The following is a 71,782-nucleotide window of genomic DNA, read 5'->3' as shown; positions in this document are numbered from 1 at the left end:
TATAGTATATTTACAATACAATTGAATTTTTGTTGAAATTTTTCTCAGGAAATTTGTATCCAAAAAAAATCCTTCAGCAACTGGTATCCAAGTGAACGTATCGGTGTCAGTACTAGTATCGTAATGTTCGATCAACAGCTAAACAAGTTCTTGAATTGTACGTAATAATTAAGTAGACACGAGAGGGTGAAATAATCTGTGTCCTGTCGTAACAATTGTTGTGTGTTTGTCAAGAGTGTGTTGATCACGATACAAGGATAAGATATATAGTGATAGTGTAGTAACAAGTATATAATTGTAGTATTGTCCAGTACTTGACTCTGGTGTTGTGATAGTGTAGTAACAAGTATATATGTGTAGTATTGTCCAGTACTTGACTCTGGTGTTGTGATAGTGTAGTAACAAGTATATATGTGTAGTATTGTCCAGTACTTGAATCTGGTGTTGTGATAGTGTAGTAACAAGTATATATGTGTAGTATTGTCCAGTACTTGACTCTGGTGTTGTGATAGTGTAGTAACAAGGATATATGTGTAGTATTGTGCAGTACTTGACTCTGGTGTTGTGATAGTGTAGTAACAAGTATATATGTGTAGTATTGTCCAGTACTTGAATCTGGTGTTGTGATAGTGTAGTAACAAGTATATATGTGTAGTATTGTCCAGTACTTGACTCTGGTGTTGTGATAGTGTAGTAACAAGGATATATGTGTAGTAGTGTGCAGTACTTGACTCTGGTGTTGTGATAGTGTAGTAACAAGTATATATGTGTGGTATTGTGCAGTACTTGACTCTGGTGTTGTGATAGTGTAGTAACAAGTATATATGTGTAGTATTGTCCAGTACTTGACTCTGGTGTTGTGATACTGTAGTAACACGTATATATGTGTAGTATTGTCCAGTACTTGACTCTTGACTCATGACTCTTGACAAAGTCGTAACTGATTTGATTTGTTTTCAAACCAAAATATGTCCAAACATCAGCTTTAAAAGCTGCTGGACTCACTGTATCCTCTCGTCCTCAGTCATCATTCTTCCTTTAGCTACGGAGAACGTAATAAAGGGTGCCATCTAGAGGTCGGAAGTTTAATTGCAATAAGATGTAAATAAATGTTATATGATAAGATGTAAAATATTATTTACAAAGAATATCAATGCAGTATACGTTGAAAAAGAATATTGCAATATATGTATTTCTTCTAACACCTCTAGTCATAATGTTAAAACAGTGTCATTACAAATATTTAATAGTCAATGTAAAGATTTGTATCGTTTTTATTCACTGTTATCTTTGAATAATCTTTAATTGTAACAAATCACACGTTTTCAACAATAACGTCTGAAGATAAAAGAGTAAATTGACGTAAAACGAGGCAGAAAACGGTGAAAAAAAGCCGCAGTGTTGCCTTCAAGTGTAAATAGAGTTGTGGTCTATGAATCATCTGATGAGAGCAGAACCTCAGTGAAGGTTCTCAGTGGAGGTTCTCAGTGAAGGTTCTCAGTGAAGGTTCTCAGTGAAGGTTCACAGTGAAGGTTCTCAGTGAAGGTTCTCAGTGAAGGTTCTCAGAGAAGGTTCTCAGTGAAGGTTCTCAGTGAAGGTTCTCAGTGAAGGTTCTCAGTGAAGGTTCTCAGTGAAGGTTCTCAGTGAAGGTTCTCAGGCCCGGATCACAAACCCTCGTCCCGTCATCGTTTATGTAACGAGGCTCGTCCAGCCTCACCTGACGGACGAACATGTTGGACGAGCAGGAGGAGGAGGGAGACTGGGGGGCGCGGATCCGCAGCATCTCCATCACAAACCTCCTCGAACCTCGTCGGGTCCGAACGCGAGGATCTGTGCGAGTCGCTGGTTCGATTCCGCGACGCCAGGGATGGTTTTGTTCGTCGCGTCCATTCACGAGAGAATCGTTGAGCAAAACCTCGTCAAAAACCTCACGGTGTGTCAATCAAAGTGTGTCCGCGGCGACAACACAAACTACACAACTACACGCTCGACCGAGATACTCACAATTTCACCATGTATGCGCAGAAGAAGAAGGAATTCTTTGCCTAGATTACATCCGAGGGTACGAACGGCTTTTTTTCCTCCTCCGACCGGCTGCTGCGAGTCACTGCGCATGCGTGTTCTCAAGAGCGTAAATCCAGACTGAAGCTGATCCTGATTCCTTTTCCCGAACCCCATCCTCTCTCCCGAACCTCATCCTCTCTCTCCCGAACCTCATCCTCTCTCCTGAACCTCATCCTCTCTCCTGAACCTCATCCTCTCTCCTGAACCTCATCCTCTCTCCTGAACCCCATCCTCTCTCCCGAACCTCATCCTCTCTCCAGAACCTCATCCTCTCTCCTGAACCTCATCCTCTCTCCTGAACCTCATCCTCTCTCCCGAACCTCATCCTCTCTCTCCCGAACCTCATCCTCTCTCCCGAACCTCATCTTCTCTCCCGAACCTCATCTTCTCTCCCGAACCTCATCCTCTCTCCCGAACCTCATCCTCTCTCTCCCGAACCTCATCCTCTCTCCCGAACCTCATCTTCTCTCCCGAACCTCATCCTCTCTCCCGAACCCCATCCTCTCTCCCGAACCTCATCTTCTCTCCCGAACCTCATCCTCTCTCCCGAACCTCATCTTCTCTCTCGAACCCCATCCTCTCTCCCGAACCCCATCCTCTCTCCCGAACCTCATCTTCTCTCTCGAACCCCATCCTCTCTCCCGAACCTCATCTTCTCTCTCGAACCCCATCCTCTCTCCCGAACCCCATCCTCTCTCCCGAACCTCATCTTCTCTCTCGAACCCCATCCTCTCTCCCGAACCCCATCCTCTCTCCCGAACCTCATCCTGTCTCCAGAACCTCATCCTGTCTCCAGAACCTCATCCTCTCTCCAGAACCTCATCCTCTCTCCCGAACCTCATCCTCTCTCCAGAACGTCATCCTCTCTCCAGAACCTCATCCTCTCCCCCGAACCTCATCCTCTCTCCAGAACCTCATCCTCTCTCCCGAACCTCATCCTCTCTCCTGAACCTGATCCTCTCTCCCGAACCTCATCCTCTCTCCCGAACCTCATCCTCTCTCCCGAACCTCATCCTCTCTCCCGAACCTCATCCTCTCTCCCGAACCTCATCCTCTCTCCCGAACCTCATCCTCTCTCCCGAACCTGGTCCTCTCTCCCGAACCTCATCCTCTGTCCCGAACCTGATCCTCTCTCCAGGACATCATCCTCTCTCCCGAACCTGGTCCTCTCTCCCGAACCTCATCCTCTCTCCCGAACCTCATCCTCTCTCCCGAACCTGGTCCTCTCTCCCGAACCTCATCCTCTCTCCCGAACCTCATCCTCTCTCCCGAACCTCATCCTCTGTCCCGAACCTGGTCCTCTCTCCAGGACATCATCCTCTGTCCCGAACCTGGTCCTCTCTCCCGAACCTCATCCTCCCCCCCTGAACCCCATCCTCACTCTCGAACCTCATCCTCTCTCCCGAACCCCATCCTCTCTCCCGAACCCCATCCTCACTCTCGAACCTCATCCTCTCTCCCGAACCTCATCCTCTCTCCCGAACCTCATCCTCTCTCTCGAACCTCATCCTCTCTCCCGAACCTCATCCTCTCTCTCGAACCTCATCCTCTCTCTCGAACCTCATCCTCTCTCCTGAACCTCATCCTCTCTCTCGAACCTCATCCTCTCTCTCGAACCTCATCCTCTCTCCTGAACCTCATTCTCTCTCTCGAACCTCATCCTCTCTCTCGAACCTCATCCTCTCTCCTGAACCTCATTCTCTCTCTCGAACCTCATCCTCTCTCCTGAACCTCATCCTCTCTCTCGAACCTCATCCTCTCTCTCGAACCTCATCCTCTCTCCCGAACCTCATCCTCTCTCTCGAACCTCATCCTCTCTCTCGAACCTCATCCTCTCTCCTGAACCTCATTCTCTCTCTCGAACCTCATCCTCTCTCTCGAACCTCATCCTCTCTCCCGAACCTCATCCTCTCTCCCGAACCTCATCCTTTCTCTCGAACCTCATCCTCTCTCCTGAACCTCATCCTCTCTCCTGAACCTCATCCTCTCTCCCGAACCTCATCCTCTCTCCCGAACCTCATCCTTTCTCTCGAACCTCATCCTCTCTCCTGAACCTCATCCTCTCTCCTGAACCTCATCCTCTCTCCCGAACCTCATCCTCTCTCCCGAACCTCATCCTCTCTCCCGAACCTCATCCTTTCTCTCGAACCTCATCCTCTCTCCTGAACCTCATCCTCTCTCCTGAACCTCATCCTCTCTCCCGAACCTCATCCTCTCTCCTGAACCTCATCCTCTCTCCAGAACCTCATCCTCTCTCCTGAACCTCATCCTCTCTCCCGAACCTCATCCTCTCTCCTGAACCTCATCCTCTCTCCAGAACCTCATCCTCTCTCCTGAACCTCATCCTCTCTCCAGAACCTCATCCTCTCTCCTGAACCTCATCCTCTCTCCTGAACCTCATCCTCTCTCCTGAACCTCATCCTCTCTCCTGAACCTCATCCTCTCTCCTGAACCTCATCCTCTCTCCCGAACCTCATCCTCTCTCCAGAACCTCATCCTCTCTCCTGAACCTCATCCTCTCTCCCGAACCTCATCCTCTCTCTCGAACCTCATCCTCTCTCCCGAACCTCATCCTCTCTCCTGAACCTCATCCTCTCTCCTGAACCTCATCCTCTCTCCTGAACCTCATCCTCTCTCCTGAACCTCATCCTCTCTCCCGAACCTCATCCTCTCTCCAGAACCTCATCCTCTGTCCCGAACCTGATCCTCTCTCCAGGACATCATCCTCTCTCCCGAACCTGGTCCTCTCTCCCGAACCTCATCCTCTCTCCCGAACCTCATCCTCTGTCCCGAACCTGATCCTCTCTCCAGGACATCATCCTCTCTCCCGAACCTGGTCCTCTCTCCCGAACCTCATCCTCTCTCCCGAACCTCATCCTCTCTCCCGAACCTCATCCTCTCTCCTGAACCTCATCCTCTCTCCTGAACCTCATCCTCTCTCCCGAACCTCATCCTCTCTCCCGAACCTCATCCTCTGTCCCGAACCTGATCCTCTCTCCAGGACATCATCCTCTCTCCCGAACCTGGTCCTCTCTCCCGAACCTCATCCTCTCTCCCGAACCTCATCCTCTCTCCCGAACCTGGTCCTCTCTCCCGAACCTCATCCTCTCTCCCGAACCTCATCCTCTCTCCCGAACCTCATCCTCTGTCCCGAACCTGGTCCTCTCTCCAGGACATCATCCTCTGTCCCGAACCTGGTCCTCTCTCCCGAACCTCATCCTCCCCCCCTGAACCCCATCCTCACTCTCGAACCTCATCCTCTCTCCCGAACCCCATCCTCTCTCCCGAACCCCATCCTCACTCTCGAACCTCATCCTCTCTCCCGAACCTCATCCTCTCTCCCGAACCTCATCCTCTCTCTCGAACCTCATCCTCTCTCCCGAACCTCATCCTCTCTCTCGAACCTCATCCTCTCTCTCGAACCTCATCCTCTCTCCTGAACCTCATCCTCTCTCTCGAACCTCATCCTCTCTCTCGAACCTCATCCTCTCTCCTGAACCTCATTCTCTCTCTCGAACCTCATCCTCTCTCTCGAACCTCATCCTCTCTCCTGAACCTCATTCTCTCTCTCGAACCTCATCCTCTCTCCTGAACCTCATCCTCTCTCTCGAACCTCATCCTCTCTCTCGAACCTCATCCTCTCTCCCGAACCTCATCCTCTCTCTCGAACCTCATCCTCTCTCTCGAACCTCATCCTCTCTCCTGAACCTCATTCTCTCTCTCGAACCTCATCCTCTCTCTCGAACCTCATCCTCTCTCCCGAACCTCATCCTCTCTCCCGAACCTCATCCTTTCTCTCGAACCTCATCCTCTCTCCTGAACCTCATCCTCTCTCCTGAACCTCATCCTCTCTCCCGAACCTCATCCTCTCTCCCGAACCTCATCCTTTCTCTCGAACCTCATCCTCTCTCCTGAACCTCATCCTCTCTCCTGAACCTCATCCTCTCTCCCGAACCTCATCCTCTCTCCCGAACCTCATCCTCTCTCCCGAACCTCATCCTTTCTCTCGAACCTCATCCTCTCTCCTGAACCTCATCCTCTCTCCTGAACCTCATCCTCTCTCCCGAACCTCATCCTCTCTCCTGAACCTCATCCTCTCTCCAGAACCTCATCCTCTCTCCTGAACCTCATCCTCTCTCCCGAACCTCATCCTCTCTCCTGAACCTCATCCTCTCTCCAGAACCTCATCCTCTCTCCTGAACCTCATCCTCTCTCCAGAACCTCATCCTCTCTCCTGAACCTCATCCTCTCTCCTGAACCTCATCCTCTCTCCTGAACCTCATCCTCTCTCCTGAACCTCATCCTCTCTCCTGAACCTCATCCTCTCTCCCGAACCTCATCCTCTCTCCAGAACCTCATCCTCTCTCCTGAACCTCATCCTCTCTCCCGAACCTCATCCTCTCTCTCGAACCTCATCCTCTCTCCCGAACCTCATCCTCTCTCCTGAACCTCATCCTCTCTCCTGAACCTCATCCTCTCTCCTGAACCTCATCCTCTCTCCTGAACCTCATCCTCTCTCCCGAACCTCATCCTCTCTCCAGAACCTCATCCTCTCTCCTGAACCTCATCCTCTCTCCCGAACCTCATCCTCTCTCTCAAACCTCATCCTCTCTCCCGAACCTCATCCTCTCTCCTGAACCTCATCCTCTCTCCTGAACCTCATCCTCTCTCCTGAACCTCATCCTCTCTCCTGAACCTCATCCTCTCTCCCGAACCTCATCCTCTCTCCCGAACCTCATCCTCTCTCCAGAACCTCATCCTCTCTCCTGAACCTCATCCTCTCTCCCGAACCTCATCCTCTCTCTCAAACCTCATCCTCTCTCCCGAACCTCATCCTCTCTCCTGAACCTCATCCTCTCTCCTGAACCTCATCCTCTCTCCTGAACCTCATCCTCTCTCCTGAACCTCATCCTCTCTCCCGAACCTCATCCTCTCTCCCAGACCTTTTTTGCTTTCACCGCAAACATCCTTTAAACTAATTATTTTTCTTTAATATATCTTTTTTTTCGTTTGTTTTTCTTTTACACTTTTATATTTTAGCAACATTCATTTTTTTGTGTGCTACGTTATGGTCTCAGACTAGTGTCATATTAAAGTAATTGTTTACTCAAAACCCAAATCCCGTTTTCCACTCACCCTCATGTTCGACTAATGTTGTATTATTTTTAATCTGTTCTTTTTAGAGTCATAGACAAACATGTCTGTTCATTTTAATTTAGTAACTGGAGTTCAGTTGTCTTCGTCTTTGTCTTCGTCCAAAAAGACACTTTAAAACATCCAAACACCTTCAAACTGCTCGTCTGTAACGTCCATCTTGGATCGAAGCCACGACTTGAGAAGAATTGATCAAAATAAACTGAAATAAATATTTATTTTAAGTTTGTTTGTGCCTGACATCTTTCTTATTGAAACACATTGCGAGCTCCAGTCGCTACATTAAAATGAACAAAGATTTTGGTCTATAAGTTTAAAAAGAAAATATAACTCTGAAAATAATCATGGATGGATGGATAGATAGATAGATAGATAGATAGATAGATAGATAGATAGATAGATAGATAGATAGATAGACAGACAGACAGACAGACAGACAGACAGACAGACAGACAGACAGACAGACAGACAGACAGACAGACAGACAGACAGACAGACAGACAGACAGACAGACAGACAGACAGACAGATAGATAGATAGATAGATAGATAGATAGATAGATAGATAGATAGATAGATAGATAGATAGATAGATAGATAGATAGATAGATAGATAGATAGATAGATAGATAGATAGATAGATAGATAGATAGATAGATAGATAGATAGATAGATAGAGTTCAACGATGTAGGTTCAAATATTATGAAGACAACAGTGACATCCTACGGCAGTATGAGGTATTACACCCACATCACCAACTTAAACTGACAAATACTTTTCTTTTACTTATTTCCGTTTATGTGGCAGGTATAATATAAATATATATATATTTAGTCAATGTTATTATATAAAATGTTATAAAAATGTAATGAAATGGACTTTTAACATTCAAACGAATGACTTTAAATGGTTTTATTATTCTTAAAAACACACATTTCTAACACAATCTGTGATTTGGATGTTTTAATGTTGAATGTTTATTTAGACACTGATCTACTGACAATAAACCTTCATGTGTGCAGTTGTTGTTCAGCCTCTCGATGAAGCAGAAGACCTGGATGGTGTCTCAGGTGTGCATTGATTCACTTTGAAAACATTGAAAACGTGGACGCAGTTGACGGATGACGTCCCATCAAGCGAGGAAACTATATTTCTAGACTTAACTACCGAAGAAGTTTACAAGGAAACGTTTTTCAACATATTAACCCATCATTTCACTGATATAAAGTTCGGTAAATACATTTTTTAATGTAATATAAAGTTTATACTTCACATTCAGGCAGCTTTCTATGGTAAGGATGCAGTGATTCTACGAGTCAGGCTGAAATAAAACAATTAAAGTTGAATAAAAGCGACATTTTTGATGAACCGTTGAAAGTTTGGTGCTGTTTAATTCTGGTCACCACCTGGTTTGGACGGCGCCGGTGAGTTACTATCTTTGGACTCACTATCTTAAGTCTTCTTAAAGTCCATCCAAACAGGAAACACTAAATTAAGACGCGCTCAGAAGTGAGAGTCATATATTTATATATATTTACCTCCAGACACACCATCTCCTCCTCATCCCGGACCGGGTCGTTGTACTCCACCCGGTAGCCGGCGCCGTTTCTGCGGCAGGTCCGGACCAGGTTCCTGACGCGCCTCAGCATGGGGGCCCGGCCCGGGATCGCCCGGCACAGCCTCGCCGCCCCGACGCATGGCATGCTCCGACCCGGAGACCCTCAGCCCGCGGTCCGACCCGGACCCTCGCGGACCTTCATGCTCTATCTGTGGCTGGGACCGGCGTGGAGACGAGAGTGTTGACGGGCAGAAGGAGATTATGTCAATGTTCCCGCTGGAGCCTGATTCCTCGTCGCTTCGCTGCGTCTCACCAGCTTAGGCCAGATTAAGGCTGGAGGTCTTAGAGGCGGTGTGAGGGACGGGCAGAGAAGACTGGAGCCTCCAAGATGTGGATTCATCTGTGGATTAAAAACACCACGAATGAGGAAACATATGGTCTCCAGAGTTTCTTCTCTGTCACAGTTAAAGTTATTGACCTTTAACCTCTGGAGTGAAATAATGTTCAGTGCACTGAGCAAAAGTTGTCAAGAATCTGTTGATATAATACGTATCACAATACGACGATATAATATATCGTGATACTGTAGGAACACGGATATATGTGTAGTATTGTCCAGTACTTGACTCTGGTGTTGTGATAGTGTAGTAACAAGTATATATGTGTAGTATTGTCCAGTACTTGACTCTGGTGTTGTGATAGTGTAGTAACAAGTATATATATGTAGTATTGTCGAGTACTTGACTCTGGTATTGTGATAGTGTAGTAACAAGTATATATGTGTAGTATTGTCCAGTACTTGACTCTGGTGTTGTGATAGTGTAGTAACAAGGATATATGTGTAGTATTGTCCAGTACTTGACTCTGGTGTTGTGATAGAGTAGTAACAAGGATATATGTGTAGTATTGTCCAGTACTTGACTCTGGTATTGTGATAGTGTAGTAACAAGGATATGTGTAGTATTGTCCAGTACTTGACTCTGGTATTGTGATAGTGTAGTAACAAGGATATGTGTAGTATTGTCCAGTACTTGACTCTGGTATTGTGATAGTGTAGTAACAAGGATATGTGTAGTATTGTCCAGTACTTGACTCTGGTATTGTGATAGTGTAGTAACAAGGATATGTGTAGTATTGTCCAGTACTTGACTCTGGTGTTGTAGTATTTACAGACCACATGACTCTTGACAAAGTCAAGTAACTGCTTTCATTTGTTTTCAAACCAAAATATGTCCAAACATCAGCTTTAAAAGCTGCTGGACTCACTGTATCCTCTCGTCCTCAGTCGTAACTGCTTTCATTTGTTTTCAAATCAAAATATGTCCAAACGTCAGCTTTAAAGCTGCTGGACTCACTGTATCCTCTCGTCCTCAGTCGTAACTGCTTTCATTTGTTTTCAAACCAAAATATGTCCAAACATCAGCTTTAAAAGCTGCTGGACTCACTGTATCCTCTCGTCCTCAGTCGTAACTGCTTTCATTTGTTTTCAAATCAAAATATGTCCAAACGTCAGCTTTAAAGCTGCTGGACTCACTGTATCCTCTCGTCCTCAGTCGTAACTGCTTTCATTTGTTTTCAAACCAAAATATGTCCAAACGTCAGCTTTAGAAGCTGCTGGACTCACTGTATCCTCTCGTCCTCAGTCGTAACTGCTTTCATTTGTTTTCAAATCAAAATATGTCCAAACGTCAGCTTTAAAGCTGCTGGACTCACTGTATCCTCTCGTCCTCAGTCGTAACTGCTTTCATTTGTTTTCAAACCAAAATATGTCCAAACGTCAGCTTTAGAAGCTGCTGGACTCACTGTATCCTCTCGTCCTCAGTCATGTCCAGGATCTCGCAGGATTTTATATGTTCTTTTACCTGTGGAGAACTTATTTGCTGCTGCCATCTAGTGGGCGGAAATTTAATTGTAACACAAAAATGAAGACGACGATTTATTTGTAAATTGTTCATTTGTATTATATTTATTGTAGATTTGAAAATGAAAAATATAAATATATGATTTCACTTACACTTTATTTAAAGAAAAAATGTATTTACTGTATTCGCTGTATCCTCTTGTCCCCAGTCGCTGTCGGAATTTTACAGTATCTTATTGCGGAGGTGGTTATGATTTAAATGCAACACAAAAATGAATAAACACCTTGAATATTTGCATTCAATTGTACATTTATTTTTTAAATCGTCAAATCATTTTATTTTATATACATTTAAGTGAAATATAACCCACAGCAGAAATAAAATCAAAAGGAATTATGATTTGAAAGCTAAAATATAAAGATGTTTTGATTTTATTTCAAAAAATTAAAAACCAAAATCAATACAGAGCTGTTGAATATCGATATTATTATTGTGGCAAAAAAAAGTTGCGTTATTTAAGAGTATTTTATATATTTTCCTGCAACATCAACAAGAAACAACAACACTTGTCATCAGGGTGTAAAGAGTAGAAGCAAAAAAACAGAACCATAAGACTGAGCCCTGAGGAACACCATAGACTCCAACAGGAGGGGTCACAGAACACACCCAGTTATTTTTGTGTTTCTGTTCAATAACAAGTTATTTTTGTGTTTCTGTTGTGTCAATTACTTTAAACAAATGAATACATTTAAAAACTTGATGTATTTATTCATTTGTCGAGTGATAAAGCGAGTGTGTACACGATGTGTACAGTGTTGTGTACTTGCTACTAAAGGTCACGTTAATAACAAAAACTATTTACATTTTAGTGAATTTAATTGCTGTTATTTTACACAAAAGAGTTTAATCCAGTACACTTAATTAAAAGGCAGAAATAATGTAATTATATTTTCTTCTTATCAACTGACAGTTGTATGACTTAACCTTTGACCCCTGTAAACAAAGCGTGATCACGTGATCGAGTGTTGATTGCTTTAGTCTGAACCTCGTCTCGCTTCTTCCGATCGATAGATAAACGCGAGCACGTAACACCATCAACATATAGTCGGTTCAAGGATAATATTCGTGCTTTTGTTTCGTTTTTAACTTTAACGTAAAAAAAAAAGTTCCGCTGTCAGAGGGAGCTCATGTGACTGCGGGTCACGTGACTCAGAGTGACGTCATCAGTCAGCTGGACACACAGACCTGCTGCTCGGTGAGTGAAACCTGCGGATATTCTCTTCCGTTTTTAAACATTTAAACATGAACCACACGATGTCATTAAATAGATATTTGACATGATTTATCACACGAAGCTATTTTTTGAGCGGGTTCTCCGACCAGGATATACAGCTAATGCTCTGGTTAGCATCCATCCTTTTAGCTTCAGCTAGCGCGTTTAAAATCCAACAAAGCTGCTTTATTTATGTGAGAAATAACAAGAACTATTACCACGTCGCACAGACGGTCGTGTTTTATGTTTAACCGTTTAAATAAATCGTTTATCGTTCACGTCGTGACATTGACTGGAGCTGGTTTTGCTAGTTCTCCATTATAAGCGGATTCTTGTGTTTGTTAGCATCAGGGGTCAACTCCAGGTAAATATTGATCCGACAGTTTCTACTACTTACGAATGGCTTCTTTGTAGTATTACTGCGACATGTATGTGATGGTTGGGTTTTATACGAAGCCTCTCTTGTTCATTTGGATTTAAGATCTTAAAACTCTTACTTTTAGATAGGAATCTACTGACTCTTTCAAGAAACATCTTAAGACGTTTTTATTTGTTCAGGCTTTTCCTTGTTTATCTGGAACTATTGTGTTGTTCTCAGTGTTATCTTGACCTTTTAAAGTATATACTTTATTGAATATTGTTTTGATTGTTTAAGCGCTTTGTGACCCTGGTCTGGAGAAGCACTATATAAATAAAACTTACTTACTTATAGATAAAACTTATTGATCCCTCTGTTGTATCCCAGCAAACATCTGATTGAATCCTTCTTAGAATTTTAAATCCTTAACTTTTTTGTTTTATTACATGTTTTCATGTGTTCTTAGCTTTCTTGCTGTATTTTATTGTTCATTTTACAGGCTTTTGTTCAGCACTTTTGTTGTTTTTCAAGTGCTTCATACCTAAAAACGCTGTTGTTGTTGTTCTCTTCCAGGTATTTTCTCGTGTCGTTCCCTCAATAACTCACCAGGATGGACATCCGCGGGCCTGTGGACGCTGCCGTCCCCACCAACATCATCGCTGCCAAGGCCGCCGAGGTCCGGGCCAACCAGGTCAACTGGCAGTCGTACCTGCAGTACGTCAAACTTTTCTCTCTGTAATCCGTCATTCTTGCTTTGAAGTCGGTTAGTCATCGTCTCGGGGGATACTTCCTTATTCTAGTCTGGGTTTTTGGATCAGATGTTATTGCCACGTTGCGACGGTCCAACAATGTTGTGCTGCTTCGACAGGAATATGTGATATTTGTGTTTAATTGTCAGTGTATTTTAACACTGTTGCGTTAATGACTGAGTTTCTTTGACGTAAATGAACTGAATGCATTGACAGACAGTTATGGATTTTTAATCAAACTAATATCTTTATTATCTTTTGAGTTAAATGCAATATTATTATTGAGTTATTTTTAAATGCTAACACCATCAGACAAGGTTTCTCTCTGACTTGCTTTTTGAAACAAATCGTTGTATTAAAGTTTATCTAATAAATTGTGCATTTTTCTAGGAGCCAAATGATTTCAGCAGAGGACTGTGAGTTTATCAAGAAGTTTGAAAAGGCCAACTCTGAGGAGAAGCAGATGATTCTCTCCAAGGAAGGACACCAGGTTAGTTTTGGCTTTTTCACTGACCTGGTTATGCACATTAGTGTTGCATTAAAATAAATTTGTTCAAATTGAAATAACATTTCTACATGTGCTTAATTTCCCTTTTTTTTGTAATAAAATGATGGAAACCACTTTAAAATCATGCATAATTTGGTCTAGGAAGTCGTTTTTGATGATTAAATGACATTAAATAATAACAATCTATATATTTTATACGCTGACTGACATTTGTCATGTGATATTTATCTGACGTGTTGAAAAGGGGTTTTCATCATCTGAAAGATTAACTGTTAATTTTCAATAAACCATAAATGGAAGCTTGAATTTCTTGGTCCAGTTATTCCTCTCATTTTATATTTCATGTTGTCTAATGGTTTGTTTTACCTCAGTGTGCAAAGACGTTTCTGAACCTGATGGCCCACATTTCCAAGGAGCAGACGGTCCAGTACATCCTGACGCTCATCGATGATACGCTGCAGGTGAGCAGAGATTCAAATGGTGTTTTCATGGTAAAACGATATTGTAACACAGTTGAATCGTCCGAGTAAGGCAAGGGTGGGCGATCGCTAATTCAGACAATTGAAGAGTATTATCTCACTGAGTGAATGCTAGCTGATGCCCTGTTACTATGGCGATGATGCCATTTACATCTACGGATGTAATTCACCTCAATAAATGAATAATTTATTATCAAGATGATTATATGCCTTTAATCAATGAGCAATGACAGTGATTGATGTATAGATAGATACCTGACAGTTTTCCTCTATTCTAAGGAGTATCTTATCTTCTGTAGCAAGTCTGAAAATTACTTTTGTCTACAGGGTTTTTAAAGTGTTATCATTACAAGAATGGCACTATTTATCTTTACCGAGAATCAACAGAACTTCACTGCTTCAAGGGGAACATTTTAATCGTGACACGTGATCTACTCATGTTTCTGATCTAATTTACCCTTTTTTACAATCAGAGAACGAAAGAGTTAAACAATGACAGAATCATCGTCATTGTTTGATCGACCGGATAACAATCGTGTCTCTGTCTGACCTTCTTGAACCAGATTCTCCAGAATTCCAATTAGAAATTGTAGCAAAGATCAATATATTTAATTGTATTCAGACATTTCAATCAAAAACAAATCTATTTCAGAGACGTTACCAGCAGCCAAAGTACTCGTATTTATTTGTATTGTTACTGTGATGGCTTCAGTCTGAGGTCAAACATGATGATGTCTATTCAAATCTCTGCTTGTGGTGATTTCCCAGGAGAACCATCAGAGGGTGGTCATCTTTTTCGACTACGCCAAAAAGACCAGGAACACGGCCTGGTCCTACTTCCTGCCCATGCTGAACCGCCAGGACCTCTTCACCGTCCACATGGTGAGTTAAAACATCTCTCCGTCTTTTCTGCTGTTTAATCGGTTTCCATTGCTTCTCTTTCTGTTGCTGAATAATGTTTTAAAGTGTATTGTGTTTGCTTTTTTTTAAATATACTCTGTATGATGACGTCATGTTATTAGAAAGGCGTCTATAATAATGCAAATGTATTGTAATAATTAACTTATCCATGAACTAACTCCACAGATTCACTGAGAAATTATCATTTTTAAGTTTAGCTCAACCCTGAAGCCACATAATAATTTTTATTTCTGATTCAAAAGCATCTAGGAAACGCATATTTAACATACGTTTTTTATTTATTCATTAATACTAAACTAAAATAAACTAAATATACTTATTACTAAGTAAGTCAGTAATTTGTATTTTTAAAGCGCCTTTCACTCTCCACGGTCACAAGGTGGTTAAACGACAAAACAATACTCAGTTAAAATACATACTTTAAAAGATAATATAGAGACAAACACAGCAGCAACAAGTAAGTGAAGAAAAAGCTTAAATAAAAGTGTCTTGAGATGTTTCTTGAAGGAGTCAGTAGATCATCAAACACAGATGTTTCTTGAAGGAGTCAGTAGATCATCAAACACAGATGTTTCTTGAAGGAGTCAGTAGATCATCAAACACAGATGTTTCTTGAAGGAGTCAGTAGATCATCAAACACAGATATTTCTTGAAGGAGTCAGTAGATCATCAAACACAGATGTTTCTTGAAGGAGTCAGTAGATCATCAAACACAGATGTTTCTTGAAGGAGTCAGTAGATCATCAAACACAGATGTTTCTTGAAGGAGTCAGTAGATCATCAAACACAGAGATGTTTCTTGAAGGAGTCAGTAGATCATCAAACACAGAGATGTTTCTTGAAGGAGTCAGTAGATCATCAAACACAGATGTTTCTTGAAGGAGTCAGTAGATCATCAAACAGAGATGTTTCTTGAAGGAGTCAGTAGATCATCAAACACAGATGTTTCTTGAAGGAGTCAGTAGATCATCAAACACAGATGTTTCTTGAAGGAGTCAGTAGATCATCAAACACAGATGTTTCTTGAAGGAGTCAGTAGATCATCAAACACAGAGATGTTTCTTGAAGGAGTCAGTAGATCATCAAACACAGATGTTTCTTGAAGGAGTCAGTAGATCATCAAACACAGAGATGGTTCCAAAGCTTAGGAGCAACAGTCTGGAAGGATTTCTCTCCTCTGGTCCGGAAGTTCAGGAACCATCAGTAGATTCTGATCCACAGACCTCAGAGCCCGAGCTGGGGTGTAAGTCTGGATCAGATCACTGATGGAAGGTCTGACCATGAATAGATCTGAAAGTAAGAACCAGAATTTTAAAATGATCCTGAAAGAAACTGGCAGCCAGTGAAGAGTTTGAAGGAGAAATGTGAGTTCTTCTACTAGAGCGGCTCAGAATTCTGCAAAGTTTGGTATAAACTGCAAAATAAACTATTACAATAGTCTAAACGAGAAGACACAAACACATGTATTTTAAGCTCCAGATCATGTTGTGACTGAGTTTTTTCTCAGTTGAAGAAAATGGTTTGTGTTCAGCTGAACTACAGACATGTCTTTGTCAAATACAACACCCAGGTTTCTCAGGCTCAGTTTGACAGACTGACCGAAGTCACTCAAGTACTGACTCAACCCTGTGCACGTGTATTGCTGTACTTTAAATGGATGTTTTTATTTAAGTTTCAAATGTTGTCGTAAATGTTAATTTATTGATCTGCAGTAAATGGGGTCCTAAAAATAAAAATATATGAAAAAATAAAAGTTTTTTTTCTTGTAGTGAAATGTTAAAAGAGGATGAACATTTAAGTAGAAGATAATTACATTAATGAAGGTGTGGAGAGGTTTTTAAAATCATTTATTTGTCCCACGGTGGGTTAGTTTGTGTTCACAGTGGAAACGGATTCAGCTCATGTATAAAATAATGGATGATGATTATAATTATCGACTGACGAGGCAGAATAATGAAGCGTGCCAGGAAATCTACAGCTCTAACCTTGTTTTTGACACAATCATTCTAGTATGATTTTGTTGATGAATTATGAAACGGTGCTCGAAGTAGAGAAGACCTTTTAACACAGCGAGCGTTACGCAGGTGTGCAATGGTTTCTAATCATAGCAGGCCATTAATAATTCCTCACAAAGCAGCGCTCAAAGATGGGCAATTACCGAACGACATCCACCCTCTTCTAACGAAGAACGAGAGGCCGGCGCCGCATTGCTGCCGCGATAAGACTCCTGCAGCTTCATTACCAGTCCGATGGTATTTAGCAGGAGGGCGTACGTGACCCCAACGCTCGCCAGTATTCCCTCGTCTGCTCTCCAACTCCAGCCAAGAGTCGAAGACCACGATTAGCGTCTTGTCGTCGCCGCACTTCCATTAACGGCCTCCGAGAGTCGTTTCCGCTCCGTGGTTTGACTTCTATTTCCGTCTGCGACAGGCGGCGAGGATCATCGCCAAGTTGGCCGCCTGGGGCCGCGAGCTGATGGAAGGAAGCGATCTCAACTACTACTTCAACTGGATCAAGAGCCAGCTCAGCTCACAGGTATCCCACGCGTGGAATGATCGTAAATGACGTTGGAAAATAAAAGTTTCAAGGCCTGTAAAGATGAAGCACTCGGCGAGTTCTCTGCCGTACTTCGGGTTTACTTTAAGAAAAGCTCAGTTTTCTGCACTTAAGCGGTCAATCGGACGAGGTGACTCACTGAACCTTGTTTTTTCTCACTTACTTAAGGAGTATTTTGAACAATGAAGGTCAATTAAATACGTAATAAGTGATAATATAAATGTAATGTGCTATGAAACATCCTGACCTTAATCATTCTACTTTTATCATAGTCACACTTTCTTCAAGAAACGCTTGTACAGAGTCAGTTTTTATGATCCTTTATTTGAGTCTTGATCCAATTATGAAATTGCAGGAGTTCCATAATTGGTTAATAAAAAAGGTTATTAGAAATAAAGACATCAAAGGAAAAAATTATATGTAAAATCGGATTCAATTCGCATAAATACACTTGTTTATTTGGCTATAGGAAAATCAATACACACAGAAATGTTCATAAAAATAGGAAATGGTTATATTCAATTTATTTATTTTGCTTTTCTAAAAACTTATTCCTAACAACTCTTTTACCGTCTGGTCTTTTTCCCTGCAAATGTATTTATTGGCCTGTAAGTAAAGTTTATTAAGTCACTTTTAATGTGGCAAAATGTATTTAAAGACTTGAAGCTGGATTATTTTGAAGTTGCTGATCAGTTTTCTCCCACTTTTCACGTTAATATCCACACAATGTCCCAGCGTAAAAACAAAAAGGAGAGAACTGACAAGGAGGAAGAACATAAACGGCTAAAAGAATTGTTTGGAATACGCTTTTTTGAAATGCCAGAAATACATTAGTTGGACGCATTTATATCCACAATTCTGCATCTATTCTCCCTATAACCATATAAATGAGTGTATTTATGGTCATTTAAACACGTTTCTTATTTTCCTCTCCGTGTGTCTTTGTCCAATCACTTTAAATTACCTTATAATGGCACTCATGGCATTTGATAAAATGAAGCAAAGATACAGAATAACTTTCTGTTGAAGATAACAAAACACTTAAAATGTGGAGTGTGCAGCTGCAGAGAGAAAAGGTTGTTTTTTATTTTTATCTGTTCTCTGTGGATGTGCTAATGCTGCTTTGAGACGAGGGAAGAGTTATGGTGTTACGATGAATGTCCTCTGTGGGAGTCTGTGTAGAGATGATACAGGTGAATAATACTGCAGTACACATAGTACTCTTCACCCTTCGTACCGTTTCGTGGATTAATCCATTTTTCTACTCGCCCTCATGTCGACTAATGTTCAGTCATCTGTTCTTTTTATAGACAAAAATGTTTGTTCATTTTAATGTAGCGACTGGAGCTCAGTTGTCTTCGTCTTCGTCCGAAAAGACACTTAAAAACATCCAAATACCTCCAGACTGCTCGTCTGTAACGTCCATCTTGGATTGAAGCCTCGACATCAGGGATTGTCCCGGAAAAAACTACAATAAGTATTTTAAGATTAATGCTAAAGGCTAACATGCTACACAAACAGGAAGTACTCGGACATTGGAGTGTGTTCGCTCTGGAATAATCCCAACCCCTTAGTCGACATAAGGTTGAGTAACAATTGGTACATTTTGGGTGAACTGTCACTTTAGGTATCAGCTGCAGACTTTCTTTACTCTGTTTCAAACAAGTAATTTATTTGAACAGCATATAAAGAAACGACTGAACCCACCTTGATGCCTTTCTACACACGATCTGTTTAGTGACAGCTGATTGGTCGCTAAGATACTGTATTCAAATTCTATGTTGCTTTCTCAATAGTGACCACAGTTTGGTCGGGCTGGGCGGCAAAGCACTGTGGGATTTGTTCATGTCCCCATTACTGACGTGGATGTTCGGAGCGATGAACCTTTTATAAGCAATAATGAGTTGTGAGGTCAATTCAATGTTATGGTGGAGGTGGGGGGGGGGCAGGGTCAGCATAACCTTTTTTTGCTCACCAAACTTTCCCCCCCGACAGCGGCGGGTCACGGTCGAGCGGCTCGGTTTGTCCGACCAGCGCAGACCCAGTGTGATGTTGCGATGTGTCTTGTGTTTCTCCCGTTAGAACCTTCACGGTACAGGTCACGAAACGGTCACGGGAGCCGGGACTATCTCCCCCAGCGAAGTGAGTATGAGTGAGGGTCCACCACCGGGGGGGGGGGACTCGAGCAGGAAACGCCAGCGGCTCGCCCTCCTTTTTTTTCTTCTTCTTCTTCTTCTTCTCACCCATCCTGCTCTCGCACTCCAGTTCTCTTCTTCCAAGACTTGATGAATCTCACTGTTGGGGGTTCTTTTTCTGCTGGGTCAGCATGGTGTCTGCTGCCACTGGTCGTTCCTAACGTTCAACTCTGCATGCTGTCTTCATGGTGCTGGAGGTGCATGAGTGTTCGCTGAAGGTCCACCCGAAGCAGCATCCGACTTCTTACCCTGACTTTCCGACGCTTCCACGAGCGCCTCGTGAGCTCATGTTTTTCCCTCTGCATCTCAAGCAGGGAACTTCACGCATCCACTTCACCGCCGCCTTGTTCTTCTCACCGGACTTCTCGGCTTCGACTACTTTCAATTATAACCCTGGATCTCTCCTCTCTAATCTCTCCGTTTCCATGATCTCGCTCAGGTGTGACGGGGCGCACCTGTCCCCGACTGTGACCCCGGCATGTGTTGTTGTTGATGGTAGGCTGCATGTGCATTGAGAGGGTGGTGCTGATGCAAGTTTGGACTGGTTTCTCTCACACGTTTCTGCTTCTGGACTCCCTTAACTTCACCGCTTAACCTCTTGTTTTCCCCATGACTCCGGGCCGAGAGACGTCTTGAGTAAATGTTCGTGTCCTTGCAGAGCTCTCAGTACGTGCAGTGCGTGGCCGGCTGTCTGCAGCTCATGCTGAGGGTCAACGAGTATCGATACGCCTGGGTGGAGGCGGACGGAGTCAACTGGTGAGTTTATAAATATTTACGTCTCTCTTCTTCTAACGGCCGCGGCTCGGGTGGTTTCTTGGGCTCGTGGCGCTGCAGAGAAATGAGGTGATTTGCGAGAAAAAGGCCAGTCGTGATGAGAAGCATCGAACACCCCGAGTTCCTCCTTCATTAGTTCACTTACAGCGCCTCGTTTCTTCTTCTGCTGAAGCGTCTGTCGACTGAGCAGAAGAACCTGAGAGAGATTTGAAATACGGATCATTTGCACACATTAAATTTCACTCACACACGTGTCAAACCCATGGTTTCCTAACGTGAGACTCGCATGTTGAATCTTTCTTCAAGACGCAGTAACTTCTCATCATGACCTTGTTTTAACGCTTATTACTTTATAAAGTTGCTCTGAAATCTGGACGAACGAGAGGTTACGAGAGTCCAGTATGACGTAATAATGGCTTCACTCTTCACGTATACAACGAGTCCCTTGGAGGTGGAGACGTTTGATGACGCACGGTGACAATCCTCCATGCTTCACCATCACAGCAGAGTGGGTGTGGTTATGGTCAACAAGATTCCATCTCCAGAACAACAAAGTGTTGTCAGTGGGCGGAGCTTAAGATCATTTTCTGATGTCAGTGAGATGCAATAGTATATTTGTGTTTTTCTAGGTTGAATATTTTTAAACTCAAGGGACTGAAAACAAATGTGTTCGTGGTATCCCTTGTGTTCTTTCCGGTCAAAGTGACCCAGAGGACTTAAAACAAATGTGTTTGTGGTGTCCCTTGTGTTGTCTCAGGCTCAAGGTGAACGCGGCCACCACTGCATATGTATTAATGGAAGCCGTTGACCTTGACAACACGAGGGATGCCACAAACCCATTTGTTGTCGGGCCTCTGGGTCACGTTGACCCTAAGACAACACAAGGGTTAAACAGACCACAATGATGTTGAAGTCTGTGATGCATCATCAAGTTGTGATGTTCCAAGACGACATGAATATAAATCCAATGAACCGAAGGTTGGACTCGTTTGATTGTTGTTTCCTGCCGACCTCTGAATATGAAATGGTTTTAAACAGGATAAACCGGCCCGAAGTGTTCCCGGAATAATGACACACAAGTGTGCGTTTTACATCCGCGCGCTGCCGTCGAGCTCCACATTAGCGGCTGCGCTGCAGCCTCCGATGTTCAACACTTTGATTACAGATAATGGATTTGTACCGTGGAAGCTTTTTTTATTAGGCCGCCCGTCATTTTCTGATGTATTCTCCGCCTCGTCCGCAGCATCACCGCCGTGCTGAGCAACAAGTGCGGCTTCCAGCTGCAGTACCAGATGATCTTCTGCGTCTGGCTGCTGGCCTTCAGCCCGCAGCTCTGCGAGCAACTGCGACGCTACAACGTGGTTCCTGCGCTTTCTGACATCCTGCAGGAGTCCGTGAAGGAGAAGGTCACGAGGATCATCCTGGCGGCGTTCAGGGTGTGTGTGCGAACATCTTCCTAATGCTAGTGGACACACTTGACCGTCCATTTATTTATTTTCTATCTTGACTTTAGGTGTTTTTGAGTCATTAATGAGCCAAAGTGACTTTTTCCTCATTTTAAATACAAGTTTAAAGGTGATTTTTGGACATATTTTGGGTTGAAAACAAATAAAAGCAGTTACGACTGAGGACGAGAGGATACAGTGAGTCCAGCAGCTTTTAAGGCTGATGTTTGGACATATTTTGGTTTGAAAACAAATAAAAGCAGTTACGACTGAGGACGAGAGGATACAGTGAGTCCAGCAGCTTTTAAAGCTGATGTTTGGACAAATTTTGGTTTGAAAACAAATGAAAGCAGTTACGACTGAGGACGAGAGGATACAGTGACTCCAGCAGCTTTTAAAGCTGATGTTTGGACATATTTTGGTTTGAAAACAAATGAAAGCTGTTACGACTGAGGACGAGAGGATACAGTGACTCCAGCAGCTTTTAAAGCTGATGTTTGGACATATTTTGGTTTGAAAACAAATGAAAGTAGTTACGACTGAGGACGAGAGGAAACAGTGAGTCCAGCAGCTTTTAAAGCTGATGTTTGGACATATTTTGGTTTGAAAACAAATGAAAGCAGCTACGACTGAGGACGAGAGGATACAGTGAGTCCAGCAGCTTTTAAAGCTGATGTTTGGACATATTTTGGTTTGAAAACAAATGAAAGCAGCTACGACTGAGGACGAGAGGATACAGTGAGTCCAGCAGCTTTTAAATCTGATGTTTGGACATATTTTGGTTTGAAAACAAATGAAAGCAGCTACGACTGAGGACGAGAGGATACAGTGAGTCCAGCAGCTTTTAAAGCTGATGTTTGGACATATTTTGGTTTGAAAACAAATGAAAGCAGTTACGACTGAGGACAAGAGGATACAGTGAGTCCAGCAGCTTTTAAAGCTGATGTTTGGACATATTTTGGTTTGAAAACAAATGAAATCAGTTACGACTGAGGACGAGAGGATACAGTGAGTTGATTATTAAATGAATAAATTGTGAGTTTAACAAAAAGGTCAAACCTAAAATATTGACGCTTGACTTAGTATTGAGGAGTTTGACCAGTAATTAGTGCATTATAACCCCTGGACCCTCTTTACAAGACCTTTTAGATAATGTTTGTTTTATATGAATCCATTAATTTTTGAGAATAATTAATTAATTACATTGTTTTCAACCCAAAAAATGTCCAAACGTCACTTTTAAAAGCTGCTGGAATCACTGTATCCTCTCGTCCTCAGTCGTAACTGCTTTCATTTGTTTTCAAACCAAAATATGTCCAAACATCAGCTTTAAAAGCTGCTGGACTCACTGTATCCTCTCGTCCTCAGTCATAAGTGTTTTCATTTGTTTTCAAACCAAAATATGTCCAAACATCATCTTTAAAAGCTGCTGGACTCACTGTATCCTCTCGTCCTCAGTCGTAACTGCTTTCATTTGTTTTCAAACCAAAATATGTCCAAACATCATCTTTAAAAGCTGCTGGAGTCACTGTATCCTCTCGTCCTCAGCCGTAACTGCTTTCATTTGTTTTCAAACCAAAATATGTCCAAACATCAGCTTTAAAAGCTGCTGGACTCACTGTATCCTCTCGTCCTCAGTCGTAACTGCTTTCATTTGTTTTCAAACCAAAATATGTCCAAACATCAGCTTTAAAAGCTGCTGGCCTCACTGTATCCTCTCGTCCTCAGTCGTAACTGCTTTCATCTGTTTTCAAACCAAAATATGTCCAAACATCCTACGGTTAAAGTAATGACAATTTACCGTAATGACTGTAAAAGCCCTTCTTCTTTGACATGCCCTGGTAGGTTAGTATTGTGTTGATCACCTTGATAGGCTTTTTGCAAGTATAATAAATACGATAATACTTTGAAGGTTATTTATTGTATTATTAATCTTCTCTTTTATTTATTTTGGTTCAATCAACTGTTGTGTTTGTTATGTATTGATCTGGTGGAGGAACCAGTGGAGCTGCTGAGACCTCCTCGAGTCCAGATGAATCCAGATGATCATTACTGTCCTCTCAGCCACAGCTGCGACCACAGGCCCTGGGTTTAGAATTCCGACCCGAGCCTCCGTGTTCTGGACCGGGTTTAACTTTTAATGCTTGAACGAGAACAAGTAGATCCTCCTGCTGGTGAAGCAGACGATCATGAAGGTTCTTGTTATGGTCCAGAACGAGCCTCCATCTAAATCAATGATCTGCCGCTTGATGAGGACGTGAGCGGCGGGGGACACCCTGGAAAGCTCATCAGTCCAGTCACATGTGTTTATATATAGACGATAAACTTGAACATGTTGATGATGCTGTGAGATGATTCAGTTTTGATGGAGGACCTTCACGAGTTCAGGGCGTTCGCTCGCCTGGTTCTGTTCTCTGACGGTTGTCGTGGTAACCGTGAGCCGCCAGAACATTCTTGTTCGGTTCCTCATGTTTGGATCTTGATGATTAAAATGATTTTATTCGACGGAGAGAAAGCAGCGCTTTAAACCGTGTAGGGAGCATAAGTTGTAGATGAGTTCACTGAGAGGGAGTGAGATGGAAGGAAAGCGGCGTTTTAAACTGTGTACGGAGCATAAGTTGTAGATGAGTTCACTGAGAGGGAGTGAGATGGAAGGAAAGCGGCGTTTTAAACTGTGTACGGAGCATAAGTTGTAGATGAGTTCACTGAGAGGGAGTGAGACGGAGAGAAAGCGGCGTTTTAAACCGTGTACGGAGCATTAGTTGTAGATGAGTTCACTGAGAGGGAGTGAGACGGAGAGAAAGCGGCGTTTTAAACCGTGTACGGAGCATTAGTTGTAGATGAGTTCACTGAGAGGGGGTGAGACGGAGAGAAAGCAGCGTTTTAAACCTTGTAGGGAGCATAAGTTGTAGATGAGTTCACTGAGAGGGAGTGAGACGGGGAGAAGGTGGCGTTTTAAACCGTGTACGGAGCATGAGTTGTAGATGAGTTCACTGAGAGGGAGTGAGACGGAGAGAAAGCGGCGTTTTAAACCGTGTACGGAGCATGAGTTGTAGATGAGTTCACTGAGAGGGAGTGAGACGGGGAGAAGGTGGCGTTTTAAACCGTGTACGGAGCATGAGTTGTAGATGAGTTCACTGAGAGGGAGTGAGATGGAAGGAAAGCGGCGTTTTAAACTGTGTACGGAGCATAAGTTGTAGATGAGTTCACTGAGAGGGAGTGAGATGGAAGGAAAGCGGCGTTTTAAACCGTGTACAGAGCATGAGTTGTAGATGAGTTCACTGAGAGGGAGTGAGATGGAAGGAAAGCGGCGTTTTAAACCGTGTACAGAGCATGAGTTGTAGATGAGTTCACTGAGAGGGAGTGAGACGGAAGGAAAGTAGTGTTTTAAACCGTGTACGGAGCATAAGTTGTAGATGAGTTCACTGAGAGGGAGTGAGACGGAAGGAAAGCAGCGTTTTAAACCGTGTACAGAGCATGAGTTGTAGATGAGTTCACTGAGAGGGAGTGAGACGGAGAGAAAGCGGCGTTTTAAACCGTGTACGGAGCATTAGTTGTAGATGAGTTCACTGAGAGGGGGTGAGACGGAGAGAAAGCAGCGTTTTAAACCTTGTAGGGAGCATAAGTTGTAGATGAGTTCACTGAGAGGGAGTGAGACGGGGAGAAGGTGGCGTTTTAAACCGTGTACGGAGCATGAGTTGTAGATGAGTTCACTGAGAGGGAGTGAGACGGAGAGAAAGCGGCGTTTTAAACCGTGTACGGAGCATGAGTTGTAGATGAGTTCACTGAGAGGGAGTGAGACGGGGAGAAGGTGGCGTTTTAAACCGTGTACGGAGCATGAGTTGTAGATGAGTTCACTGAGAGGGAGTGAGACGGAGAGAAAGGGGCGTTTTAAACCGTGTACGGAGCATAAGTTGTAGATGAGTTCACTGAGAGGGAGTGAGACGGAAGGAAAGTGGTGTTTTAAATCGTGTAGGGAGCATAAGTTGTAGATGAGTTCACTGAGAGGGAGTGAAATGGAAGGAAAGTGGAGTTTTAAACCGTGTAGGGAGCATAATTTGTAGATGAGTTCACTGAGAGGGAGTGAGATGGAAGGAAAGTGGCGTTTTAAACCGTGTAGGGAGCATAAGTTGTAGATGAGTTCACTGAGGGGGAGTGAGATGGAAGGAAAGCGCCGTTTTAAACCGTGTACGGAGCATGAGTTGTAGATGAGTTCACTGAGAGGGAGTGAGATGGAAGGAAAGTGGTGTTTTAAACCGTGTACGGAGCATAAGTTGTAGATGAGTTCACTGAGAGGGAGTGAGATGGAAGGAAAGTGGTGTTTTAAACCGTGTACGGAGCATAAGTTGTAGATGAGTTCACTGAGAGGGAGTGAGACGGAGAGAAAGCGGCGTTTTAAACCGTGTACGGAGCATGAGTTGTAGATGAGTTCACTGAGAGGGAGTGAGATGGAAGGAAAGCGGCGTTTTAAACCGTGTACGGAGCATGAGTTGTAGATGAGTTCACTGAGAGGGAGTGAGATGGAAGGAAAGCGGCGTTTTAAACCGTGTACGGAGCATGAGTTGTAGATGAGTTCACTGAGAGGGAGTGAGATGGAAGGAAAGTGGCGTTTTAAACCGTGTACGGAGCATGAGTTGTAGATGAGTTCACTGAGAGGGAGTGAGATGGAAGGAAAGCGGCGTTTTTAACCGTGTACGGAGCATGAGTTGTAGATGAGTTCACTGAGAGGGAGTGAGATGGAAGGAAAGCGGCGTTTTTAACCGTGTACGGAGCATGAGTTGTAGATGAGTTCACTGAGAGGGAGTGAGATGGAAGGAAAGCGGCGTTTTAAACCGTGTACGGAGCATGAGTTGTAGATGAGTTCACTGAGAGGGAGTGAGACGGGGAGAAGGTGGCGTTTTAAACCGTGTACGGAGCATGAGTTGTAGATGAGTTCACTGAGAGGGAGTGAGACGGAGAGAAAGCGGCGTTTTAAACCGTGTACGGAGCATGAGTTGTAGATGAGTTCACTGAGAGGGAGTGAGACGGAGAGAAAGCGGCGTTTTAAACCGTGTACGGAGCATGAGTTGTAGATGAGTTCACTGAGAGGGAGTGAGATGGAAGGAAAGCGGCGTTTTAAACCGTGTACGGAGCATGAGTTGTAGATGAGTTCACTGAGAGGAAGTGAGATGGAAGGAAAGTGGTGTTTTAAACCGTGTACGGAGCATAAGTTGTAGATGAGTTCACTGAGAGGGAGTGAGATGGAAGGAAAGTGGCGTTTTAAACCGTGTACGGAGCATAAGTTGTAGATGAGTTCACTGAGAGGGAGTGAGATGGAAGGAAAGTGGTGTTTTAAACCGTGTACGGAGCATAAGTTGTAGATGAGTTCACTGAGAGGGAGTGAGACGGAAGGAAAGCGGCGTTTTAAACCGTGTAGGGAGCATAAGTTGTAGATGAGTTCACTGAGAGGGAGTGAGACGGAGAGAAAGCGGCGTTTTAAACCGTGTACGGAGCATGAGTTGTAGATGAGTTCACTGAGAGGGAGTGAGATGGAAGGAAAGCGGCGTTTTTAACCGTGTACGGAGCATGAGTTGTAGATGAGTTCACTGAGAGGGAGTGAGATGGAAGGAAAGCGGCGTTTTTAACCGTGTACGGAGCATGAGTTGTAGATGAGTTCACTGAGAGGGAGTGAGATGGAAGGAAAGCGGCGTTTTAAACCGTGTACGGAGCATGAGTTGTAGATGAGTTCACTGAGAGGGAGTGAGACGGGGAGAAGGTGGCGTTTTAAACCGTGTACGGAGCATGAGTTGTAGATGAGTTCACTGAGAGGGAGTGAGACGGAGAGAAAGCGGCGTTTTAAACCGTGTACGGAGCATGAGTTGTAGATGAGTTCACTGAGAGGGAGTGAGACTGAGAGAAAGCGGCGTTTTAAACCGTGTACGGAGCATGAGTTGTAGATGAGTTCACTGAGAGGGAGTGAGATGGAAGGAAAGCGGCGTTTTAAACCGTGTACGGAGCATGAGTTGTAGATGAGTTCACTGAGAGGGAGTGAGATGGAAGGAAAGTGGTGTTTTAAACCGTGTACGGAGCATAGGTTGTAGATGAGTTCACTGAGAGGGAGTGAGATGGAAGGAAAGTGGTGTTTTAAACCGTGTACGGAGCATAGGTTGTAGATGAGTTCACTGAGAGGGAGTGAGATGGAAGGAAAGCGGCGTTTTAAACCGTGTACGGAGCATGAGATGTAGATGAGTTCACTGAGAGGGGGTGAGACGGAGAGAAGGCAGTATTTGAAAACATGTTTGTGTCTTGAGTTGTTGAGCTTGAATTTTTTTTTTTTTCTTCACATTTTTGCCTCACAAACCATACACGAAGCAATATCTACCACAAATAAAACGGAATAATAATAATTTCTAAATGTTCCAACTTGTTCTTTTTCGTTTCTAAACTTATATAAACAGTACTTAATAAAGTTCACATTTGGAACAATTCTCCAGCCATAAAATAACAACAACATATCTTTGAGCCTTGAATATTAAAATGTTGTCAGTGGAGAATAGCTTTGACCTTTCCCTTGACCTTGTGTTTAGACGTGTCAGGGTCTCTGCTGGAGTGTTTTCTTTTTCTTTAACACATGTGTCTCTCAGAACCTCCTGGAGAAGTCCGCGGAGAGGGAGACCCGACAGGAGTACGCTCTGGCCATGATCCAGTGCAAGGTGCTGAAGCAGCTGGAGAACCTTGAGCAGCAGAAGTACGACGACGAGGACATCACCGAGGACATCAAGTTCCTGCTGGAGAGACTCGGCGAGAGCGTGCAGGACCTCAGGTACGTCCAGGACCACGAAGGACGAGCATTCATTCGGTTTTCCTTATTCCTTCTCGTCTTCTCTCCACTTCCACAGCTCGTTCGACGAGTACAGCTCGGAGCTCAAGTCCGGCCGCCTGGAGTGGAGTCCGGTCCACAAGTCCGAGAAGTTCTGGCGGGAGAACGCCGTCCGCCTGAACGAGAAGAACTACGAGCTTCTCAAGTAAAACACAGCAACTTCTTTTTCATCCTCTTAATTTGAAGTACATGTCGGGTCATGTCGAGGTTCATACTCTGTTACTTGTGCACGCAGTACTACATGTTAAGATGTATAGTATGAAGCTGCAGTCTGGAACATGGAAGCTAATCTTCTTTGTTTCAAACATATGATTAATTAGATCAAGATAAACTTCCAAACAACCACAGACAGGAGGCAGTAATTACCTCACACACCTTACTTATGGTGCCGACAAAATGGTGAACTCCCATGATCCCCTTCTACACACTGCTCTCTTTAGTGTCGGCTGGTTGGTCGCTACTATACCGTATTTAAATTCTACATCAATGTCAAAAGTCATCCACAACTGTTATGGGTTTGCTGGGCGGCAAAGCTTCATGGGAGCAGGTCAGTTAAAGCGGCGTTTTAAACGTGTAGGGAGCATGAGTTGTAGATGAGTTCACTGAGAGGGAGGGAGACTAAACCATGTAGGGAGCATGAGTTGTAGATGAGTTCACTGAGAGGGAGAGAGACTAAACCATGTAGGGAGCATGAGTTGTAGATGAGTTCACTGAGAGGGAGAGAGACTAAACCATGTAGGGAGCATGAGTTGTAGATGAGTTCACTGAGAGGGAGAGAGACTAAACCATGTAGGGAGCATGAGTTGTAGATGAGTTCAGTGAGAGGGAGTGAGACTAAACCATGTAGGGAGCATGAGTTGTAGATGAGTTCACTGAGAGGGAGAGAGACTAAACCATGTAGGGAGCATGAGTTGTAGATGAGTTCACTGAGAGGGAGTGAGACTAAACCATGTAAGGAGCATATGTTGTAGATGAGTTCACTGAGAGGGAGAGACACTAAACCATGTAGGGAGCGGAGCATGAGTTGTAGATGAGTTCAGTGAGAGGGAGTGAGACTAAACCATGTAGGGAGCATGAGTTGTAGATGAGTTCACTGAGAGGGAGAGAGACTAAACCATGTAGGGAGCATGAGTTGTAGATGAGTTCACTGAGAGGGAGTGAGACTAAACCATGTAGGTAGCATGAGTTGTAGATGAGTTCACTGAGAGGGAGAGAGACTAAACCATGTAGGGAGCATGAGTTGTAGATGAGTTCACTGAGAGGGAGAGAGACTAAACCATGTAGGGAGCATGAGTTGTAGATGAGTTCAGTGAGAGGGAGAGAGACTAAACCATGTAGGGAGCATGAGTTGTAGATGAGTTCACTGAGAGGGAGTGAGACTTGGGGATTGTCGGACACGATCCCCTTCTACACACTGCTCTGTTTAGTGTCGGCTGGTTGGTCGCTACTGTACCGTATTTAAATTCTACATCAATGTCAAAAGTCATCCACGAATGTTATGGTTTTGCTGGGCGGCAAAGCTTCATGGGAGCAGGTCAGTTACCGATGAGGTTGTTGAGAGGGAAGAGGCCTCGGATGCAACGTTGAGTTTGCAAATAAATGTTGTCAAATTAAACGAGTGTAAAATGTAAACGTTCACAGGTTAAGTTTTGACCTTCAACGGTCCATCAAGTCTAAAAGACGACCTGGTGTTTTTCCTTCCACGCAGGATTTTAACTCGTCTCCTGGAAGTGTCCGACGATCCCCAGGTCATCGCCGTGGCGGCTCACGACGTCGGGGAGTACGTCCGTCACTATCCACGAGGAAAACGGTGAGTCTTTTTTCTTTAAATCGACACGATGGACTCGAACCGTCTTGAAACACCTGCAGCAGTGTCGGGTCGATGGAGGGAGTTGCAGGAAACAAGACAAAATACTTTAAAAAACTCTTGTTTTGTTTCCTCAGGGTGATCGAGCAGCTCGGTGGGAAGCAGCTGGTGATGAACCACATGCACCACGAGGACCAGCTGGTCCGTTACAACGCCCTGCTGGCCGTGCAGAAGCTCATGGTCCACAACTGGTACGAAACCATTACCTTTTTGTTCAAGAGGACACGACTCGTGTATCGGTGTTAAGACGAGTCATCGTTTCCACGACACTGTCATTGATCCAAACTTGTGTCGGTCTGCAGTGGTCAGTGTCGAGCATCAAACCGCGTTGTTTATTTCTACCTCGTCTGCGCCGTCCGCCTTTAAAAACGAGTCGTTTGATGTACCATGTGATCGGCGTTGAGACACTTCAGCGTCTGAAAGTTCAAAGAGGCAGATTTAAACATGTTTGTTTGTTCAGTAAAGACTTTGACTTTAAAACTGTAGCTTTACATGAGAGCAATCTGCTGCTGCTGCTGTGGTGGAGAAATCAAGCTCCCTCTTTCTTGTTGAGAAGCTACAAAACACATCCCGATAGTAGATCATCGAGGGAAGAAGCTTTGATTTACACAAAGTAACAACAGACTATAGCAGCTTCACGTTTAGTATTTCTAACATGTTACGGGGACTCGATCGACACCACAACACAGTTTGACGTTAAGAAAATGTCATTTCCGGTGCATTAATCTATCTTTAATTCTTTGGTTATCGGACGAGTGTTACACACAACACGAACACAACCGTGTCGATAGAACACTTTTATTTGCCACTGACCACTGCTGACAACACGATAACATGACGTCTTTGCAATGAAACGTTTCTCAAAACAAACCTGTCGTCATCAAACGTGTCTGACTTGTTGTTTTTCAAGGTATTTTTAAGGAAGTGAGGGAGGAGTGAGCGGAAGACAGCAGGTCAGGAAAAGAGGGAGTTGAGTTTGAGAGGAAGAAGAACTGATGAGGAAGTCAACAGGAAGTGACGAGGAAGTCGACGGGAAGTGATGAGGAAGTCGACGGGAAGTGATGAGGAAGTTGACAGTAAGTGATGAGGAAGTCGACGGGAAGTGATGAGGAAATCGACGGGAAGTGACGAGGAAGTCGACGGGAAGTGATGAGGAAATCGACGGGAAGTGATGAGGAAGTCGACAAGGAGTGATGAGGAAGTCGACAGGAAGTGATGAGGAAGTCGACAGTAAGTGATGAGGAAGTCGACAGGAAGTGATGAGGAAGTCGACAGGAAGTGATGAGGAAGTCGACAGGAAGTGATGAGGAAGTCGACAGGAAGTGATGAGGAAGTCGACAGTAAGTGATGAGGAAGTCGACCGGGAGTGACGAGGAAGTCGACAGGAAGTGATGAGGAAGTCGACAGGGAGTGATGAGGAAGTCGACAAGGAGTGATGAGGAAGTCGACAGGAAGTGATGAGGAAGTCGACAAGGAGTGATGAGGAAGTCGAAAGGAAGTGATGAGGAAGTCGACAGTAAGTGATGAGGAAGTCGACGGGAAGTGGTGAGGAAATCGACGGGAAGTAATGAGGAAGTCGACGGGAAGTGTTGAGGAAGTCGACGGGAAGTGATGAGGAAGTCGACAGTAAGTGATGAGGAAGTCGACAGGAAGTGATGAGGAAGTCGACGGGAAGTGATGAGGAAGTCGACGGGAAGTGATGAGGAAGTCGACAGGAAGTGATGAGGAAGTCGACAGTAAGTGATGAGGAAGTCGACAGGAAGTGACGAGGAAGTCGACAAGGAGTGACAAGGAAGTCAACGGGAAGTCGACAGGGAGTGACGAGGAAGTCGACAGGAAGTGATGAGGAAGTCGACAGGAAGTGACGAGGAAGTCGACAGGGAGTGACATGGAAGTCAACGGGAAGTGATGAGGAAGTCGAAAGGAAGTGATGAGGAAGTCAACGGGGAGTGATGAAGAAGTCGACAGGAAGTGATGAGGAAGTCAACGGGGAGTGACAAGGAAGTCGACAGGAAGTGATGAGGAAGTCAACGGTGAGTGACGAGGAAGTCGACAGGGAGTGACGAAGAAGTCGACAGGGAGTGACGAGGAAGTCGACAGGAAGTGACGAGGAAGTCGACAGGGAGTGACGAGGAAGTCGACAGGAAGTGACGAAGAAGTCGACAGGGAGTGACGAGGAAGTCGACAGGAAGTGACGAGGAAGTAGACAGGAAGTGACGAGGAAGTCGACGGGAAGTGACAAGGAAGTCGACGGGGAGTGATGAGGAAGTCGATAAGGAAGTTACATCAGTCCGACACTTAAGTTAATCACAGATAAATGAAAGTGAATTCACGACGATTGCTCAGGTCTGAGCGTCTGAGCTGCTCTGACTCGTAATGGTTTCGGTTCCGTCGTCTCTTCTTGACGTGACGGGAAAACATATTTAGTGTTTTCATGGTTTTATTCTCATGAACGGAGTCGTCTCTCGCTCGTTCGACTCCATCCGAGCGGCTCCTGCTGCTTTATTGCCTGGAAACACTTAACATCCACGAGTGAAAATGTGTTTGTTTTGCTGCCATTTCCTGCAGACGCGGAGCTGGAAGCAGCTGTTGGTGTGTGTTTTTGTGTGTCTTTTGTGTGTCGCTGCTGCCTCTTCACCCGAATGGTCATAATGTTAAGTGCGTGGCCATATGTTCGCTGGAGTGCAGCTCATGGTTGTGAGATCAGGATCTGAGGGTCGTTGAGCCGCTGCTGGTTGAGAAGGTTCTGAAGAAGATGCGACCGCGACGACCTTTTTTCCCTCCAACGTTCGATCTTCAAACTCAAGTTACTCATGAAACACAAAACCAAACTACTAACGTAACAAAACGCAAATAGGTGTCAACGTTAGTTTCAAACTGTTTTTCTTTTCACATTAAAATTATTTTAAATGCATAAAAAATTGAGATTAAGTAAGTCATTTATATTTGTAGAGTTCTTTTCTAGACCAGGGTCACAAAGCGCTTAAACAATCAAAACAATACACAATAAAATATATATATTAAAAGGTCAAGATAACAACACAATAGTCTCAGAGAATCAAGGAAAAGCTCAAATAAAAGTGTCTTGAGATGTTTCTTGAAGGAGTCAGTAGATCATCAAACACAGATGTTTCTTGAAGGAGTCAGTAGATCATCAAACACAGAGATGTTTCTTGAAGGAGTCAGTAGATCATCAAACACAGATGTTTCTTGAAGGAGTCAGTAGATCATCAAACACAGATGTTTCTTGAAGGAGTCAGTAGATCATCAAACACAGAGATGTTTCTTGAAGGAGTCAGTAGATCATCAAACACAGATGTTTCTTGAAGGAGTCAGTAGATCATCAAACACAGATGTTTCTTGAAGGAGTCAGTAGATCATCAAACACAGAGATGTTTCTTGAAGGAGTCAGTAGATCATCAAACACAGATGTTTCTTGAAGGAGTCAGTAGATCATCAAACACAGAGATGGTTCCAAAGCTTAGGAGCAACAGTCTGGAAGGATTTCTCTCCTCTGGTCCTGAAGTTCAGGAACCATCAGTAGATTCTGATCCACAGACCTCAGAGCCCGAGCTGGGGTGTAAGTCTGGATCAGATCACTGATGGAAGGTCTGACCATGAATAGATCTGAAAGTAAGAACCAGAATTTTAAAATGATCCTGAAAGAAACTGGCAGCCAGTGAAGAGTTTGAAGCAGAAATGTGAGTTCTTCTACTAGAGCGGCTCAGAATTCTGGCTGCAGAGTTTTGTATGAACTGCAGGCGAGACGATCCTTCTGGTTTAGACATGAAAACAAACTGTTGAAATAGTCCAGACGAGAAGACACGAAAAGATTTTTAAGATAACAATTTGTAAGAACATAATTGCAGCTGGAAAATAAGAATCCTTGTATTCATAGCAACGACATATATTTGAACATTCAAAAAAGATAATAATATAGAATAAAATTAACCTGACACCGACTGATATACTTGTTACTACACTATCACAACACTAGAGTCAAGTACTGGACAATACTACACATATATACTTGTTACTACACTATCACAACACCAGAGTCAAGTACTGGACAATACTACACATATATCCTTGTTACTACACTATCACAACACCAGAGTCAAGTACTGGACAATACTACACATATATCCTTGTTACTACACTATCACAACACCAGAGTCAAGTACTGGACAATACTACACATATATACTTGTTACTACACTATCACAACACTAGAGTCAAGTACTGGACAATACTACACATATATCCTTGTTACTACACTATCACAACACCAGAGTCAAGTACTGGACAATACTACACATATATCCTTGTTACTACACTATCACAACACCAGAGTCAAGTACTGGACAATACTACACATATATCCTTGTTACTACACTATCACAACACCAGAGTCAAGTACTGGACAATACTACACATATATACTTGTTACTACACTATCACAACACTAGAGTCAAGTACTGGACAATACTACACATATATCCTTGTTACTACACTATCACAACACCAGAGTCAAGTACTGGACAATACTACACATGTATACTTGTTACTACACTATCACAACACCAGAGTCAAGTACTGGACAATACTACACATATATACTTGTTACTACACTATCACAACACCAGAGTCAAGTACTGGACAATACTACACATATATACTTGTTACTACACTATCACAACACTAGAGTCAAGTACTGGACAATACTACACATATATACTTGTTACTACACTATCACAACACCAGAGTCAAGTACTGGACAATACTACACATATATACTTGTTACTATACTATCACAACACCAGAGTCAAGTACTGGACAATACTACACATATATACTTGTTACTATACTATCACAACACCAGAGTCAAGTACTGGACAATACTACACATATATACTTGTTACTACACTATCACAACACCAGAGTCAAGTACTGAACAATACTACACGATATATCCTTGTTACTACACTATCACAACACCAGAGTCAAGTACTGGACAATACTACACATATATACTTGTTACTACACTATCACAACACCAGAGTCAAGTACTGGACAATACTACACATATATACTTGTTACTACACTATCACAACACTAGAGTCAAGTACTGGACAATACTACACATATATACTTGTTACTACACTATCACAACACCAGAGTCAAGTACTGGACAATACTACACATATATACTTGTTACTACACTATCACAACAACAGAGTCAAGTACTGGACAATACTACACATATATACTTGCTACTACACTATCACAACACCAGAGTCAAGTACTGGACAATACTACACATATATACTTGCTACTACACTATCACAACACCAGAGTCAAGTACTGGACAATACTACACATATATACTTGCTACTACAGTATCATGATATTTCACTATACATCACTCACAAACACACCTGGACCAACAACACTCACCTGAACACATGAGTCTCAGACCTTCAGGTCGATTCACTTCCATCGATTTTTTTTTTTGTTTGTTTTTGTGCCGCCGGCGAAAAAAACCCAAACGAAACCGACTCACACAAAGAACGGTTGAGTCGGAACCGAGCGCCTGTTGTTCTCAAGGCCGTCGCCCACTAGCCTTCATTAACCACCTTTTTAAACCACAAGAAAAGTCTCGCTCAGGACCCCCGCGTGTCAGCCGTCGCCACGGCAACAGCCGCCGTCCAACCTCCCGCCCTGAACACGAGTCTGGAGTCGATGAAGCAGAGCTCCAGGATGGAGAACCTCAGAGTGTGTTGTGTTCTCAGAGTGTGTTGTGTTCTCGGAGTGTGTTGTGTGTTCTCGGAGTGTGTTGTGTTCTCGGAGTGTGTTGTGTTCTCAGAGTGTGTTGTGTTCTCGGAGTGTGTTGTGTGTTCTCGGAGTGTGTTGTGTTCTCGGAGTGTGTTGTGTTCTCGGAGTGTGTTGTGTTCTCGGAGTGTGTTGTGTGTTCTCGGAGTGTGTTGTGTGTTCTCGGAGTGTGTTGTGTGTTCTCGGAGTGTGTTGTGTTCTCGGAGTGTGTTGTGTTCTCGGAGTGTGTTGTGTTCTCGGAGTGTGTTGTGTTCTCGGAGTGTGTTGTGTTCTCGGAGTGTGTTGTGTTCTCGGAGTGTGTTGTGTGTTCTCGGAGTGTGTTGTGTTCTCGGAGTGTGTTGTGTTCTCGGAGTGTGTTGTGTTCTCGGAGTGTGTTGTGTTCTCGGAGTGTGTTGTGTTCTCGGAGTGTGTTGTGTTCTCGGAGTGTGTTGTGTTCTCGGAGTGTGTTGTGTGTTCTCGGAGTGTGTTGTGTGTTCTCGGAGTGTGTTGTGTTCTCGGAGTGTGTTGTGTTCTCGGAGTGTGTTGTGTTCTCGGAGTGTGTTGTGTTCTCGGAGTGTGTTGTGTTCTCGGAGTGTGTTGTGTTCTCGGAGTGTGTTGTGTTCTCGGAGTGTGTTGTGTTCTCGGAGTGTGTTGTGTTCTCGGAGTGTGTTGTGTGTTCTCGGAGTGTGTTGTGTGTTCTCGGAGTGTGTTGTGTGTTCTCGGAGTGTGTTGTGTTCTCGGAGTGTGTTGTGTTCTCGGAGTGTGTTGTGTTCTCGGAGTGTGTTGTGTTCTCGGAGTGTGTTGTGTTCTCGGAGTGTGTTGTGTTCTCGGAGTGTGTTGTGTTCTCGGAGTGTGTTGTGTTCTCGGAGTGTGTTGTGTTCTCGGAGTGTGTTGTGTTCTCGGAGTGTGTTGTGTTCTCGGAGTGTGTTGTGTTCTCGGAGTGTGTTGTGTTCTCGGAGTGTGTTGTGTTCTAGGAGTGTGTTGTGTTCTCGGAGTGTGTTGTGTTCTCGGAGTGTGTTGTGTTCTCGGAGTGTGTTGTGTTCTCGGAGTGTGTTGTGTTCTCGGAGTGTGTTGTGTTCTCGGAGTGTGTTGTGTTCTCGGAGTGTGTTGTGTTCTCGGAGTGTGTTGTGTTCTCGGAGTGTGTTGTGTTCTCGGAGTGTGTTGTGTTCTCGGAGTGTGTTGTGTTCTCGGAGTGTGTTGTGTTCTCGGAGCGTGTTGTGTTCTCGGAGCGTGTTGTGTTCTCGGAGCGTGTTGTGTTCTCGGAGCGTGTTGTGTTCTCGGAGCGTGTTGTGTTCTCGGAGCGTGTTGTGTTCTCGGAGCGTGTTGTGTTCTCGGAGCGTGTTGTGTTCTCGGAGCGTGTTGTGTTCTCGGAGCGTGTTGTGTTCTCGGAGCGTGTTGTGTTCTCGGAGCGTGTTGTGTTCTCGGAGCGTGTTGTGTTCTCGGAGCGTGTTGTGTTCTCGGAGCGTGTTGTGTTCTCGGAGCGTGTTGTGTTCTCGGAGCGTGTTGTGTTCTCGGAGCGTGTTGTGTTCTCGGAGCGTGTTGTGTTCTCGGAGCGCGTTGTGTTCTCGGAGCGCGTTGTGTTCTCGGAGCGCGTTGTGTTCTCGGAGCGCGTTGTGTTCTCGGAGCGCGTTGTGTTCTCGGAGCGCGTTGTGTTCTCGGAGCGCGTTGTGTTCTCGGAGCGCGTTGTGTTCTCGGAGCGCGTTGTGTTCTCGGAGCGCGTTGTGTTCTCGGACTGTGTTGTGTTCTCGGAGTGTGTTGTGTTCTCGGAGTGTGTTGTGTTCTCGGAGTGTGTTGTGTTCTCGGAGTGTGTTGTGTTCTCGGAGTGTGTTGTGTTCTCGGAGTGTGTTGTGTTCTCGGAGTGTGTTGTGTTCTCGGAGTGTGTTGTGTTCTCGGAGTGTGTTGTGTGTTCTCGGAGTGTGTTGTGTGTTCTCGGAGTGTGTTGTGTGTTCTCGGAGTGTGTTGTGTGTTCTCGGAGTGTGTTGTGTTCTCGGAGTGTGTTGTGTGTTCTCGGAGTGTGTTGTGTTCTCTGTTGGTTTAGTCTGGTGAGATTATTATACCAACATTTATATATTGAATTTAAAAGACTATGAATTCAAAAATATTGAATTTATCAAAAAAGATTTTTGAATTATTTGAATAAGAAAATCAAACTGTCTAAAAAAAAAAAGTATATTTATTTTATTATTATTAAATTAATAAAATAAAATAAGAGGTAATGCATTAAAGTGTCATATACAATAAATAACAAATAAAATAAAACTTGTTGTATAAAATTAAATCATTCAATCAAAAAATGTAATTTCAATGAAAAAAAACGTATAGTTTCAATATTTAAAATATTTAATAAAACTTCAAATGTTGTGATGAAACTGATCAACTTTCATAATATATTGAGTGATATTCGTACGACGTTAAGATGATTGACACGTTGAATATATTAATAACTGGTTTCTCTTCAGGGAGTACCTGGGCCGACAGCTGCAGTCCACGGATCAGCAACAGGCGCCGGCCGTCGCCGCTCGCAGCTGAAGAGACGAAGAGAATCTCAAGCTCCTCCCTCGACCGACAAGAAACCTCGGCGACTGATCCTCGTGCTGTTCGTGTGTTTGTTGATCTCGTGAGAAATGTACAAACGATTCCACTTATTTATCTGTCAAATCATTCATGTGAGTAAAGACGTCTGTGTTGAAACTTTCAGAGTTTTCTTCGCTTTTTTAGTCGCTCGAAACTGCGGCTGAAGCTCAAACTATGAGTGTTTAGTTAATATTTGTTTATTTATTAATTAGTTAATTAGTTTGTTTTGATAAGATCAAAGAAGAAACCACTTGAATGATATATACGACTTTTATCTAATAATAAACTGAATTTATACGACTTTAATCTCATAATAAATTTAATTTATACGACTAACCTCATTATAAAATGAATTTATACGACTTTAATCTCATTATAAACTGAATTTATACGACTTTAACCTCATTAAAAACTGAATTTATACGACTTTAATCTCATTAAAAACTGAATTTATACGACTTTAATCTCATTAAAAACTGAATTTATACGACTTTAATCCAATAATAAATTTAATTTATACGACTTTAACCTCATTAAAAACTGAATTTATACGACTTTAATCTCATTAAAAACTGAATTTATACGACTTTGACCTCATTATAAACTGAATTTATACGACTTTAATCCAATAATAAATTTAATTTATACGACTTTAACCTCATTATAAACTGAATTTATACGACTTTAATCTCATTAAAAACTGAATTTATACGACTTTAATCTCATTAAAAACTGAATTTATACGACTTAAATCTCATTAAAAACTGAATTTATACGACTTTAACCTCATTATAAACTGAATTTATACGACTTTAATCCAATAATAAACTGAATTTATACGACTTTAATCTCAAAATTAACGTAATAAGTAAGTAAGTAATTTGTATTTATATAGCGCTTTTCCAGACCATAAGTAATATCTCATAATAAATCTGAATAAACGTGTGATGTGCGGACGAGCTCTCTTGAAGCAGCGAGTGTGTAGCTTCACACACACACATGTTTAGTAACGATGTTCGTAAAATAAACTCTTGTTTTGATGGTTCAACTCTGACATCAGTCACATGACGAGTTCTCTCAAACCTTCATGCAGTGACGCTGTTCTAACACCGGGGGGAGCTAGAATCAAACCCCTTCAATATTACTTGTTGCAGCTTTGAAGGGCGGCCTGAGGATCCTGGTCGTCTGGGAGACACTCGGACAAGATACCAGGACTTGAAGCAACTTTTTATAACGACAACTTTTGTCGACACAAACATCTTTCGATGTGTTTGTTGTGTCGCAGACGTGTCAGTCACACGAGCGTCTTGAGGTACAAACACAAACAAACACATCTGTTCCTGGTTTTCAATGATCCCTGAAGAACACAACTCCAGAGACGACGACAACAACGACACAAACAACGACACAAACGACGTCGCTGAGAAGATTTGATTCATGACAGGAGCTCGAACTGCAGTTTGTGTTGTGTTGCTTTGATTCCACACACATGTACAACTGTGAACAAACACACAAAACAATTGTTTTTTATACACAAAAAAAGTAGACGTTAAAGCTCAACAATGAACACAAATATTTGTAAACATGACGACAATTACTTGCACTGAAGTAAATACAACTGTAATATTGTGTATATGAATTAAATGTTTTATAATGTAGTAATAAAAAATAAAAAAAACCTCATCATTTTAATTGTGTAAGAAAAGTGTTACACAACTTAATTTTCTTAATATATCATATATACAACTTAAAAGGTGGTAGTAGACTTAATATATACCACTTTAATTTCACAATACAACGACACAATGAACTGAATAAACACACAAAAAAAATCTTTATAGACAATCAGTTGTATCACGAAATTAAAGTAGAGACAAAAAACCTCAACATGTTCAACAATGAACACAAATATTTAACTAAAAAGTGACGACAATGACTTGAGAAATGACCAAACACAACACACATGACAACAACTAACAAAATCAATAACAACCAACAAAGAACACTAAAAACTGTTCATTGTGCCGATAAACAATAAATCGCTTCAAAATGTTTAAAAAACACAACAAAACTAAGATGAAAAATAACTTAAAGAATACCCAAAAATAAATAATAAAATAAGTCAATCTAACCATTAAATAATCTCAAAAAACATAAAACACAACAAAACTAAGATGAAAAATAACTTTGAAAAAACACAAAAAGAAATAAAAATCAATAAAATAAGTAAATCTAACCAATAAAGAATCTCAAAAAAAACAACAAAACTAAGATGAAACATAACTTTTAAAAAACACAAAAAACAAATAACCATCAATAAAATAAGTAAATCTAACCATTAAAGAACCTCAAAAAACATAAAACACAACAAAACTAAGATGAAACATAACTTTTAAAAAACACTAAAAACAAATAACAATTAATTAAATAAATAAATCTAAGCATTAAAGAACCTCAAAAAACATAAAACACAACAAAACTAAGATGAAACATAACTTTGAAAAAACACTAAAACAAATAACCATCAATAAAATAAGTAAATCTAACCATTAAAGAACCTCAAAAAACATAAAACACAACAAAACTACCTGAACCGAGATCGTAAAAAACACGCTCCCAGCCGCCCGTCAAGCAGCTCAGTGTCACCACGATGTTCTGGTCCAACACCCGGAGCTGCTTCTTGATTGGCTGCTGGTCTTTCATTCTGTAGCAAAACCTAAAACAATATCCTTTGAATGGTTTTACTCACGTTTATCTTAAAAGATTCTTCAAAAGACTCCCGGATCCTGATGGTAATCCCGTTATTTTTCATCAGTTATTTTCGGAGCAGCGACGACGAGTGTCACGATGTGTTTTTGTCGTAGCAACAGCAGCTCCCTAGCAACCACAGGAAACAGATTGGTTGCCAAGGCAACGACCTAAAGTAAAAAAACATGTCTATTCTCGAAGCACTTGTTTGAGAGTCTTTGCACTTTGTTCCCACTTTCCTTGTGGAGGAGACGAACACGTGATTAAATCAACACAAGTTCACCAGCGACTCACAACCGTTTGTGTCGACAAGTCATCGAGTGAAGGTTGTAAAAAATATGTAAACTTTTTATTTAATTATAAAATGATTTATTTATGTAAAAAAAATGGAAATTAAAAATTAAAATGAATAAAAATTATTCTGATTTAAACAGTTTCAGAGCCTTGAACTTTATTTAAACAGTTTCAGAGCCTTGAACTTTATGTAAACTTTATTTAAACAGTTTCAGAGCCTTGAACTTTATTTTAACTTTATTTAAACAGTTTCAGAGCCTTGAACTTTATTTTAACTTTATTTAAATAGCTTCAGAGCCGTAAACTTTATTTAAACAGTTTCAGAGCCTTAAACTTTATTTAAACTTTATTTAAACATTTTCAGATCCTTGAACTTGATTTAAACTTTATTTAAACAGTTTCAGAGCCTTGAACTTTATTTAAACTTTATTTAAACAGTTTCACAGCTTTGAACTTTATTTAAACAGTTTCAGAGCCTTAAACTTTATTTAAACAGTTTCAGAGCCTTGAACTTTATTTAAACTTTATTTAAACAGTTTCACAGCCTTGAACTTTATTTTAACTTTATTTAAACAGTTTCAGAGCCTTGAACTTTATTTAAACTTTATTTAAACAGTTTCAGAGCCTTGAACTTGATTTAAACTTTATTTAAACAGTTTCAGAGCCTTGAACTTTATTTACATAGTTTCAGAGCCTTGAACTTTATTTAAACAGTTTCAGAGCCTTGAACTTTATTTTAACTTTATTTAAACAGTTTCAGAGCCTTGAACTTTATTTAAACTTAATTTAAACAGTTTCAGAGCCTTGAACTTTATTTAAACTTAATTTAAACAGTTTCAGAGCCTTGAACTTTATTTAAACTTAATTTAAACAGTTTCAGAGCCTTGAACTTCATTTAAACTTAATTTAAACAGTTTCAGAGCCTTGAACTTTATTTAAACTTAATTTAAACAGTTTCAGAGCCTTGAACTTTATTTAAACTTAATTTAAACAGTTTCAGAGCCTTGAACTTTATTTAAACAGTTTCACAGCCTTGAACTTTATTTTAACTTTATTTAAACAGTTTCAGAGTCTTGAACTTTATTTAAACAGTTTCACAGCCTTGAACTTTATTTAAACATAAAAAAAAACATGATAATAATGATTTTCTTGTGGTTTGATGTCATTGTTTTGTTGTGTAAACAATGTTCAGACGTCGTCGTCTCAAACTGCATCTGCTGCTCGTTCAGTTAACGACGTCGGTTTAACGGAGACGATCTGAGGCGGCGAGCGTCGAACCTGCGAGTCTGGAGTGAGTTGACGGTCGAACTGATATTTTTAGACTGTGTAAAGGTCAGACTCCATTGAGGAGCATCTTTGTGGCATCGGAGCTTCTTCAGATCCAGCATCAGCTGCTTCAACACCAGAAAAAGATTCAAAATAAATCTTATTTCAACCGTAAATGACGAACTTCAGACTCAACGAGTGATTCTTAGAGGCCGATTACCCACAATGCATTCTGATTATGACCAACAAATCAAGACGTGTCTTTGTATTTACAGGATTTAAAATACTTGAATGAAACTGAAACTGTCCAGAGAGAAGAAATAAATGTTAAACTTCAGTTCTTACATAGTTTTTAGATCTTTTATTGTTATTTATGAAAACTAAAGATTACAAATGTACAAAACGTAGAATTAGACTTTGAAGTTATCGTTGATAATTTCTACGAAAATGTCTTTTGTTACAAGTCCAGACCCAGAAAAACAAAAGATTGATGAAAGAAACCCTTTTTTTTAAATGAATATTCACGGTTTACGTGGTAAATATTAATGGAACTCATCAAATAACTGGAATAGTTTACGATGAACTGATGGTTAGTTAGTGCGACTGTTTCACGTCAATAAAGTTAAAGGTTCACTTCCAGCTCAACCTGTTGCGTTTCTACCTGGATGTTGTACTTTTTACCATTTTAATGATAAACAATTTAAATAATCAGATAAAGGTTCTTGGACACAAAGTATTTTTGAATGTAGCCATTAGTACAACATAGCTAAATATAATAAACTGAAATGTAGGATAAAAGGAGACATAAAAACTGACTTTTTAATGCAGTCATTAGCACAACATTGCTACGTAGCTAAATGTAATCATTTAAAATATAAGATAAAAGCTTTTAGACATAAAAACTATGATTTTTCTAATGCAGTCATTAGCGCAACATTGCTATGTAGCGAAACATAATCAGTTAAAATACAAGATAAAATCTTTTAGACATAAAAACTGTGATTTTTCTAACGCAGTCATTAGCACAATATTGCTACGTAGCTAAATGTAATCAGTTAAAATATAAGATAAAAGCTTTTAAACATAAAACACTGATTTTATTTTTTTTATTGTAGTCATTAGCGCAAAATTGCTAGGTAGCAAAACATAATCAGTAAAAATATAAGATAAAAGCTTTTAGACATAAAAACTGTGAATTTTTCTAATGTAGTCATTAGCACAACATCGCTACGTAGCTAAATGTTATCAGTAAAAATATAAGATAAAAGCTTTTAGACGTAACAACTATGATTTTTTTCTAATGTAGTCATTAGCGCGACGTTGCTAGCGAGGATCCTCTCGTCCGTCTGATGCCAGATGTTCCTCAACATCAGAATTCCAGACGCACAGTTTGGGTCGAACCCGGAAAGTGAGTCAGCGAGGGAGTGAAGGGGGGGGGGGGGGGTGGGGTGAGGGGGGAGTGAAGGGGGGAGAGAAGGGGGTCCGAGGGGGGGAGCGGCGCCATCTGGAGGTGTGGAAGGAAAGGTGATGATCTCCGCGACCACCTGAATACAAATCCGAGGATGTCGACGGTTCAAAATCCTCTCTGCCGTCGCCGTGGAGACGCTGAGAGAAGAGAAAAAAAACACAGTTAATATTCAAATATTTTAGAAGATAAATATATTCACTGGACGATTTAATATTGTATAAAAATAAAGTAATTTAAAGAAACAGTTACTTTGGAACACATTTGAATTAAATGAATATTAAAAGAGAAAATGATGAATAAATGTGAATATTTTAAAATGATTGAATTCAATTGATTCTGTTTTGAAAGTGTTTTCACTTCAGCTAAAACTAGTGATGCTATGTTAGCCAATGCTAGTGATGCTATGTTAGCCAATACTAGTGATGCTATGTTAGCCAATGCTGGTGATGCTATGTTAGCCAATACTAGTGATGCTATGTTAGCTCAAACTTGTGATGCTATGTTAGCCAATGCTAGTGATGCTATGTTAGCCAATGCTAGTGATGCTATGTTAGCCAATACTAGTGATGCTATGTTAGCCAATGCTGGTGATGCTATGTTAGCTCAAACTTGTGATGCTATGTTAGCCAATGCTAGTGATGCTATGTTAGCCAATACTAGTGATGCTATGTTAGCCAATGCTAGTGATGCTATGTTAGCGATGCAATGTTAGCCAATACTAGTGATGCTATGTTAGCTCAAACTTGTGATGCTATGTTAGCCAATGCTAGTGATGCTATGTTAGCTAAAACTAGTGATGCCATGTTAGCTAATGCTAGTGATGCTATGTTAGCCAATGCTAGTGATGCTATGTTAGCTAAAATGAGTGATGCTATGTTAGCTAAAACTAGTGATGCTATAGCTAGCATAGCTAGCATAGCTTTACTATGAAATGCCAGTGCTAATATATATATTTAGCTAAAAAAACATTAAATTCAAATTTTCAACATTTTAATTTAAGTTTAATATTATGACAGATTTATCTGTTTTAATTCTTCTTTACTGCAGAATAAAAACATTTCTCCAGGTTCTCCTGCAGTGTCTCAACATTTCATGACATAAAAACAGAGTCTGGTTCTCCTGAGGTTTCTGCGCAGAGGGGCTTCCTGAGCTGCAGGATTATCTCAAGTGAGATGAAAATAAAAGATGTTGTTTCAGGACGTGATGAAGAAAATGTTTTGTTTCTATTTAAATCTTCAAATCACTTTGTTGACTTGACTCTGATACGATGAAATCGCTTCAAAGATTCAAGACTAAAGTTTTTAGTTTCTGTAAGTTTGGATTTTTTAAATTTAGATAAAAATACACTAAATCTTATATTTTGTCACTAGCATAACTATGTAGCTAGTGACATAAATATGTAGCTAGTGATGCTATGTTAGCTTAAACTAGTGATGCTATGTTAGCCAATGCTAGTTATGCTATGTTAGCTAAAACTAGTGATGCTATGTTAGCCAATGCTAGTTATGCTATGTTAGCTAAAACTAGTGATGCTATGTTAGCCAATGCTAGTAATGCTATTTTAGCCAATGCTAATGATGTTTTTTTTAGCTAATGCTAGTGATGCTATGTTAGCCAATGATAGTGGTGCTATGTTAGCTAGTGCTAGCTATACCATGAAAACCAATGCTAATGATGTTATGTTAACTAATGCTAGCTATACTATTTAAGCCAATGCTAATGATGTTATGTTAGCTAATGCTAGCTATACTATGTAAGCCAATGCTAGTGATGGTATGTTAGCTAAAACTACTGATGGTATGTTAGCGTTTTACTTACTTACTTATTTACTCTTGTTATTAAATGTGTTGTTGTATTGAATGTTGTGTAGTTAAAGGTGTGTTCATGATACTTTGATACATTGTAAACACACTATGATTATTCAATGTGTTGTTTTTAATGTTGTGTAGTTGAAGGTGTGTTTATGATATTCTGTTACACCTTTAAATACCCTCTTATTATTCAATGTGTTCTCCTCTGGGTCCTGAACCTCAGAGCCCGAACTGGGGTGTAAGTCTGGATCAGATCACTGATGGAAGGTCTGACCATGAATAGATCTGAAAGTAAGAACCAGAATTTTAAAATAATCCTGAAAGAAACTGGAAGCCAGTGAAGAGTTTGAAGGAGAAATGTGAGTTCTTCTACTAGAGCGGCTCATAATTCTCAGTGTTTTGTATGAATTGCAGGCGAGACACATCCTTCTGGTTTAGACATGAAAACAAACTGTTACAATAGTCCAGGCGAGAAGAAACAAACACATGGATTTAAGATCCAGATCATGTTGTGACAACATTTTCCTAAGTTTATAGATTTTTCTCAGTTGAAGGAAACAGTTTCTGGTCAGTTTTCTTCAGTGTCGAACAAGAGACATGTCTTTATCAAATACAACACCCAGGTTTCTCAGGCTCAGTTTGACAGACTGACCTAAGTCACCCAAGTACTGACTCAACCCTGGAATCTTATCATCATCAACAATCACCAGAGTTTCAGTTTTGTCCACATTTAGCTGCAAAGTGTTTTCACTCATTGTTTTATTTCTAGCAACAATTGACTAAGTTCAGCCTCCGGGGCTCAGTTGGATCAAAAGAGCAGTAGACCTGGATGTCATCAGCAAAAATGTGATCAGAAACATCAGGAAATCTCTGAATGATTTTACCGAGGGGAATCAAGTACAGCAAAAACAATAAAGGACCAAGGACAGAACCTTGAGGGACTCCACACATCAGATCTGCCGATTCAGACCTCATTTGATTGGCAGATACACTAAAACTGCGCCCAGAAAGGTAAGATGAGAACCATTCTAACACAGACCCAGACAGTCCCACTTCATCCCTTAGTCTTCTCAGCAGGATCTGGTGATCAACTGTGTCAAAGGCTGACGACAGATCCAAGAGAACCAGAACAGTGAATTTACCAGAGTCAGCCGACATCATGATGTCACTGGACACTTTCAATAAAGCTGTCTCCGTAGATGTTTACGGAAGCCAGACTGAAACTTCTCATGGATGTCGCTCTGATCCAGGAACAGCTGCTCAGACACCACCTTCTCCAAGCTCTTGGACAAGAAAGGGAGCTTAGAAATAGGCCTGAAATTACTGAGGTCAGTTGGGTCTAAGCCTGGTTTTTTGAGCAGAGGCTCCACAATGGCATGTTTAAATGCATTGGGAAAAACCCCTGTGGAAAGGGAGAGGTTCACCATATTGGTAACCCAGGGGCCAATTACATCAAATACTTTGATAAAAAGCCTACAAGGAAGGAGGTCATCTGAGCAAGAGGAGGGTTTCATCTTGTTCACTAGTGCCGAAATGTCACCCAAAGATACAGCAGTGAAGGAGGACCAAGAGGAGGAGATGGGCTCAGAGACAGTAGGGGTTCCAAACAAAGGGGGAGAGATTTTCTCTTTGATCAATTTAATTTTGTCAATGAAAAATCGCAACAATGCATTGCTGTCAGCTTCACAGAAGACAGGCGTGATTTGAGTGTTGTTGTGTTGAAAGTTGTGTAGTTGAAGGTGTGTTCATGATACTCTGGTACATTGTAAACACACTCTTATTATTCAATGAGTTGTCGTGTTGAATGTTGTGTAGTTATAGGTGTGTTCATGATACTGTTACACCTTTAAACACACTCTTATTATTCAATGTGTTGTTGTGTTGAATGATGTGTTGTTTAAGGTGTGTTTATGATACTCTGTTACACCTTTAAACACACTCTTATTATCCAATGTGTTGTTGTGTTGTTGTGTAGTTGAAGGTGTAAGTAAGTAAGTAAGTAAGTAATATATATTTATATAGCGCTTTTCGAGACCAGGGTCACAAAGCGCTTTAACAATCAAAACAATACTCAAAACAGTACATACTTCAAAGATCAAGACAACACCGAGAACAACACAGGAGTTCGAGAAATTCAAGGAAAAGCCTGAACAAATAAAAACGTCTTAAGATGTTTCTTAAAGGAGTCAGTAGATCATCAAGAGCAAAGAGAGAGAAGATCGTTCCAAAGCTTAGGAGCAACAGCCTGAAAAGATTTCTCTCCTCTGGTCCTGAGCCGTGTGCGTGGAACCATAAGTAGATTCTGATCCACAGACCTCAGAGCCCGAGCTGGGTGTTCATGATATTCTGTTACACCTTAAAACACCCTCTTATTATTCAATGTGTTGTTGTGTTGTTGTGTAGTTGAAGGTGTGTTCATGATATTCTGTTACACCTTAAAACACCCTCTTATTATTCAATGTGTTGTAGTGTTGAATGTTGTGTAGTTGAAGGTGTGTTCATGATACACCTTTAAACACACTCTTATTCAATGTGTTGTTGTGTTGAATGTTGTGTAGTTGAAGGTGTGCTCATGATACACCTTTAAACACACTCTTATTATTAAATGTGTTGTTGTGTTGAATGTTGTGTCGTTGAAGGTGTGTTCATGATACACCTTTAAACACACTCTTATTATTAAATGTGTTGTTGTGTTGAATGTTGTGTAGTTGAAGGTGTGTTCATGATACTCTGCTAAACCTTTAAACACACTCTTATTATTAAATGTGTTGTTGTGTTGAATGTTGTGTAGTTGAAGGTGTGTTCATGATACACCTTTAAACACACTCTTATTATTAAATGTGTTGTTGTGTTGAATGTTGTGTAGTTGAAGGTGTGTTCATGATACTCTGTTAAACCTTTAAACACACTATTATTATTCAATGTGTTGTTGTGTTGAATGTTGTGTAGTTGAAGGTGTGTTCGTGATACTCTGTTAAACCTTTAAACACACTCTTATTATTCAATGTGTTGTTGTGTTGAATGTTGTGTAGTTGAAGGTGTGTTCATGATACTCTGCTAAACCTTTAAACACACTCTTATTATTAAATGTGTTGTTGTGTTGAATGTTGTGTAGTTGAAGGTGTGTTCATGATACTCTGCTAAACCTTTAAACACACTCTTATTATTAAATGTGTTGTTGTGTTGAATGTTGTGTAGTTGAAGGTGTGTTTATGATACACCTTTAAACACGCAGTTGTTGCGCTGCTGCCTCTCACGTCTGAGGACGGACTCACACTCCAGCGCGCGCACAGACGCGCACGGACGCGCACCTTCTCCTCTCATTCATTCTTCTCTGCACGTTTATCGACGTCAGTTCAACATTTTTGTCATCATTTGTTTTGTTTTTTTTCATCATCTCACAACCTGAACACGAGCTCGTCCGGAACCTTCGTCTCCGCGCCCTGGACCGGACCCACCTCTGGACCCACCTCCGGACCCACCTCTGGACCCACCTCTGGACTCGGAACCATGGACAGCGGTGTGATCTCCATCTGCACGCAGCCGGACGAGGAGTGCAGCCCGAACTTCACGTCCTGGCAGCTCGGACCCGCCGAACCCATGAACGGAACCTCCTGGCAGTCCGGAGCCGCCGAGCCCATGAACGGAACCTGGGCGGCGGAGGAGCCCATGTCGCCCCTGATCCCCATCATCGTGGCCGTGTACTCGCTCGTGTTCGTGGTGGGCTTGGTGGGCAACTGTCTGGTCATGTTCGTCATCATCAGGTCAGATGTTCGTCCATCGATTCTTCTGATCAGAACTTTATTGTCAATATTTACAACGGGTGTCCAGACGTGAGGGGAGGGGCGGGGGCCTTTTGAGGTCCACGATGTTAACGCGAGGGTCGATCGTCAACAAACATGAGAATATATCACGGTTTAACGATTTTGTTTTCTCTTTGATGCTCGTTTATTTTAATTTTTTGTCTAGTTAAACTCAAATATTTATTCATAACAACAATTTAATTTTAATTATTTAACATCCACCACTTAGTTTGACCCTCGCGACTTCCTGTAGTTCTCAACGCTAAGTAATAATAACATCAGATGTTACAAGAGTCTAATGTCTTTATGTTGGTTTTGTTCTTTACCTAAAGTTTAATATGGCAATAGTTACAATATATATATATATATTTTCCAACACTAGTTTTCATATTTATTTATTTATTTATTTTCATTGATTTGTTCATATATTATAATACATTATTTAAATATAAGTTTGTTCATTTATGATTTAGTTTCGAATGTTGGTTTTAATATTTCCAAAGTTTTTTACTGACTATTACATTTAAAAGACTATCAAAATAAAATAAAAATTAATTACCAACATTTACTTTTTTATTAGTGGAATTAAAATGTAAAATTCTGTGTAAAACAAAAATTACATTTTGTAATTCAATTATTAAAAACTAACAAATTCAACATTTCAATTAATATTTAATTCAATGTTTGGATGGAACTCGAACATTTGAAACAATAACACACATTAAACATTATTTTTAAAATTCAGCTAAAACACATTTTTAAAACAGCCTTATTTACTTTAACTTTGGTTTTATAATTTAATGTTTTGTATTTCTTAAAAAAAACATTTTAACATAAGTACTTTTCTTTACTTTTATAACTCCTGTCTTACTGTCGTCTTTTTAACTCTATGTGTTTTGAAAGACGTCTTGTACATAAAACTAATTATTATTATTATAATTATTAATATATATTTTAAGATTGAACTTTAATTTCTTTTTATTAAATATGTAATATACGGATACAAAACTGTCCATAGAATCATCAAAACATCTTAATTTGCATTAATAATATATATTAAAAAAACTCAATTACTACTTGAATTAATACGTTTAAATAAATATGTTTTTTTTTAAATATACAACAGTTTTTATGAAGTATAATCCATGGATTGTGTTTCATGGATCAATAAATCTGATGTAAGTTGGTTAAAAAAAGACAAAAATATCTATATTTTAGTCTCAAAAACCAGAAATCTCTTTTCCGATAAATCGTATCAGGTACGTGTGAACTCTGACCTCCCACCTCCCGGAAACGCAATCAGATCCCATTGTTCCAGGGTTGTCTCTCACCCCGAGTAGCTGGGACGGGCTCCAGCGACTCTAAAGCGAACGAACGAACACCTTCATTATCGTCAGATCGTTCCCTCGTTTTGTCCCGACGCGTTGATTTACGTGGTAATAAACGTGTATCAAACAGCTTCTGTGACGACGGTTCAAAGTGTTACTCGTGGTTTCAGGTACACCAAGATGAAGACGGCCACCAACATCTACATCTTCAACCTGGCCGTGGCCGACGCCCTGGTCACCACCACCATGCCCTTCCAGAGCACCGACTACCTGCTGAGCTCCTGGCCCTTCGGCCAGCTGGCCTGCAAGGTGTTCATCTCCATCGACTACTACAACATGTTCACCAGCATCTTCACGCTGACCATGATGAGCGTGGATCGCTACATCGCCGTGTGTCACCCCGTCAAGGCCCTGGACTTCCGCACCCCCGTCAAGGCCAAGATCATCAACGTGGTCATCTGGGTTCTGTCCTCCGCCGCCGGGATCCCCGCCATGATCCTGGGCAGCACCAAGACCAACAACGGTAATAATCATGTAGTAACTGTTGTGAACAATTCCTGGATACGATTTGGTGACTAAAGTATATGTTCAGATTATTTATGTTTGAATTTAACTTTTTAAATGTTGAAATTATTTTATTGATATATTTCAGTCATAAAACAACTTCAACTACACAAAATTAAATTTGTTGTTGTTACCATTGGCTAACATAGCATCACTAGCATTGGTTAACATATCATTGGCTAACGTAGCATCACTAGCATTGGCTAACATGTCATTGGCTAACATAGCATCACTAGCATTGGCTTACATAGCATCACAACCATTGGCTAACATAGCACAGCTAGCTTTGGCTAACATAGCATAGCTATTATTGGCTAACATAGCATCACTAGCATTGGCTAACATAGCATCACTAGCATTGGCTTACATGGCATCAAAACCATTGGCTAACATAGCACAGCTAGCTTTGGCTAACATAGCATAGCTAGCATTGGCTAATATAGCATCACTAGCATTGGCTAACATAGCATCACTAGCATTGGCTAACATATCATTGGCTAACATAGCATCACTAGCATTGGCTCACTTAGCATCACAACCATTGGCTAACATAGCACAGCTAGCTTTGGCTAATATAGCATAGCTAGCATTGGTTAACATAGCATCACTAGCATTGGCTAACATAGCATCGCTAGCATTGGCTTATTTTTGACACTGTTCTAGAAAGGCGCTTTATAAATAACCTTTACTTACTTATGTACTTACTTACATAGCATCGCTTGCATTGGCTAGCATTGCATTGCTAGCATATATTTTAAAGTATAGAATTAGCTAACATAGCATCACTAGCATTGGCTAACATTGCATTGCTAGCATATATTTAATTATAGCATTGGCTAATATAGCACTGGCTAACATTGCATTGCTAGCATATATTTTTAATTATAGCGTTGGCTAACATAGCATCACTAGCATTGGCTAACGTATTAAAACATATTTAATTGAAAACATTAACTGTTTTAATTATTTGAATTTAATGATCAAACTCTTTATGTATCAAACATCTAATTTAAATGTTCCTTTTTAAAAAAAATAATTTATTAACAACAAAATTCAACCTTTCAATATATAAATAACTACATTTAATTATTCAACAAAAATACTCAAATGCTTCTCACACCTTCAAGTTTCAATATATAAAAATGTTCATTCAACCATCGATGATATATTTCCATAAATCTGTCATCAAAATAACTCAAAAACGGATGTTGACAGCAGGACAAAAACTAGACATGTTGTTTGGATCTGAATTTCCATCTGGATCCATAAATCACTTGAAGATGCGTCGCGGCACAATTTCAAATGCAACCAAAAACTGTGAAAAGATAAAGAATTAGGAAGAGAAAAGACAGTGGAGTTCGATAAAATGATGTTTTTCCAGTTCATTCTTGAAGGTCCTCAGTGTCAGGAGAGTCTGCGGCTCACGATGACCTCGAGTCTGAGGCAGGAAACGAACTCCGTGCTCAAGTGTTCTCTGAAGACGGAGCTCCGAGGAAAAGCACACATTGTCCGTTATCATCGGACTTTGTTGTTGCGAGTCTTTGAGTTCCTCCTCAGCCCCGGATCACATGCTTTGAGGAGATGATAGAAACCAAGGTTTCTGTGCACAGATCCTGAGAAGATCATAGTTTACATCTTCTCCGCCCACAGCGATGTATAAACTCGTCATTATCGTCTTTTGTGTCTGAAGGTCGTTTCGTTCGACACGTTCGTTTTAAAAGAGTTTTATCGAGTCTTTCTGGATCAAAGACCTCAAGGAACGTCGTTCTCGGTCTCAGACGCAGGAAACCTTAGTTTGCATATTAATGTATTTTTTAGCTATTCATATATTATAATACATTATTTAAATACAAGTTTGTTCGTTTATGATTTAGGATCAAATGTTGTTTTTTTTATATTTCCCAAGTTTTTTACTGAATATTACATTTTAAAGACTATCAATATAAAAAACATTAGATTACGAACATTTACTTTTTTGTTAGTGGAATTAAAATGTAAAATTCTGCGTAAAAAACAAATTCAACATTTCAATTAATATTTAATTCAATGCTTGGATGGAACTCGAACATTTGAAACAATAACTAACGTTAAACATTATTTTTAAAATTCAGTTAAAACACATTTTAAAACAGGTTTATTTACTTTAACTCTGTTTTTTTAACTCCTGTCTTACTGTCGTCTTTTTTAAAATCTATGTGATTTGAAAGTATCTTGTAAATAAAATCAATTTTTTTTATAATTATTAATAAATATATTTTAAAATATCAACAAAGTTGTAACACTGACGGACTTCCATAGAATCATCAAAACATCTTCATTTGCCTTAATGATATATCATAATACCTCAATTAATACTTGAATTAATACGTTTAAATCTATATAACATAGCATCACTAGCATTGTCTAACATATCATTGTCTAACATAGCATCACCAGCATTGGCTTACATAGCATCACAACTAGCTTTGGCTAAAATAGCATAACTAGCATTAGCTAACATCGCATCACTAGCATTGGCTAACATAGCATCGCGATAGCATTGACTAATTTTTGAAACTGTTCTAGAAAGACGCTTTATAAATAACCTTTACTTACTTAAGTACTTACTTACATAGCATCCCTAGCATTGGCTAACATAGCATCGCGATAGCATTGACTAATTTTTGAAACTGTTCTAGAAAGACGCTTTATAAATAACCTTTACTTACTTAAGTACTTACTTACATAGCATCCCTAGCATTGGCTAACATAGCATCGCGATAGCATTGACTAATTTTTGAAACTGTTCTAGAAAGACGCTTTATAAATAACCTTTACTTACTTAAGTACTTACTTACATAGCATCCCTAGCATTGGCTAACATAGCATCGCGATAGCATTGACTAATTTTTGAAACTGTTCTAGAAAGACGCTTTATAAATAACCTTTACTTACTTAAGTACTTACTTACATAGCATCCCTAGCATTGGCTAACATAGCATCGCGATAGCATTGACTAATTTTTGAAACTGTTCTAGAAAGACGCTTTATAAATAACCTTTACTTACTTAAGTACTTACTTACATAGCATCCCTAGCATTGGCTAACATAGCATCGCGATAGCATTGACTAATTTTTGAAACTGTTCTAGAAAGACGCTTTATAAATAACCTTTACTTACTTAAGTACTTACTTACATAGCATCCCTAGCATTGGCTAACATAGCATCGCGATAGCATTGACTAATTTTTGAAACTGTTCTAGAAAGACGCTTTATAAATAACCTTTACTTACTTACGTACTTACTTACATAGCATCCCTAGCATTGGCTAACATAGCATCGCGATAGCATTGACTAATTTTTGAAACTGTTCTAGAAAGACGCTATAAATAACCTTTACTTACTTAAGTACTTACTTACATAGCATCCCTAGCATTGGCTAACATAGCATCGCGATAGCATTGACTAATTTTTGAAACTGTTCTAGAAAGACGCTTTATAAATAACCTTTACTTACTTAAGTACTTACTTACATAGCATCCCTAGCATTGGCTAACATAGCATTGCGATAGCATTGACTAATTTTTGAAACTGTTCTAGAAAGACGCTTTATAAATAACCTTTACTTACTTAAGTACTTACTTACATAGCATCCCTAGCATTGGCTAACATAGCATCGCGATAGCATTGACTAATTTGTGAAACTGTTCTAGAAAGACGCTTTATAAATAACCTTTACTTACTTACGTACTTACTTACATAGCATCCCTAGCATTGGCTAACATAGCATCGCGATAGCATTGACTAATTTTTGAAACTGTTCTAGAAAGACGCTTTATAAATAACCTTTACTTACTTAAGTACTTACTTACATAGCATCCCTAGCATTGGCTAACATAGCATTGCGATAGCATTGACTAATTTTCGAAACTGTTCTAGAAAGACGCTTTATAAATAACCTTTACTTACTTAAGTACTTACTTACATAGCATCCCTAGCATTGGCTAACATAGCATCGCGATAGCATTGACTAATTTGTGAAACTGTTCTAGAAAGACGCTTTATAAATAACCTTTACTTACTTACGTACTTACTTACATAGCATCCCTAGCATTGGCTAACATAGCATCACTAGCATTGCATCGCTAGCTATTTATTATGATCCATGGATTGTGTTTCATGGATCAATAAACCTGAAGTAAGTTGGTTAAAAAAGACAAAGATATCAGGAAACGTTTTGCATAAATAGAGGAAGTGACCTCCGTTTAAAGGAACTCCGGCGCCGCCTCATTAATGAGCATCCGTCCGGATCTGTCTCGACGACCCCCCCCCCCCCCCTCACATGCCCCTGGCTCGGACAGCTCGGTCGAGGTAAGGGGCCGCCGGCTCTAAAGGTCAACCGGAGCCGGTTCTAATTGGAGGCGATTCCGAGGGCGAGGACAAGACGACTTGACACTGCGTCGGCTCCACCTGCCACTGTTTGCCGCTTCATTAGCCGTGGACCTGGACCCGGGGCTGGAGACGGCGCCCTCGGTCTCCGATAATTGAGATGTTTAAGGGGAACAAGGAAAAAATTCAAAGCGAGTCGTTGTCACCCACAGATCAAGGACCACAGGTTCATCCGAAAGGCGAGATTCTGAGTCACTGCTTGTGTCTTTTATGAAAGAGCGATGAGTTACAAAAGGTTCTTCAGTTCAAGGCTCTTAATCTTTGGTCAAATGAGTTTTGTGTCGCCTCGTAAGGAGTCTGAACTAGAGAGAGCGGACCCCAGTACCAGAACCAGCACCAGCATCAGTTCCCCAAATCCATTTAATCTACACAATCAAGAACAGATGCGTCGAACTCGGTCCTCGAGGGTTGTGTGTTTTTTTTGTCGAGCACAAATGAGTCAACGAATCAACGTCCACTTCATCGGATTGGTTCCACTGTCTGAGCTCGACTGGTTGGGTCACACCACCCCAGCTCTTCGAGGGTTAACACCCAGGATTAGGACGTCGTTAGAACATAGCAATGATCTTATCGGCTGAAGGCGAAGAGGCTCATGTCGTTGACCAGGTTATCCAATAGTTTGAGGGTGAAACGGTCCCAGTGCTGTCAGTCAAAGAACCGAACTGACCTGGTCAGTGAGGCATGAATGTGGTACGGTGTACGTTTGGGTATTTAGTAAAATATACATGTGAGCTACTATCATATTACATAGTAGGTGCGAGGAAGAAAGAAGGCTCAGCTTCGGCTTCATGTCTGTCACATAAAGTCATTAATCCATCGACAGATTTCTCGGACTAAAGTCGCATCATTAGGATCATTGGATTTTCTCACAGATGGACCGTGTGGTTTACAATTCCGTGCACTTCCTGTATCGATTCTGGTCTTGCACACTTACCTCTAAAACTGATGTGTGTGGTACACAATACTGTATTCATGTGTGAGTATGACTTAAGATACAAAGCTACACAAGGCTTGGTAGACTTTACGTAATTGGTGCTTCAACACATATTATGGTGTGTATGAGGAGCCAAAATGGCCCCTATAAAGAGATATGGGGTGTGTCCCAGATCGGGCACTTACACTTAAGAAAATGTAGTGCACAATGAGCACTCACATGGCCAGAAAACTGAGTGTGTATCGATTAACACTTTCCACCCTCAACGTCCTCCATCTTAGTGACGTTGACTGAAGCTAAACTGAAGCTAAACTGAAGCTACGTCACTGACGACGCGTCTTCGGAGCAGATACTGACGCAAATGTCCAGAGAAAACAATTATTTTTAACACAAAACAACACAACAACAATAATAACACAATGAAACACAACTTAATAACTTGTTTCAATTGGAGAAAAGTGTTGATGATAGTGTTCCAACAGCCAGTCGCAAAGTGTTAAAAAGTAGTAGAAGAAGAAGCTGTCGAGTCATTTCTGAAAGTTTAAAGGGCAGTTTGAGTTGAGACAGTACTACACTGTCCAAATTTAAGCACTACGACAGTGTACTGTAGAGCAGTGCACTTAGAGAAGTGTGGAATTTGAGACACAGCGATGGTTACGAAGTGGATTTTAAAACTTAAGTCAATCAGTTACTCAATCAATTCTACGAAAGTGAAGGAAGGAATACCTTATAGTCCGATGCACCTTATAGTTCATCAGTTCCGGACTTATCCTCCTCAGAGGGCGACACAAACCCTTCTTACGAGCCTTTGAAAGGTCTGTATGTCATTGTCTCTTCTTCTGTGCAGGAACAACTGAATGTGCTCTACAGTTCCCCGAACCCTACACCTACTGGGACACCCTGATGAAGATCTGCGTCTTCATCTTCGGCTTCGTGGCTCCCGTCGTCATCATCACCGTGTGTTACACCCTGATGGTCCTTCGCCTGAAGAGCGTCCGCCTGCTGTCCGGCTCGCGCGAGAAGGACCGCAACCTGCGACGGATCACCCGCCTGGTGCTGGTGGTGGTGGCCGCCTTCGTGGTGTGCTGGACGCCCATCCACATCTTCATCCTGATCAAGGCCCTGTCCGACGTCTCCGAGACCACCTCGGTGATGGCCGCCTACTTCTTCTGCGTGGCGCTGGGCTACACCAACAGCAGCCTCAACCCCATCCTGTACGGCTTCCTGGACGAGAACTTCAAGAGGTGCTTCCGGGACTTCTGCTGTCCGGGGGCGAAGGGGCGCGACTGCCAGGGCGTGAGCCGGGTGAGGACCACCATTCGGGACCACTCGTGTCCTACCGAGGGCCGGGGCGACTCCAGGCATGGAAGGGCCGTATGACTAGCTATGGACCGGACCCCGAACCACCACGGCTGGGAGGACTCTAACGACCTCTGCCTCACTCAGATCACAGCAGTTTGATCCACTCCCGACTTTTCCCGACGATTCGGTCCCATCGAGATTGATTGACCGATAGCGTCATCCTGGTGTCTTCGTAGCACCGGATGCTTCTCGCTAGGTTACCTATTTGGTTCCGCAAAATGGAGCGCTGTTTTCGCCAGAACGCCTCAAGAATTTATTATAAATCCTTTTCTAATAACGTGAAATTGGAGCCTAAATTCTGAGCCGAATAATCCAGTTGTGTTTTCTGAATCTGGATCCGAGTCGAGAGCTAAGTTTGGAAACTGGAAACGTTAAGTCCGAGATTTCGCTCTTAGGCGACGTGTTTGTTCTTCTCAGTTTTTTTTCGATCTGTGATCTCTTCGAGTCCTCGCACACTTTTGCGTGGAAAATAAACACACATTAACACACACACACACACACAGTTGCGGTGAGTAACACGGTTGTTGACAGGGGTGTAGTGTTCAAAGGCAACAAGGCAGTGATTGAAGTGCAACACGGCTCCCGGCAACTCGACGGGATCTCGTAAATGGTTCGATCCCTCTGGACGCTGTCAGAAGTCTTTGTTCTCGCACTCAAAGTATCACAATAGCTCGTGTTTCTTGACAAAAAAAAACACTTTTCAGTGAACGATTCTCGAGTTGAGGCCGGAATAATAACCTCAAGGAGGTCAAGTGATCGTTGACGGATTTCATTGAAGTTTTCAGGAAATGATGATGATGATGATGATAATGATGATGATGATGAACACAAGGAATCCAAACATATTTTGAGGGATCCCTCTGAGCTTCAGGGTTTCATCCACAAGCTACGATACTTCAAGATAGAACAGAATGTGTGTAAATATAAGAAAAACGTCAAAATGGATGGAAATGGGTGTCTTGGCAGTGGTCTGCGCTCTCACAGTGCTTTCTCTGTTCATCAAGGGTGGACGGTTGAACCAAAGTTCTCTGATCCATCGTTTATCGGGCGTGTCCCGGGGCCTCCTCCCAGGGAGCCACCGTCAGCTTCTGTTGGTGCAGAGGAACAGAACCGATGAGATCTTTTTCCAAAACGTGGATGGAAACAAATGGTAGCGAAAAGAGCCGAGGTTTGAATGAGGCTGGACTCGAACCGAGGACTTTCTCGGGCGAGAACGTATCACAGTTTATTCGAGCATCGGTCAAAGAACTGTGAGTTGAATTTGAGGAAAAGATGAATTGTTTCAGGAGGACAGTATGAAATTTACACTCTGATTATGACCTGCTTGTCCTTTCACTGGACAACACAACGAAGGGTTCGTAGAAGTTCATTTGAAACCTCTCGGATCATTATATAATCATGTTTCATTACACATATATATCACGTAAATCTCGCCATATTTCGTTGCATTTCCACTTGTATTTACTGTGGAAGTCAATGACACGTAACCACGCCCCCATTTTTCTGTTAGAATTTCCTTTAAAATGAATCAAAATGCACATTATTTAAAACCAAAATTGAAGAAGAATCTCTTCACCTGCACTTCAATATTGACGAGGACCAAGTTTTTAGAGTCTGAGTCTGGTTCTGCTCCAGGTGCCAAAAAGAAAAAGCATTTGTCTCTGACAGTTTTGACGGTAATGGTCAGTAATGATTAGTTTATGTCGACACGTGAGAATCTGGAAAGTGTTTGAGACGAAACCGTTCGCCTCAATATCAACGATATAAACGTGTAAAAGCTTGTGTGTTTGTTGTGTTCCGTGATGCTGCTTCGATGACACGTCTGAATGTAACTGGTGAAGTACAGTGTTAATATTTGATGTTTGTGTAGATGCAGCAGCTTCAATATTTAAACATGTGTTTTCACGCCTTTCTTGTGGAGTCGCCGCTTCATTTCTGACGTTTTTGAAACGTTTTCCCGCTCGTTCTCGCGACCGTCGCTCATGTTTGAAGATGTCTGTCAATAATAAAGCTGTGATATACATGACATGTGACTCGTGAGGATCCGTTGCTTCAGCGTCAGATGAGGAGGAGTGGAAGGTTTCCATGGTGAGCCGGAACCAACGTTGTGAAGCCTTTTGTGTTGCCAGCCTTGAGCCGAGATCGCAAGAATGTGAAGAAATGACGTCATCGCTCAGAGGACGCCTGTCAATCAAAGAACGTGTGATATATAATTGCACCATTTTGTCTTTTTCTTTTTGCCCACATCGCACAGAAACGTGTGGTCGACCATCACCGTCTGGTATTCCACTGCAAAAACAGTTTAAAACAGAGATTATTTTATTTTTTAATATATATTAATATATCATTTTGATGATGAATTCTACTAATTCATTCAACTACACTTTCATGGATGATTATTTGCTTTATTATCTATTCATTTTCATTAATATAATAATAGATCGATGAAGATATTATTCAAGAATTTAATCAATATATTAATAAAACTATGAGATTATATGTTGTTTTTTATTCATGAATATAATAATAGAGATACAAAGAGATTATTTATCATTTTCTCAACTACATAATATAATATAATATAATATAATATAATATAATATAATATAATATAATATAATATAATATAATATAATATAATTATTAAAAATCAGGGGAAAAAACAGAAGTGATTATTTATCATTATATTCATGAATACAGTAATACAAATAATCAAGAGATCATATGAGGGATCAATAAAGTTTTACCTTACCTTATATTGTTTTATGTATCAAAGTAACGATAGAATGATGCAGATATTATTCATCATTTTATTTATTAATATATTATTAAAATGTTGTGGTTATATGTTGTTTTGATTTATGTTTTATTTATGAATATAATAATAGAGATACAAAGACATTATTTACCATTTTATTTATAAATATAATATAATGATAAATAGATTATTTTCTATTTTATAGAACAAAAGACCAATGAAAATATTTTTTTTACCATTTTCTTAATTATTATATATATAATGTAATATAAAATAATAATAGAAAATCAGAGATTATTTATCATTTTAATTGTTGATTTATTTACTAGATGTTGAACCTTTTATTGGCTCATTTTAAGTCAAATCTAAATGAATTCAACTATTTTTTTAATGTTAATAATTCAACCTGTTTCTTTATCTCTGAACAACAGCAGAGGTTTCAAGAGTGACTTGATGACTGAACTAAAAACAGCAGAATTGAAAACGATAGGAAATGAATTCAATCACGAGATGCATGTTTATCTGTCGCTCGGACTTGATTGACGGAAAAATTCACCTGAAGTCTGAAGATGTTCTTTGAAAAGATGCGACTCGATTACGTGCGTGTGGAAGGGACACGACGGTCACGTGTGCGACCTCATCACACGCACGTTTTTCATTCAAAACTCTTACGACTCTATTATTACCCCTTTAGTTCCACCAGCTCTCGCTGACGCTTGTTCTCCAGCACGTCAACACTTCATTTATTCATGTTTATTTCTCTGTCTCGGGAACAAGAATTACTTATTTAATGTGTTTCCACAAGACACAAAATGAAAAATTGTTATTGGTTATTTCAAATTAAAAGTGCAACAACAGTTCGCAACCGCTGGCAACACACGGTACAACAAATACAAATACATCTTGTTCTTTCTCTTCATTTCTCTTTGTTCTTATTTTATTTTATTTTTATTTTTATGAATAATTGCTGTATGGCTGTGTCTAATTGGAAAAAAACAATTTCCCGAAGGACACCTCCTGAGGGATCAGTAAAGTTCTTCCTAAAATAATTAAATTAAGAATACAAAATTATATTAATTAAGAAACATCTTAAGACGTTTTTATTTGTTCAGGCTTTTCCTTGATTTTCTGGAACTCCTGTTGTGTTATCAGTTTTATCTTGACCTTTAAAGTATATACTTTATTGAGTATTGTTTTGATTGTTTAAGTGCTTTGTGACCCTGGTCTGGAAAAGCGCTATATAAATATAAATGACTTACTTACTTACTAACCTAACCTAAATAAAATGTTAAATAAATGAATAAACTATCAAAAGTTATAAATATATTAAAAGTAAATCAAATAAAAATACGCATTTTTATAAATATAATGCTGCAATTATCATCCACTCTAATTAAATTAAATCCTACACACAATTAAAATACTAAAATACTTTCAAAGATTAAATCTAAAGTGGATTAAATTTAATTGTAATGATTTCTCGTTTTTAATTTTGATCCAAATCTGCTGCTTATTGACCAGAAAAACAACCTGTGATCGAGAGAAAACCTGCCAGAGACATTAAAGTGTCTAAAGTGACCCCTTTAATTGCTGTTATTAAGATTAAAAAGAAGAAGTGACGTCTGACGTGACAAAGACTTAAAGGATGAAAACACAATAGAGTTTCTCTGTCGAGATGCGCTTCCGGTTCCTGCTCCTCGCTCCTGATTGGCTCCATCCTCCGGAGCCCACCAATCAGAGGCGTCTGCGTCTCCCGTTGCTTCCGGGTCTCAATGAACGGATGTTTCTAGAATTTGTTTTGTTTATATTTGTTATCGTGGCGACAGTGACGGAGGATCTAGAAGAGGGGACACGATGAACAGAATCTTTGGTCGTGGGAAACCCAGAACGCCTCCGCCGAACCTGTCGGACTGTATCGGAAATGTAACGATGTTGTTATTATTGTTATTATGGGATGTAACGGTGTTGTTAGCATGTGTTGTCACAGCAGCGAGCTAACGGCTAAACACGCCCTTCAAGTCCATTTTACACCATGATACATGAAATACACGCGTTTTTATGAACATGAGACTCGTGGTGTTGACTTGACTTCTGCGCGTGTTCGTGCGCGTGTTCGTCCCGCAGGTGGACGCCAGAGCAGAGTCCATCGAGAAGAAGGTCAGCAGGCTGGACCTGGAGCTCGTCAAGTACAAGGACCAGATGAAGAAGATGAGAGATGGACCCGCCAAGGTCTGAGTGTGTGGCTGGACAAACACACACACACACACACACACACACACACACACACATGTTTGTGTTGACACGTGTGTTCCTCTCTACAGAACAGTGTGAAACAGAAGGCCTTGAGGGTCTTGAAGCAGAAGAGGATGTGAGTAAACATTGACCGGAGGCAGAAAAAACCTTCGTCTTCGTTGAAACAAAACTACAAAATACGTAATATGTACTAAAATACAATAAAATAAAGTGACTCGTAAAAGTGATGATACAACAATTCTTAAATTAAGTAAGACATTTTTTTTAATATAGCGCTTTTCCAGACCAGGGTCACAAAGCGCTTAAACAATCAAAACAATATTCAATAAAGTATATACTGTACTTTAAAGATCAAGATAAAACTGATAACACAACAGGAGTTCCAGAAAATCAAGGAAAAGCCTGTGGTGTGTGTTATAAAATATAAATAAGTGTGTTGTTAACTAAAGTCAGATGAAGTCAATTGATCATCAAACACAGATGTTTCTTGAAGGAGTCAGTAGATCATCAAACACAGATGTTTCTTGAAGGAGTCAGTAGATCATCAAACACAGATGTTTCTTGAAGGAGTCAGTAGATCATCAAACACAGATGTTTCTTGAAGGAGTCAGTAGATCATCAAACACAGATGTTTCTTGAAGGAGTCAGTAGATCATCAAACACAGATGTTTCTTGAAGGAGTCAGTAGATCATCAAACACAGATGTTTCTTGAAGGAGTCAGTAGATCATCAAACACAGATGTTTCTTGAAGGAGTCAGTAGATCATCAAACACAGATGTTTCTTGAAGGAGTCAGTAGATCATCAAACACAGAGATGGTTCCAAAGCTTAGGAGCAACAGTCTGGAAGGATTTCTCTCCTCTGGTCCGGAAGTTCAGGAACCATCAGTAGATTCTGATCCACAGACCTCAGAGCCCGAGCTGGGGTGTAAGTCTGGATCAGATCACTGATGGAAGGTCTGACCATGAATAGATCTGAAAGTAAGAACCAGAATTTTAAAATGATCCTGAAAGAAACTGGCAGCCAGTGAAGAGTTTGAAGGAGAAATGTGAGTTCTTCTACTAGAGCTGCTCAGGATTCTGGCTGCAGAGTTTAGTATGAACTGCAGGCGAGAAGATCCTTCTTGTTTAGACATGAAAATAAACTGTTACAATAGTGAAAGCGACACAAACACATGGATTATAAGATCCAGATCATGTTATGACAACATTTTCCTAAATTTAGAGATTTTTCTCAGTTGAGAAGGACTGATGAGTCAAAACCTGGTGAGAAATAATAAAAAAAAACCATGAATTATTTCATTATATCCAGATAAAACCAGACACGATATAATTAAACAGATCTTTTCTAAGATCATCTTCAAAGGAAGCTTCTCTGCGCAGGTACGAGGGTCAACACGAGCAGCTGGCCCAGCAGTCCTTCAACATGGAGCAGACCAACTACACCATCCAGACCCTCAAAGACACCAAGACCACCGTGAGTTTCTCAAGCTTGAGTTCATGCTGAGACCCGGAGAGGAGGACGTTTGTGATCCAACTATTATCTTCTTAAAAAATGATCTGATTGTAGTTCTAGTTGATCAATGGTATTAGAATGATTGACAACTGAAGTTCCATGTGACGCTTGAGTCTCACTCTGGTTCCTTCACAGGTGGAGGCCATGAAGATCGGAGCGAAGGAGATGAAACGAGCGTACAAGGACGTCAAGATCGACCAGATCGACGTGAGTGACTTCGGTTCGAGGCGCTGGTGCCGTCGGTTTGGATTCACTTGTTGTTTTAGAATCAAAGTCAGTCGCACAAGATCTCAGGGTCAAAGGTCAACGACCTCCCTGGCTTCCATAAATACATATGCAGTGGTGGAGGTCCTACACCTTGACCCAGAGACAACACAAGGGATACCACAAACACATTTTTTTCCGAGCCTTCGGGTCACTTTGACCCTGAGACAACACAAGGGATACCACAAATACATTTCTTTCCGAGCCTTCGGGTCACTTTGACCCTCAGACAACACAAGGGATACCACAAACACATTTGTTCTCGAGCCGCCGGGTCTCCTTGACCCAGAGACAACACAAGGGATACCACAAAGACATTTGTTTTTGGGGCCATCGGGTCACCTTGACCCCGAGACAACTCAAGGGATGTGTCGCTAGAAAGTTGCCTTGTTTACATTTAAAATGTTGAAATTTTTAGTTTTTCATATTCTAAGCATTTATTTATTTATTGGAATCATTTAATTGAATATTTAATATATTTAAGATTGAATGTTCTTTTAAATAACTAGATATGACTGACAAATGTTTCCAAACATGTGAGAGATTCATGGAAACATGACTTGATGGTATTTGACACAAGTATGAATAAAACCTTGTTGGTTCTCCTGCAGGACCTCCAGGACCAGCTGGAGGACATGATGGAAGACGCCAACGAGGTTCAAGAGGCCATGAGTCGCAGCTACGCCACACCTGACGACATCGACGAGGACGACCTGGAAGCAGGTGAGGCTGATCTGATGAGGTCATGAGGTCAACTAATGTGTGTGTGCGTGTTGTTGTGATGTGTGACTCTATTGTATCATCAGTGTGTGTGTTGTTGTGATGTGTGACTCTATTGTATCATCAGTGTGTGTGTGTTGTTGTGATGTGTGACTCTATTGTATCATCAGTGTGTGTGTGTTGTTGTGATGTGTGACTCTATTGTATCATCAGTGTGTGTGTGTTGTTGTGATGTGTGACTCTATTGTATCATCAGTGTGTTTGTGTTGTTGTGATGTGTGACTCTATTGTATCATCAGTGTGTGTGTGTTGTTGTGATGTGTGACTCTATTGTATCATCAGTGTGTGTGTGTTGTTGTGATGTGTGACTCTATTGTATCATCAGTGTGTGTGGGTTGTTGTGATGTGTGACTCTATTGTATCATCAGTGTGTGTGTGTTGTTGTGATGTGTATCTCTATTGTATCATCAGTGTGTGTGTGTTGTTGTGATGTGTGACTCTATTGTATCTTCAGCGTGTGTGTGTTGTTGTGATGTGTGACTCTATTGTATCATCAGTGCGTGTGTGTTGTTGTGATGTGTGACTCTATTGTATCATCAGCGTGTGTGTGTTGTTGTGATGTGTGACTCTATTGTATCATCAGTGTGTGTGTGTTGTTGTGATGTGTGACTCTATTGTATCATCAGTGTGTGTGTGTTGTTGTGATGTGTGACTCTATTGTATCATCAGTGTGTTTGTGTTGTTGTGATGTGTGACTCTATTGTATCATCAGTGTGTGTGTGTTGTTGTGATGTGTGACTCTATTGTATCATCAGTGTGTGTGTGTTGTTGTGATGTGTGACTCTATTGTATCATCAGTGTGTGTGTGTTGTTGTGATGTGTGACTCTATTGTATCATCAGTGTGTGTGTGTTGTTGTGATGTGTGACTCTATTGTATCATCAGTGTGTGTGTGTTGTTGTGATGAGTGACTCTATTGTATCATCAGTGTGTGTGTGTTGTTGTGATGTGTGACTCTATTGTATCATCAGTGTGTGTGTGTTGTTGTGATGTGTGACTCTATTGTATCATCAGTGTGTGTGTGTGTGTTGTTGTGATGTGTGACTCTATTGTATCATCAGTGTGTGTGTGTTGTTGTGATGTGTGACTCTATTGTATCATCAGTGTGTGTGTGTTGTTGTGATGTGTGACTCTGTTGTATCATCAGTGTGTGTGTGTGTGTGTTGTTGTGATGTGTGACTCTATTGTATCATCAGTGTGTGTTTGTACAAAACTCTCCTTTCATTGAAATATTGACATTAGAAAATGATCTTAAGCTCCGCCCACTGAAAACACTTTGTTTTCCTGGAGATGAAATCTTGTTGACCATAACCACACCCACTCTGCTGTGATTGGTCAAGGTTTGTCACTGCACGTCATCAATTGTCACCACCTCCAAGGGACTCATTGTATAAACAAAGCGTGATCACAGCAGGAGGAGTGAAGCCATTATTACATCATAATGGACTCTCGTAACCTCTCGTTCGTCCAGATTTCAGAGCAACTTTATAAAGTAATAATTAAAACATGATGATGAGAAGTTACTGACGATTCAACATGTGAGTCAGTTATGGATCGTCTTTGTATAATTGTTGACAACTTTAATCTTATCTCAAACACTGACGTCAACACTTCAACATGAACTTTAATCCACGTGACCTGAGACCATATTTACCTCCTGATCGTAAAGGTTTATGATCTTGTTGTTAAACCTGTGTTTGTTCAGAACTGGACGCTCTGGGCGACGAGCTGCTGCTGGACGACGACAGCTCGTATCTGGACGAGGCCTCGGCTGCTCCGGCCATCCCTGAGGGAGGACCCACTGACAGCAAGACCAACAAGGTACTGGTACATACATACATATATATATATACATGAGGTAGAAGGTACTGTTAGATACTGAGGTAGAAGATACTGTTAGATACTGAGGTAGAAGATACTGTTAGATACTGTGGTAGAAGATACTGTTAGATACTGAGGTAGAAGATACTGTTAGATACTGAGGTAGAAGATACTGTTAGATACTGAGGTAGAAGATACTGTTAGATACTGAGGTATAAGATACTGTTAGATACTGAGGTAGAAGGTACTGTTAGATACTGAGGTAGAAGGTACTGTTAGATACTGAGGTAGAAGGTACTGTTAGATACTGAGGTAGAAGGTACTGTTAGATACTGAGGTAGAAGGTACTGTTAGATACTGAGGTAGAAGATACTGTTAGATACTGAGGTAGAAGATACTGATAGATACTGAGGTAGAAGATACTGTTAGATACTGAGGTAGAAGATACTGTTAGATACTAAGGTAGAAGATACTGTAAGACACTGAGGTAGAAGATACTGTTAGATACTGAGGTAGAAGATACTGTTAGATACTGAGGTAGAAGGTACTGTTGGATACTGAGGTAGAAGATACTGTTAGATACTGAGGTAGAAGATACTGTTAGATACTGAGGTAGAAGATACTGTTAGATACTGAGGTAGAAGATACTGATAGATACTGAGGTAGAAGATACTGTTAGATACTGAGGTAGAAGATACTGTTAGATACTGAGGTAGAAGATACTGATAGACACTGAGGTAGAAGATACTGTTAGATACTGAGGTAGAAGATACTGTTAGATACTGAGGTAGAAGATACTGTTAGATACTGAGGTAGAAGATACTGTAAGACACTGAGGTAGAAGATACTGTTAGATACTGAGGTAGAAGATACTGTTAGATACTGAGGTAGAAGATACTGTTAGATACTGAGGTAGAAGATACTGATAGACACTGAGGTAGAATATACTGTTAGATACTGAGATAGAAGATACTGTTAGATACTGAGGTAGAAGATACTGTTAGACACTGAGGTAGAAGATACTGTTAGATACTGAGGTAGAAGATACTGTTAGATACTGAGGTAGAAGATACTTTTCCTCACACTTTCTGACTTTATTTTTTTTATTCTTCTCTGAGTGAGAAGATAAACGACGTTAAAATGTTCTTCTTCTCAGAACAAAGTCAGTCACAAGTTTGTTTTCCTCGTTAACCTTCAACTTTATTACCGTCAGAATTTACCGTCGTCGTGATAATTGTTTCCTGGATCTTCTCTGCACACTCGGCACTGCTGGTCTCCTAGCAACCACACACACGCTCCTCACTCCTGGTCTCCTAGCAACCACACACACACTCCTCACTCCTCACTCCTGGTCTCCTAGCAACCACGCACACTCCTCACTCCTGGTCTCCTAGCAACCACACACACACTCGTCTCCTCAAGGCCGTCGACAGCTCGACTCTATGTTTTTCACTCGTTTGTCATTACGTGACATTTGCATCTGATGGTCAAAAAAAACATGCTAAACGCACATAAGTGCAGCTGAGTTCACTGAGAGGGAGTGAGATGAGAATTTCGAGGAGTTGCAGAGTGATTTTGCTGAGTTCGCTGAGAGGGAGTGAGACGATAAGTTGGAAGAGTTGCAGAGTGATTTTGCTGAGTTCGCTGAGAGGGAGTGAGACGAGACGTTGGAAGAGTTGCAGAGTGATTTTGCTGAGTTCGCTGAGAGGGAGTGAGACGAGAAGTTGGAAGAGTTGCAGAGTGATTTTGCTGAGTTCGCTGAGAGGGAGTGAGACGATAAGTTGGAAGAGTTGCAGAGTGATTTTGCTGAGTTCGCTGAGAGGGAGTGAGACGAGAAGTTGGAAGAGTTGCAGAGTGATTTTGCTGAGTTCGCTGAGAGGGAGTGAGACGAGAAGTTGGAAGAGTTGCAGAGTGATTTTGCTGAGTTCGCTGAGAGGGAGTGAGACGAGACATTGGAAGAGTTGCAGAGTGATTTTGCTGAGTTCGCTGAGAGGGGGTGAGACGAGACGTTGGAAGAGTTGCGGAGTGATTTTGTTGAGTTCGCTGAGAGGGAGTGAGACGAGACGTTGGAAGAGTTGCAGAGTGATTTTGCTGAGTTCGCTGAGAGGGAGTGAGACGAGACGTTGGAAGAGTTGCAGAGTGATTTTGCTGAGTTCGCTGAGAGGGAGTGAGACGAGACGTTGGAAGAGTTGCAGAGTGATTTTGCTGAGTTCGCTGAGAGGGAGTGAGACGAGAAGTTGGAAGAGTTACAGAGCGATGAGGTGGAAAGATTTGACTTTTATTCTGAGACAATGAGTGACAGGAAATAGATACAAGGAATATAAGGAAGTATAAGAAGTATTTAATGTTGAATTTCGTCATTTTATTTATTGAAATGATTTTTTTGGGGGGGTTTATTTGTAAAAATTACTTAAATCATTTTTGTATTGAAATGTTGAATTTTTCTTTTTATCTTTAACAGTTGAATTAAAACATTTATTTTCATTATAAATGTTATTTTAAAATTTGAATATTTTCTAAATTAATTTTTCTTTTTTAAGTATATTTATATATTCTAGTAATCACAAAATTGGTTTACCCCGGACACTCCGGTTTCCTCCCACAGTCCAAATACATACAGAGGTTGATTGAGAACTTGGGTTAATTGTCCCTAGGTATGAGTGTGTGTGTGAATGGTTGTCTGTCTTTGTGTGTCCTGAGACAGACTGGAATCCTGTCCAGGGTGTCCCCTGCCTCTCGCCCTAAGAAACTGGGATGGACTCCAGTCTCCCCACAAGGAATAAAGCAGTAGAAAATGAATGAAATAATGCGTAAAAAAACAACATTTCGTTTCAACATTTGAAACGTTAAATCCTCTCAGAGCACGAAGAGCGAACCCCCGTCAAGAACCCCGGCCTCTCCTTCTTCACGCCTCAAGGCTACAACGTGACAACAGCTCAGAGTCTAGAACTGAATAATTCAGAGTCATCATTATTCCTGCAGTAATGAGCTGCTTTATTTCTCTCCACATGTTGCACTTTTATCGACGCCGTGACTCGTAATCAGACGATGAATCACGGATCTGGTTCCGTCTTCTCTTCCCTCCGCAGGAAGGAGTCCTGGTGGACGAGTTCGGCCTCCCGCAGATCCCCGCCTCGTAAACAGGAAGCCGCCGTCGTCCCGTTCGGACCGAGAGCGGCGTGGAGAACGCAGGACGCCGTCGGACCCCGAGAAACGTCGCGATGTCTCGGTGTGACGTCGTGCAAGCATGTGGCCTCGTGACATCATCACCTTTTCTAACAACGAACAAAACAACGTCTGCTTCTGTTTCACTCCTTCTTAGATGTTTATTTATTTAACTTATTAGGTTTATTTGTGTTGATGTTTGGATTCTTTGTC

At 41.0% G+C, this 71,782-nt stretch overlaps 4 protein-coding genes across 6 annotated transcripts in view; 3 read left to right on the top strand and 1 right to left on the bottom strand.

Moving 5' to 3' along the window:
• rgs20 (regulator of G protein signaling 20) overlaps window positions 1–8,869 on the bottom strand; it is a 25,675-nt gene extending 16,806 nt beyond the window's left edge. The window contains exon 1 of one of the 2 annotated variants that reach the window (XM_087810726.1): window positions 8,757–8,869. In XM_087810726.1, coding sequence (XP_087666852.1) covers window positions 8,757–8,867 — 111 coding nt within the window. In that variant the 5' untranslated portion in view covers window positions 8,868–8,869. Of the gene's footprint in view, window positions 1–2,004; window positions 2,094–8,756 lie in introns of those variants that run through there. The other variant, XM_087810727.1, reaches the window with a different exon arrangement.
• A 2,886-nt stretch (window positions 8,870–11,755) lies between these two features.
• Window positions 11,756–39,127, top strand: atp6v1h (ATPase H+ transporting V1 subunit H). Of its 2 annotated transcripts, XM_087811255.1 has the most exons (14): window positions 11,756–11,893; window positions 12,843–12,983; window positions 13,409–13,508; window positions 13,898–13,987; window positions 14,774–14,887; window positions 17,357–17,461; window positions 19,565–19,624; window positions 20,336–20,433; window positions 21,695–21,887; window positions 28,520–28,698; window positions 28,775–28,900; window positions 30,464–30,565; window positions 30,700–30,813; window positions 38,893–39,127. In XM_087811255.1, the coding sequence occupies exons 2-14, from the start codon at window positions 12,880–12,882 to the stop codon at window positions 38,960–38,962; spliced, it is 1,455 nt and encodes a 484-aa protein (XP_087667381.1). In that variant the 5' UTR covers window positions 11,756–11,893; window positions 12,843–12,879; the 3' UTR covers window positions 38,963–39,127. The 2 variants fall into 2 exon arrangements, with proteins under 2 accessions (XP_087667381.1, XP_087667382.1); XM_087811256.1 differs by lacking the exon at window positions 19,565–19,624.
• Window positions 39,128–50,104: 10,977 nt separating this feature from the next.
• oprk1 (opioid receptor, kappa 1) lies at window positions 50,105–59,032 on the top strand. The gene is made up of 3 exons (XM_087810380.1): window positions 50,105–50,358; window positions 51,896–52,248; window positions 58,500–59,032. The coding sequence occupies exons 1-3, from the start codon at window positions 50,105–50,107 to the stop codon at window positions 59,030–59,032; spliced, it is 1,140 nt and encodes a 379-aa protein (XP_087666506.1).
• Window positions 59,033–63,538: 4,506 nt separating this feature from the next.
• Window positions 63,539–71,782, top strand: part of chmp5a (charged multivesicular body protein 5a) — an 8,286-nt gene continuing 42 nt past the window's right edge. Inside the window, exons 1-8 of the mRNA XM_087810591.1 lie at window positions 63,539–63,695; window positions 63,897–64,001; window positions 64,094–64,140; window positions 65,408–65,501; window positions 65,676–65,747; window positions 66,416–66,527; window positions 68,289–68,404; window positions 71,494–71,782. The exon at window positions 71,494–71,782 is cut by the window's right edge and continues 42 nt beyond it. Coding sequence (XP_087666717.1) covers window positions 63,627–63,695; window positions 63,897–64,001; window positions 64,094–64,140; window positions 65,408–65,501; window positions 65,676–65,747; window positions 66,416–66,527; window positions 68,289–68,404; window positions 71,494–71,544 — 666 coding nt within the window. The 5' untranslated portion in view covers window positions 63,539–63,626 and the 3' untranslated portion in view covers window positions 71,545–71,782. The remainder of the gene's footprint in view (window positions 63,696–63,896; window positions 64,002–64,093; window positions 64,141–65,407; window positions 65,502–65,675; window positions 65,748–66,415; window positions 66,528–68,288; window positions 68,405–71,493) is intronic.

Source organism: Callionymus lyra, chromosome 16, assembly GCF_982586985.1.
Source record: "Callionymus lyra chromosome 16, fCalLyr1.hap1.1, whole genome shotgun sequence".
Taxonomy (NCBI): Eukaryota; Metazoa; Chordata; class Actinopteri; order Syngnathiformes; family Callionymidae; genus Callionymus; species Callionymus lyra.
This window is presented reverse-complemented; position numbering and strand designations above follow the sequence as displayed.

Bases quoted from the DNA above. Each gene is read 5' to 3' on its own strand.
- oprk1 (XM_087810380.1), top strand. From the start codon at position 50,105: ATGGACAGCGGTGTGATCTCCATCTGCACGCAGCCGGACGAGGAGTGC. The intron at 50,359-51,895 runs GTCAGATGTTCG...TCGTGGTTTCAG, and splicing joins GTCATGTTCGTCATCATCAG to GTACACCAAGATGAAGACGG. The intron at 52,249-58,499 runs GTAATAATCATG...TCTTCTGTGCAG, and splicing joins CAGCACCAAGACCAACAACG to GAACAACTGAATGTGCTCTA.
- atp6v1h (XM_087811255.1), top strand. From the start codon at position 12,880: ATGGACATCCGCGGGCCTGTGGACGCTGCCGTCCCCACCAACATCATC. The intron at 13,988-14,773 runs GTGAGCAGAGAT...GTGATTTCCCAG, and splicing joins TCATCGATGATACGCTGCAG to GAGAACCATCAGAGGGTGGT. The intron at 17,462-19,564 runs GTATCCCACGCG...TTCTCCCGTTAG, and splicing joins AGAGCCAGCTCAGCTCACAG to AACCTTCACGGTACAGGTCA.